General features: G+C 36.1%; 1 protein-coding gene and 1 long non-coding RNA gene across 5 annotated transcripts; one reads left to right on the top strand and one right to left on the bottom strand.

The window, feature by feature from the left end:
- Nucleotides 1-18,039: 18,039 nt before the first annotated feature.
- Nucleotides 18,040-38,187, bottom strand: ZWINT (ZW10 interacting kinetochore protein). Of its 4 annotated transcripts, XR_015552492.1 has the most exons (11): nt 38,072-38,187; nt 37,021-37,111; nt 36,762-36,885; nt 36,436-36,602; nt 36,233-36,289; nt 35,695-35,837; nt 35,434-35,611; nt 35,222-35,343; nt 31,281-31,336; nt 20,067-20,098; nt 18,040-18,308 (listed from the first exon to the last, which is right to left on the bottom strand). XR_015552492.1 is itself a non-coding variant. In XM_087432190.1 (9 exons), the coding sequence occupies exons 1-8, from the start codon at nt 38,110-38,112 to the stop codon at nt 35,266-35,268; spliced, it is 879 nt and encodes a 292-aa protein (XP_087288316.1). In that variant the 5' UTR covers nt 38,113-38,187; the 3' UTR covers nt 18,040-18,308; nt 35,222-35,265. The 4 variants fall into 4 exon arrangements, 2 of the variants coding, with proteins under 2 accessions (XP_087288316.1, XP_087288315.1); XR_015552491.1 differs by lacking the exon at nt 31,281-31,336; XM_087432190.1 differs by lacking the exons at nt 20,067-20,098; nt 31,281-31,336.
- A 228-nt stretch (nt 38,188-38,415) lies between these two features.
- Nucleotides 38,416-66,532, top strand: LOC147916854 (uncharacterized). The gene is made up of 5 exons (XR_015552490.1): nt 38,416-38,729; nt 52,435-52,681; nt 60,188-63,440; nt 64,887-65,078; nt 65,849-66,532. It is a non-coding gene; the product is annotated as an uncharacterized LOC147916854 (long non-coding RNA).
- Nucleotides 66,533-72,089: the final 5,557 nt, after the last annotated feature.

Here is a 72,089-nt window from a genome sequence, read left to right as displayed (position 1 = left end):
CCATGTTTAGCTGTATATTTGGTGCATCCATGTGAGGACAGAAACTCAGGAGCTCCTATGTCACCATCTTGGTCTGGACTCCATCATGATTTATTTTAAACTATTCTTAAAATTCCTCTAAAATTCTCAGTAAGGCATAAAATAAAATAAGAAAAAGAGAAAAATCTGGGACTTCATTTTCAGACGTGTGTCCAAAATAGATGGATGGAACTGTTCTTATCAAAGCTAGGAATAAAAACCTGCATGAATAATTGCATGTCCTGGTGTTAAAGATGGAATACAGTCCCAATGGCTTTCCATTTACAATACCTGCTTGATTAAGTCTTTATAAATTTAGATTGACTCTTCAAGGAAAGGCCATTTATGCCATTGAAGTCCCACTGGTCCCAGCTCTGCCTCTATTCAACTGTGTAGTGATAGATGATTATCCTTGACATTTACATCTTAGTTTTCTTCTCTATCAGATAAAATAACCTCTAAGATGTTCCCCAGCACTTAAATTCCAGGATTCTCTGATCCTGAAAATTGGAACAGTTACTGTAGCATTAAGGGAAGATATCCCTTGAGGCATGTGATATGTCAGTGAAAGCAGCTCCCTCAATGCTGATGAGTACAGATGCAGGGAGCTGATCTCCATTTGGAAGTTCAGCAGGTTCTATCCCCAGCAGAGCCTATCTAAATACCTATCTAAAGACTGCATTTCTCACTAGCCTCCCTTATCAAGTCTTGAACATCAAAGTCAAGCAAAGATACACTTGATCATAGATCCATCAAATTCCACTGCCAGCCACCAAGACAAGGGAATTGCTAGCAAACGATGGGAAGCAGGCTTGACAGCCACAGTCTGAGGTTGTCCTAGGGTAGAGGAACTCCATCTTAGTCTCTCCAGTCAAAAGGTTCTCAGGGGCCGGCCCCATGGCGTAGTGGTTAAGTGCGTGCTCTCCGCTACTGGCGACCCAGGGTCGGATCCCGGGCGCGCACCGACGCACCGCTTGTCTGGCCATGCTGAGGCAGCGTCCCACATACAGCAACTAAGAAGGATGTGCAACTATGATATACAACTATGTACCAGGGCTTTGGGGAGAAAAAGGAGGAAAAAAAAAAAGGAGAAGGATTGGCAATAGATGTTAGCTCAGGGCCAGTCTTCCTCAGCAAAAAGAGGAGGATTAGCATGGAAGTTAGCTCAGGGCTGATCTTCCTCACAAAAAAAAGAAAAAAAAAAAGGTTTTCAATTTTGAGAAAGACTCTATTCTGTTTCTTCCTGTCAGCTCTTTTACCTCATTGTATTTATTACTTTGGATATGCCACCTGGTTTCATGAGAAGTGTTGAAGGAACATCAAGACCCTGGCTAGACAAAGTCTATCAAATAAAGCAGGGCCACAGCAGGCCCTCAGTTCGCTATGAAACATTAATATGGCTATATACATGACAGGAATCGAGGATAAGCATAACCCGTCAGCTATAATCTCAAAATATGACAAAATCTGACAATTTACCACCACCTTCAGTGGTACTACCCAATCCAAGCATCATCATCTCTTGCCCTCCTACATTTTATTTTCCATTTAGCAGCCGTATGCTCTTTTAAAGTATGAGTCAGACCATTCTACTCCCTTGCTCAAAATTCCTACTGGCTTCCTAACTCACGCAAAGTAAAAAATAATAACTCATCACCATGGACTACAAAACTCCCTATGATCAGGCCCTGAGCTTCTCTTCAGACATTCTATACTTTCTCTGCCTTACTCTTTCTGCTCTAATTATCACAGTCTTCTAACTATTCTACAAAGACATAAAACACTCTCTTGTCTCAGGGCCTTTGCTTTACTATTTCCTCCTTCCAGGACACTAATTCCCTCAGTCAATGACTTGCATTTCTGCCACATTTTGTTCTTGTCTCTGCTCAAATGTCACCTTGTCAGTGTTGACCACCTATTTAACATAAAAATCTTTCAACATGTCCCTTTAACTTTAGCTTCATTTTTTTCCTTCACTGTATGACACATTATAATCCATATTGTCTGATTGTTTCCTGTCTCCTCCACAAAATTATAAGTCACTGAAGTCAGGAACTTTGTTTGCTTTCAACACTGTATCCCAAGTGATGAGAAGACAGCATCACACTTAGTAAGCACTGAATTTGCTATAAGAATGGATACATTTATTGTTGATATTTAAATGTATTTAAGCAAATTAAAGCAAAAGCAACTTAGTGAAATGAATCATTGGCCCAAACTATAAACATGTATATTTCTCCAGCACAGCTGGAGTCAACAGAAACACAACCAGTTTGAAAACATGAAATAAAGATACAAGAAATCCAGGTAGAAGGAGCTCAAAGGCTGGCTGTTAAACTGCAGGCTCAATTGCATATGTATAGATGTCTCTCTTCCACATTTCTTATCATCACTTAAGCTTTCTTCTGAGATGATGGTGGTGATGATGATGATGATGATGATGATGACTGATGATAATGACATTGATTTATACAAAGGAAATCCCTGGAGGTGTTTTCTCCCCAAATTAGAAACCATGTACAACAAGATTGTTTGACTAAGAATATTTTGTATACTTTTAATTCTCTCTCAGAAACCTTATTGTAAATACATACATCCTTTAACATCCACTTATATTTGATATTTTCTGAGGCTTTTTTACCCCTTGGCAAATCTGTGACTCCAGTGGATAAATGGACAAAATTCTAAGTAGTAGAGACTGAATCTTTTATTGTCTTTTTTTTTTTTTGCTGAGGAATATTCGCCCTGAGCTAACGTCTGTTGCCAATCTTCCTCTTTTTGTTTGAGGAAGATTCGCCCTGAGCTAACATCTGTGCCAATCTTCCTCTATTTTGTATGCAGATCATGGCCACAGCATGGCCACCGACAAGTGGTGTATGTCTGTGCCCGCGAACGGAACCTGGGCCACTGATGTGGAGTGAACTGAACTTAACCACTAGGCCACGCAGCCGGCCCTGAGACTGAATCTTTTCTACCAGATCCATTTCCTTGTATTATCAGTCACCAACTGAGACTAAATGTCTGAAATTCAGATCTCCCATTTATGAAACTGGACATAAAACAAGTATTTTTCCTTAGTTATTTATGGGGTTCATGGTTATCAAAGAAGAGACTGATAATTAATTGCATGATTTAATATCACATAATGAAAATGATCTGAACTGGCTGCCATCTGCCATTGGGTTCAGGCAAGTTTTGGTGAAAATCTATACTCAGCTACTTGCTCTCAGTGATCCTAGGACTATTACTTTCTTTTGTGATGCTAGAAATTTTAGTCCACCTCAACAGTATAGTAATGATTAATGCACTTGAATGCACAAAGGGTATAAAATAAAGCATAACTCCCTTCTCTTTGTTATATTTAAAATAAATAACTTTCCATTGAGGAAAGTTTTCATTAATTTGTTTAAAGAGTGGTGTAATAGATACTAATAATATCATGCCTATTTGTACTCATACCCTTTCTATACATATTATTTCTTACAGCAAAAACCTGCAGGTCTTTCTATGATGTGTGATGATTCTCTCTGCCCAAGGAAGTTTTCTTGGCACATATGCAAGGCAGTCCTAAGTTGCCAAGATGATGATACTTATGAAAGCAGATCTCAACCAAAGGTGATCCAATTCCTTTATTCTTCAGATGAGAAAACTATATACACCATCTCCCTGGGGTCCCAAGAGTTTGAGAATTAGTCACTTATGGAGGTAGCATGCTCATTAGCATACCTATACTTGATTCCTTCCTTTTTCTATCCAAACTACCAATTCCTCACAGTGCTTCTTGGGATCATCTCCAAAATAAATTACTTGCACTCAAATTTGTGTACCAGGGTTTCTTTTAGTGAGATCCAAAATAAGATAGTTGGTGCCACTTATGACTCTAGAAATGAGATTTTTAGGATGGGGTTATTGAATCTCTTAACAAAATGCTAACAGGGTTACTACTTTGGTAATGGTAAGTTGCATGGTGTTAACCTATGATATACTGTAGCAATAAAGTTCTGACTCATCGCTAATGAACTGGAATTAACTATGGTAGAAGGGACTACATTAGCTTTTACAATTTCTCTAGAATTTACAAAATTTTAAGCCAAAGGTAATCGTAAGCCAGAGAAGCCCTGAAATTAAAAAGGAAAAAAAATAATAACAGGCTCAGGCCAGGCTTTTAACTCAGTGCCTGTTGTATAAGACAGAAGGCCTCCTTGGTAGCATTTAAAAAGAACTTCACTTCCTCTTCCTACAGCCAAAGAGTAGAATGTGTTGAAAATCAAGATTAAGATTTCATTGTTAGAATGAACAGTTACAATGAGGCTAAACTCCTAGCCCCGATAAGTTGCCCACCCTAAAGTCAGGGCTCTGATAGAGGAGTATTGAGATCTTGAGATCTGGCAAGGGCCATTTGAGTGTATGCTTTTGAGAACCCCAGACTGTCCATGACAATAAGATCCACTGGTTCATTGATTTTCTCTATTGCTTTTCTAGTCTCTATTTCATTTATCTCTGCTCTAATCGTTACTATTTTCTTCCTTCTGATAGCTTTAGGTTTATTTTGTGCTTCTTTTTCTAGTTTCTTAAGTTATAAAATTAGGTTGTTGATTTGAAATCTTTCTTGTATGTTAATGTAAGCATTTGAACTATAAATTTCCCCTTTAGCACTGCTTTTGCTGTGTCCCATAAGTGTGGTATGTTGTTTTCATTTTCATTCTTCTCTAAGTATCTTCTAAATTCTCTTGTGATTTCTTCTTTGATCCATTGGTTGCTTAAGAGTGGGTTGTGAAATTTCCAGAAATTCATAAATTTTCAACTTTTTGGTTTGTTATTGACTTCTAACTTCATTCCATTGTGGTCACAGGAGATACTTTGTATGATACCTGTCTTTCTAAATCTATTGATACTTAATTTGTTGCCTAACATATGGTCTATCCTAGAAAATGTCCTATGTGCACTTGAGAAGAATATCCATTCTGTTATTATTGAGTAGAGTGTTTTGTATATGTCTGTTAGAGTTGGCTTATTGCATTGTTCAAGTTCTTTATGTCCTTATTTATCTTCTGTCTGGTTGTTCTATCCATTCTTGAGAGTGAGGTATTGAAGTCTGCAATATTATTATAGAACTGTCTATTATTCCCTTCAATTCTGCCAATTTTTGCTGCATATATGTTAATGGTCTGTCATTAAGTGTGTAAATATTTATAATTGTTATATCTTCTTGCTATAATAAACCCCTTATTAATATATAATGTCCTTCTTTGTGTCTTATAACAATTTTTTATTTAAAACCTTTTTGTCTGATATTAGTTTAGCCTCTCCTGCTTTCTAATGGTTATTATTTGCATAGAATATCTTTTTCCATCCTTTAACTTTCTGCTTAATATGTCTTTGGATCTAAAATGAGTTTCTTGCAGTCAGCATATAATTGGATCATATTTTTAAATCCATTCTGCCAATTACTGTTTTGATCGGAGAATTGAATCCATTTATATTTAAAGTAATTACTGATAAGGAGGGACTTATTTCTGTCCTTTTGCTATTTATTTTCTATATGCCTTATACCTTTTCCCCTCATTTCCTGCATTACTGTCTTTTGTGTTTAGTTGAATTTTTTGTAGTAAAATGTTTTAATTTCTTATAATTTCCTTTTGTTTATATCATATAACTATTCTCTTTGTGGTTACCATGAAGATTATATTGAATATCCTAAAGTTATAACACTCTAACTTGAATTTAGACCAGCTTAACGTCAATAACATACCAAAATTCTGCTCTTTTACAGCTCTGTCCCCACCTCTTTCAGTTCTCAATTTTTCATTCACTGTTTGTCCAATTACATCTTTATTTATTGTTTGTTCAAAAACATAAATAATTGTTTTTTTAATTAATTATTCTCTTAAATTGTGTAGAAAAGAAAACATGAAGTTACAAAAACTGTTACAATAAAACTAGCTTTTAGACTAATAAATGTCTTTTTTTATTGCATTAGTCTCTTCAATCATGTAGAAAACAAAAAGCGGAGCTACAAACCATTGTTACAATAATACCTGCTTTATAATTGCCCAAGTATTTACCTTTATTGGGATATTTATTTCTTCATACAGTTTTGAGTTACTGTCTGGTGTCTTTCATTTCAACCTGCAGGACTCCTTTCAGCATTTCTTGTAGGGAAAGTCTAGTGGTAATGACTCTCTCAGTTTTTGTTTATCTGGGAATATCTTAATTTCTTCCTCACTTTAGAAGGACAGTTTTGCTGGATATAGGATCTTGGCTGACAAGTTTTATTAACACTTTAAATATATCAGCCCACTGCTTCCTGGCCTCCAAAGTTTCTGATGAGAAATATGTTGATAATATTATTGAGGATCTTTTATATGTAATAAGCTGCTTCTCTCTTGCTTTGTTCAAGATTCTTTTTGTCTTTCAATAGTTTGATTACATGTCTCACAGTGCGTCTCTCCCAGTTCATCCTACCAGGACTCGTTGAGCTTCCTTAGATGTTTGCATTTATGTCTTTTATCAAATTTGTGAAGTTTTCAGCAATTATTCAAATAATCTCTCTGTGCCTTTCTTGATCTCTTCTCCTTTGGGGACTCCCACAATGCACATGTTGGTCTGATTAATGGTGTCCTGCAATTCTCTTAGGCTCTGTTCAGTTTTCTTTAATCACTTTTCTTTCTGTTCCTCTGACTCAATAATTTCAATGGTCTTATATTAAATTTCATTGATTTTTTTCTTCTGCCTGCTCAAATCTATCTTTGAATCCCTCTAATGAATTTTTCATTTTAGTTATTGTACTTTTCAGTTCTACAATTTTTTTTTTATTTCTTCTTTGGTTTTCTATATTTTTACTAAAATTTCCATTTTCTTAACACATCATTTCCTTGATTTTATCCATATCTTTCTTTAGTTCTTTGAGCATCTTTTACATTGTTTGAAAGTCTTTGTTAAGTAGGGCCATCATCTGATCATTCTCAGGGACAGTTTCCGTTTATTTTTTTTTTTCCTTTGAATGGGCTACACTTTCCAATTTCTTTGTGTGTCCTGTTATTCTTTTGTTGAAAACTGGGCATTTGAATCTAATAATGTGGCAACTCTGGTAATCAGAGTCTCCCCGACCTCCTCAGGGTTTGTTGCTTTTTGCTTTTGTTTCATTTTGTTTTTGTTTTAGGCCGTATTCACACCAAAGATCAGCCTGAGGTATAAACTTAAGGTCTTCTGAGGTCTTTTCTGAGCCTGAACCTTTCTTTGGGCATGCAGAGACTTTTGAATTTTCCTCATATATGCCGTTGCTTTTGAATGTCCTAGTCTTTAATGTCTGGCTCCCAAAAGGGAAGTAATAGAAAAATAAAGTGGTTTAAAAAAGGTGGAGACCCTTTAAATCTCCTGGAAGTTGTTTCAGCTGTAGAGGAAAGGGCTAGCAACAGTGAGGTGATGGTGTACCAATGGCTGTCCACCTCTTTGTGTGCACTGCCATAAACAGAAGCAGAAATTAGTGATCAGAACACAGATCATTGATATTTGGAGAACAGAATCCTTATGTCCCACTCTGGCTTCTGGAAGCTGTGTGCACGATGCTCCAGGAACACCTGCATGGCTGCTCGCCCTGGGACCTGGGCTTGGGTGATACGTAGCCATTGCTGAGCTTAGGGCTAAAGTTGACTGAAATTAATCACAATTTACCATCTAAACATTCCCTTGAAAGTTGAAAAGTTTCAATAGCCTCCAAAGTTCCAAAATAGTTACATTAGACAGATTCTACCAATGCAGTTGTTGTCTGGTTGGGAGACAGATTCCTGGTGCTTCTTACTCTGTCTGCCATCTTCCCAGAATCCTCTCCCTGAAGTATTTCGCCAGCTACTTCCCACAGGGGCTTGACTTATTTCTGGCTAGTTAATGATAGAGGCAGAATGTCACTGTCACATTCTTTTATATTTTGCCTGCATCTGTTATGCAAATGTTAAGACTGAGCATCTTGGCCAAAAGCTGCTAGTGTTTAATTCACATAAGTGAACTTCACTTTCATAAAATACATTTGCAAAATTCATAAACTCTCACCTGTTTTTGAATTCTTTTCTTCACACTTTAATGGAGTCTTCAGCACTTTCATTATTCTTCAGTTCTCTTTTCTCTATTATTATTCACATTCATGGGCAGAAAAAAGTGCCATAAATTAACAGTACCATGCGTGAAACTGTGAAATAAAGAAATATTGGAAGATAATGACATTGTATATTTTAATAGCATAAAGAAATATCATGTAAATAGCAATGCACACTAGACGTTTATAAAGTGTAACAATCTTTGGTTATGTATAAATTGTAAACAAACAAAAAAGTACATTAACCCAAAGAAATATTTGAGGGTATTAGTCAAGAATGTTATATTTTAACATCTAAAGTAAATTGAGTGTTTACAGAATTCTGCTCATTTTTAGAAGCTCCTTCAAGTATATTTTGTGTTTTATTTCCCATGCTATAATTTCTGAAAATAAAATACAAGTCTCCTTTTGTTTACACAAATTTTCTTCATGGCAGTGCTACACAAACAGGCCTCAAGTCCTAAAATAACCAATAATCATTTTTTAGGCAATAAGCAATGTTAAAGCAATGTCTTATTTTCTCTCATATTTGAATGGTCAACTTGTGAAAGTTTTCTGGATGGATCTTACATGTACACATTACATAGTTTCTTCCACCTTTGTGAACTCAGTTTCTTTTTCTATTGACATTGAAGTTGTTCTTCATTATTTTCCTTTCATATTTTCTTATATTCTGGCAATAGTGAGCTTCCTGTCAGATTCTTATACCCTCTTTTATTAAAGAACTTGAACCATAATCTTCTAGGACTGAATCAAAGGATATTTGAGGTATATTATACAGTGTTATTTTCCAAAGATCCTCCCTGACAGCAATGAACATTCCCTCCAGGAAAATGTCCAGAGATGTGATCTATTTTACCCTCAAGATAAAGTTCACAGACAACCTATAACATTCTCTGAAAGGCTGGGGTAGGCACATGTTTGTTTAATAGTCTGATTCTGCTATCTTAGGTTCCAATACTTTATACTAGTTCCCTCTTCATTATTTCTATAAGGGATTCCTGGTGACCTAATCCAAAAACTTGAGGTAGGTATGTTCCTGAGGCAGGTATACATGAAAGTATTCTTGTTCTCATTTATATTATGGTACTCAGACTCAAAATTTAAATTACTATCTGCATTATAGAATTGCCGATGGTTAGATATATAAGGGCCTTTAAAAATCATTTACTCTAACATTTTCATTTTACAGATGAGCCAATTGAGTCCCCAAAATACTAATGTTGGTTATCACCAGGCTTGGAACATGAACCCATGTTTCTCAAAAGCCAGGTCACAACTCCCTGCACTAAAACATGTTGCCTTCAGTGCAAAAAACACAATTTATTCATGGCAAGATAAGTAATTTAGATATTAATCATTGATTTTAGTGATACAATCATGCACACACATTGGTGCAAAAGTGAGAGAGATCATTTGGCTGGAAAGCAAGAAAAGTAAGTTCTTATTGCAAGAACTGTTTTGAATTACTGTCGATGATTTACAGAATAGCTTTCAAGGCATATGCACTGAAATTTCCTTTGCACCCATGGGAGTTCTTGATTGTAGAAAAAATACGTAAACTTTAGATTTTGAAAAAGAAAAATGAGAGTATTTCTGGAGTGTGTGTTTGTGTGGATGTGTGTGTGCGCGTGTATGGTCTTTGGTCATAGTTGTGGCAGTGGAGTGAAGTGGTTAGAGAGTACACAGTCCCAGAATACTCTCAATCTTAACATTTAAACATTGTTTTTCAAGTTATACACAAAAAAGTGTATATCGCTTTGGCAGGTCATGGCATGCATAATTCATAGAAGAAAATGTTTAAAATGCCTTTGATGCTCATTTGATTACATAGGAAAGCACCTTATACCTAGTAGATTTAAAACACCTATTAAGTTATGTTCTAAAAATGAAAGTTTAGATTTGTTTATAATTACTGATTTTCTTTGAAAGATAAAAACAAAATAAAAAATATAGCTTACTTATAGAAGCAGATTAGAATTTGAATATATAACTCTCCACTGAATCCTTACTTGCTACTGAATGTTTTCTTGGATGGACAGCATTCTTCTGTGATACAGCTAAGAAAAGTGCTGGGTCTTGAGAAACACTTCCACAATTTAGTAACTCTGGCTACTCAGACACTGTGGTAGAATGTAATCAAAGGACGCTGAGGAAAAATAACTCAAATAGAGGAATTAACATAAAGAAAATCAATTGGAGAACAGAGAGGGGTAGCAGTTTTGTTAGTAACACAAATGTAAAAATAACGCAACCTCACTCTTTAGTGATGTCAGCAAGACAGTGGCCTAAGAAGCTCCAGGCCCTAATTCCCTCATTTAAATATTAAAACACACACACACTAACAAGACTGAATCATGAAGAAATAGAAAATCTGAATAAATTATAATTAGTAGGTTGACTGAATGAGTAACCAAGCACTCCCAACAAAGAAAAGCTCAGGGCCAGATGGTGTCACTGTTGAATTCTACCAGATATTTAAAGAAAAATTAAGTGAATCCTTCTCAAATTCTTCCAGAAAATTGAAGAGGAGGGAACATTTCAGCTATAGATCAAATGTTTGTGTCTCCTCAAAATTCAAATGTTGAAATCCTAACCCTGAAGGTGACGATATTAGGAGGTGGGGCCTTTGGGAGGTAATCAGGTCATGATGGTGGAGCCCTCACAAATGGGATTAGTGCTCTTACAAAATGGGCCCCAGAATTCCTTGCTCCTTCCACCATGTGAGGACACAGTGAGAAGGTGCTGGCTATGAACTAGGAAGAAGCCCCTCACTCTGAATTTTCTGGCACCTTGATCTTGAATTTCCCAGTTTTCATAACTGTGAGAAATAAATTTCCTTTGTTTACAAGCAACCCAGTTTATAGTATATAGCTGCAATGGACTAAGGCAACTTTCCAATTCATTCTATGAAACTAGCATTACTCTGATACCAAAGGCAGACAAAGATACTACAATGAAGGAAAAAAAAAAAAAAAACAACTACAGACCAATATTTCTTATGAATATTGATGCAAGAATCCTCAACAAAATACTATCAAGCCAAATTCAAGAGCATATTAAGGGAATTATTCACAATGACCAAGTAGGATTTATTCTTGGAATACAAGGATGGTTCAACATAGGAAAATCAAACATTGAAATACACTACGTTAACCGAATGAAAGCAAAAAACACAGGTGGTCATCTCAATTGATGTGCAAAAAGCTTTTGACAGAACTCAACATTCTTTCATGATATAAACACTCAACAAATTAGGACTAGACAAAAACTTTCTCAACATAATAAAGGCTATATATGAAAAACACATGGCTACCATCATATTCAAAGGTGAAAAACTGAAAGTTTTTCCTCTAAGATCAGCAACAAGACAAGGGTGCCCACTCTTGCCACTTTTATTCAACGTAGTACTGAAAATCCTAGCCAGAGCAGTTAGATAAGAAAAAGAAATAAAAGACATCCAAATAGAAGAGGAAGAAGTAAAATTATCTCTGTTCACAGATGACATGAACTTATATGTAGAAAACCCTAAAGATTCCACACTAAAAAAGATCAAACTAATAAATTCAGTAAAGCTACAAAAATAAACCCTCACATGTATGTATGGTCAAACGATTTTTGACAACGCTGCCAAGACCATTTAATGGGGAACGGACTCTTCAGTAAATGGTGCAGGAAAACTGGACATCCACATGCAAAAGAATGAAATTAGACTCACCTTACATCATATACAAAATAACTGAAAATGGATAAAAGAATTGTACCTAAGCACTAAAACTATGAAACATTTAGAAGAATACACAGGGAAAAAGCTTCACTACATTTGATTTGGCAATGATTTCTTTGATATGACACCAAAAGCCAAACAACAAAAGAAAAAAAATAGATAAGTTGGATAGCTGGATTTTATCAATATTAAAAATATTTGTGCATCAATGGACATAATCAATAGTGTGAAAAGGTAACCCATGGGAGTTCTCCAATGGGAGAAAAATAATTGCATATCATATATCTGATAAGAGATCAATATCAAGATTATACAAAGAGTTCCTATAACTCAACAAGGACAAAAAACAATGTGATTAAAAAATAGGCAAAAACATTGACTAGACATTTCTCCAAAGAAATGGCCAATTAGTGTATGAAAAGATGCTTAACATCACTAATTGATAAGAAAATGCAAATCAAAACAATGAGACACCTCTTCACACCCATTAGGGTGGCTATTATGAAAAAATTAGAAAATAAGTTTTGGTGAGGACGTGGAGTAACCAGAACCCTTGTGCATTGCTTGTGGGAATGTAAAATGGTACAGTCATTGTGGAAAATAGTATGACGGTTTCTCCAAAAAATAAGCATAGAATTACCATATGATCCAGCCATTCCACTTCTGAGCATATACTCAAAAAATTGGGTGTTGACTCATACGGACATTTTATATACCCATGTTCATGGGTATGTGAATAATAGAAACATTATTCACAATAGCCAAAAGGTGAAGCAACCTAAGTGTCCAACGATAGATGAATGAATAAACAAAATGTGGTATATACATACAAAGGAAAATTATTCAGCCTTATTAAAGAAGGAAATTTTGTCACATGCTACAAGATGGATGAACATTGAAAACATGCTAACGGAAGCAAGGCAGTCACAAATGAACAAATATTGTATGATTCCAGTTATATGAGGTACCTGGAGTATACACATACCTCATTTTATTGTGCTTTGCAGATACTGCACGTTTTACAAATTGACGTTTCGTGGCAACCTGTGTCAAGCAAGTCTCTTGGTGCCATGTTTCCAACAGTATTGGCTCACTTCACGTTTCTGTGTCACATTTTGGTAATTGTCGCAATATTTAAAACTTTGTCATTATTATTATATTTGTTATGGTGACCTGTGATCAGTGATCTTTGATGTTTCTATTGTAATTGTTTCGAGGCGCCACAGACTGCACCCATATAAGACAGTGAACTTAACTGATAAATGTCGTGTGTTCTGACTGTTCCACCAATCAACCATTCCCTGTCTCTCTCCCTCTGCTCAGGCATTCCTATTCCCTGAGATACAACAATATTCAAATTATGCCAATTAATAACCCTACAATGTTCTCTAAGTGTTCAAGTGAAAGGAAGAATTGCACATCTCTCACTTTAAATCAAAAGCTAGAAATGATTAAGCTTAGTGAGGAAGGCATGTCAAAAGCCGAGACAGGCTGAAAGCTAGGCCTCTTGTGCCAAACGGTTAGCCAGGTTGTGAACGCAAAGGAAAGTTCTTAAAGGATATTAAAGTGCTACTCCAGTGAACACATGAATGATAAGAAAGCAAACAGCCTTATTGCTGATATGGAGAAAATTTTAGTCATCCGGATAGAAGATCAAACTAGCCAGAACATTCCCTTAAGCCAAAGCCTAATTTGGAGCAAGGCCCTAACTCTCTTGAATTATATGAAGGCTGAGAGGGATGAGGAAGCTGCAGAAGAAAAGTTTGAAGCTAGCAGAGGTTAGTTCATGAAGATTAAGGAAAGAAGCCTTCTCGATAACATAAAAGTGCAAGGTGAAGCAGCAAATACTGATGTGGAAGCTGCAGCAAGTTATTCAGATCTAGTTAAGATAATTAATGAATATGGCTACACTAAATAACAGATTTTCAGTGTAGACAAAACAGCCTTCTATTGGAAGAAGATGCCATCTAGGACTTTCATAGCTAGAGAGGAGAAGTTAATGCCTGGCTTGAAAGCTTCAAAGGACAGGCTGACTGTTACGGGCTAATGCACCTGGTGACTTTATGTTGAAGCCAATGCTCATTTACCATGCCAAAAATCCTAGGGTCCTTAAGAATTTTGCTAAACCTACTCAGCCTGTGCTCTATAAATGAAACAACAAAGTCTGCATGACAGCACATCTGTTTACAACATGGTTTACTGAATATTTTAAGCCCACCATTGAGACCTACTGCTCAGAAAAAAAGATTCTTTTCAAAATATTACTGTTTACTGACAATGCACCTGCTCACCCAAGAGCTCTGATGGAAATGTTCAAAGAGATTAATGTTGTTTTCCCGTCTACTAACACAACATCCATTCTGCAGCCCATGGATCAAGAATTTTGACTTTCAAGCCTTATTACTTAAAAAATACATTTTAAAAAAATACTTAAAAAACAAGGCCATAGCTGCCATAAATAGTGACTCCTCTGATGGATCTAGGCAAAGAAAATTGAAAACTCCTGGAAAGGATTCACCATTCTAGATGCCATTAAGAACATTCGTGATTCATGGAAAGAGGCCAAAATATCAATATTAGGTGTTTGGAAGAAGTTGATTCTAACCCTCGTGGATGACTTTGAGGGGTTCAAGACTTCAATGGGGGAAGTAACTGCAGGTGTGGTGGAAACAGCAAAAGAACTAGAAGTGGAGCCTGAAGATGTGACTGAATTGCTGCAATCTCATGATAAATTTTAACGAGTGAGGAGTTGCTTCTTATGGATGAGTAAAGAAAGTGGTTTCTTGAGATGAAATCTACTGCTGGTGAAGATGCTGTGAAGATTGTAGAAATGACAACAAAGGATTCAGAATATTACACAAACTTAGTTGATAAATCAGTGGCAGGATTTGAGAGGATTGATACCAGTTTTGAAAGAAGTTCTACTGTGGATAAATGCTATCAAACAGCATTGCATGCTACAGAGAAATCATTTGTGAAGAGAACTGTGAATTAATGCAGGAAACCTCATTGTTGTCTTGTTTTATGAAACTGCCACAGCCACTCCAACTGTTAGCAACTCCCACTACGATCTGTCAGCAGCCATCAACACTGAGGCAAGAGCCTCCACCAGCAAAAAGATTAGAAATTGCTGAAGGCTCAGATGATGGTTAGCATTTTTTAGCAATAAAGTATTTTTTAATTAAGGTAGGTACATTGTTTTTTTTAGACATGCTATTGTACACTTAATAGACTATAGTATACGCTATTAAACATAACTTTTTTATACACTAGGAAACCAAAATATTCATGTGACTTGCTTTATTGCTATATTTGCCTTATTGCAGTGGTCTGGAACCAAACCCACAACATCTCTGGCTATGTTTGTACGTCATTTCTCTTCACATCTTCTTGGCTATAGTCCAGTCACATGGCCTCACCTAACTGCAAAGGAGGGTAGGAAATAGAGTTTAACTGTGAGTTTGGTGAACAAAGAGTAATTTGGGCAATTTATCTTTATAGATAAGGATTTTTATTTCTTGAGTTTATTTTCCATGAGAACAAAACAAGATTATATACTTACCTTACCCAATTTTGTCTGCTTTCCAGGCCTCTGAGTGTGGGTGTGGGTATGTGTGTGTGTGTGTGTGTGTGGTGTGCATGTACACGTATGAGTTTAAATAATTACTTTGTCCAACCTCTAAAGCAGAAGTTTGCTTTCACTCTCTTACTCCTCTCCTTTCAGTGTCATCTGTCTGCCTCAGGATGCACCTCTTCTTTGACTTCTGACTTCTGCCAGGACACAGTGTTCCCATCATTCTGTCACACCCAAGTCTCCCTAGGATACCAGTCCTCTAAATTCCTTTCTGGATCTCAAATCCCTTTCAAAATGGATATGGTTGTTGTTTCATAGTCTTAAAGACTACATAGCAAGTTGAAAATATAATATATGCTAAAGTCTTAAGGGAAATAGTGTAGTGTTTCTCACAAAATGTTCCCTAAATTCACTGCATCATAATCATCTGAGGTGTTTGTTAAATTTGCAAATCTAAACCACGTATTGAGAATTACCATGTCCCAGACAGATGACTGAAATCGACATTTTAAAAAACACCTCCACGTGATTCTATTGCACATCAAATTTTAAGAACTAAAGGCTTAGCAGCACTGTCTTCCCAGATAAGAAGATTGGACTATTATACTGACTTTAAAAAGAGTAATCTTTTTCCTGTGCAGCAACTATGACACGTGGAAAGTAACTGAGCATAATGGCCTGAAATTTTAATATCATAGCTATTGCTAGCATTTTTTTCCTTTAGGTAAAGCACCTGATCCTCAGTGATCTAGTCTATAAATGGTAACAATAATATTTAATTAGTTAATGCCTAAAAGCATAGCATCTATGTCCAATACCTATGAATTGATTATTAATATCTGTTCAAAAATTTTGAACTGACAAAACTCTGCTCTTTTCACTGAAGAGACAATCAGGTAGGTGACAAAATCAATACAGGTAAACCTCCGAGATATTGCAGGTACTGCTCCAGACCACCACAATAAAGCAAATATCACAATAAAAAGAATCACACAAATTTTTAAGTTTCCCAGTGCACATAAAACACACAGTATAGTATGTTTACACTATACTGCAGTCTATTAAATGTGCAATAGCATTATGTCTAAAAAAACGATGGACATATCTCAATTTAAAAATATTTTATTGCGAAGAAATGCTAACCATCATCTGAGCCTTCAGCAAGTTGTAATCTTTTTGCTGGTGGAGGGGCTTGTAAAAAAATACAATATCTGTGAAGCACAAGAAAGGGAAGTGCAATAAAAGAGGTATGCCTGCATTAAGACAAACAGATATAAGTTTAACTGAGGTTTCAACATCTATTTGCATTTGTCTCTAACCTTCAAACTTCTTAGGACATCATTTACCATAATTTGTCCAACTGTCTCTGTAGTCTAACCACAATTCTCTCCCAGTCACACATCCACATACAGTACATCCTTCCTTTAGCCACATTACTACTTTGCTATTCCTTGACACATTCTTATATTATCCTATATTTGGATTTTTTCTCAATTTATTTTGCCTAGAACATACTTTACTCTAAAATTCCTTGACAAAACATACCTTTTACAAAGGCCTGTTTCACATCCCATTGTTTCCAAAACATTTCCTGAATCTATTCCACCTCATGTTCCATATTTCTGTAGCATATTTATGTTATGTTGATTTTAACATATTTTAGTAGGTAGAGCAAAAACATCTTATCTTATATGCCAAACATCTATAAATTAGTAGTGGTTGAATGGGGTAATCTGGAAGGAGAGGTGGGGAGAAGTGGTCCATCACATTTATGGCCATTAGGAAAGAGCGAGGATTGACAACCAATGTCTGTTATGTGAGTGGGAGCTAAGAATGGTGATTAGCGATAACTCCTATACAGACAATTTACACCTATAGGGATCAAAGCCAATTAGAATTTGGTACACCATAATATTGCAGCAATCCTGCATTTAAACTCAAATTATAAAAACCTTTGCCATAGATATTCAAAAATGTTTGTGAACAAAGGATACTTGAATTATTTGTCTTATGACTGTACTATAAGTGGTTAACTTGCTTCTCTCAAGCCTTCTTTCTCTTAGTCTATGAATTTCAAGTGGATTTTTGAAAGGTTATTTCATGAAGGGATATGCAATGTTCAAAGATCCTCCGGCTGCCTTCACAGGCCTATTCTCATGCCAGATACTTAAGATAACACAGGTTAAATAAGTAAAGAGAGTTAGCAAGTTCAGTTTTCTCTTTGTTTTCTCAGATATGGGCTGTTCAGCAAAAATCATCATTAAAGAAGCAAGCAACCACTGCAGGAGTTTGGTTTCTTATTCAATAGTACAAGAAGAGTAAAACCAATGAGACAGTTGGTCAATGAAAGAGAGACATTATATGTTAATATAAAATGCCTCAAGGGGTTGGAGAAACTGCAAATCAAGGGCCTAGGACTAAAATATGAAATTTTTATGGAAACCTTTAGAGGATTTGTTACAAGGATGGAGATTTTTTATCCAGGTTTCTGCCAAGCATACACACTTCTGTGAGGACAGTGATGCCTGGAGGAAGACATTAGATTTTCAATATTTTATATTATATATGATTTCATATACTTAACCACATAGGAAATATTAGACTTCAATTGAGATTAAACAAAACAAGTACATTCTTCATCACAAAACTTTAATATTGTCAAACTAAGACAAACATCCAAGAAGCAAACATCTCTTGAATTCTAAGTCAGCACTACAGGTGAACTCTGCTACTAGTGCAAAATTTAAAAATGAACCAGGCTGTCATTTAGCTTCTTTCCAAATAAACAGTATACTAAGGTAAAAAATAGCAAACTGTTGATAGCAATCAGTACTACAACAAAGTGAGATGAGTCTCCTGTAGATTCCAGGTGTCTTCATGATTGAAATAAATGACTCCTTAAAAAAAAAAACACAAAATCAATTAAATTATAAAGAACAATGCCTGACTTCACAGTTTGGAGCATATGTAAATGCACATATATTTTAAATATTTGATGCTCAAGATACTTAGCTAGAAAATCCAAAACACAACATCAAACAGCTTTATAACTGAAGTTTCCAACTAAAATTAAATATTATAACATGTCTAACAGAAAATACTATGGTATGGAAAAGTCATCGAACAAAGATATTTCCTTTAAATTACTCCCTAATTATTGAGAACTAAGTTTCTGGAGATATATTCATTGTAATGCAAAGGCCAAAATAATTTCATTCATTTTTGGAAGAATGATGTCAGCAACAGTTGTACAGGTTGCGGCTGGAGGGACCCATTTCTCTCCAGCAGCACCTGGATATCTGAAGAAGGACCTCCATGACTAGGGGGAGGGAGAGGAAAGAAAAGGAAAGGAGGCAGATAAGAATACCAAAGTGCATTGAAGGAACATGTTTCCTGCTGTCTGCTTCAGGACTTCGGCAGGAGATCTGCCCATAGACATCTGAGGGTACCCCACTCAAGGATTCCCCCACTGGATCCGTGGGCACCCCCAATACCCCAAGTGCTAAGCCCACACCTCCCCCTACTCTGCTGCCAACTCCTTGTGCCACTCCCAAGTGCTTCCATGAGAGCCAGCTCCTGTAAGAGACACCACAAACTTGAGCTATAGTGCCACCTCCTGGAGTAAACAAGAGAGGTTTCTAATAGCCAGTCTCCTGAACTGTAAGATCCAAAGTACACACATAAAACCTTAATTTAAGGAAGGCATCTGCTACTTCAAATGTGAAAGCAAACTTGCATATCCTCAAACACTATGAAAAATCAAGGAAATATGGTATCACAAAAAGAAAATGATAATTCTCCAGCAACTGAACTCAAAGGCACAGAATATTGAGATCTAACTAGTAAGGAATTCAAAATAGCTTTTATGGAGAAATTCAGTGATCTACAAGAAAACTCAGAAAGACAATTCTATGAACTCAGGAATTAAATTAATGAACAGAAGGAGTTATTTACCAAAGAGATTGAAATTATAAAAAAAGAACCATACAAAAATTCTAAAACTGAAGAATTCAATGAATGAGATGAAGAATGCAACAGAAAGCACTTGTAACAGAACAGACCAGATGGAAGAAAGAATAAGTGGCTTGGAGAATAGGAATATAGAAATAATTCAGTTAGAAGAAGTGAGAGAACTAAGGTTTTAAAATAGTGAAGAAATCTTATGGGAGCTATTGGTTTCAATCAGAAAGGCAAATATAAGAATAATTGGTGTACCAGAAGAAGAGAGGGAGAAGAAGGCAAATAATTTATTTAAAGAAATAACAGCTGAGAACTTCCCAAACCGGGGGAAGGAATTAGACCTATAAGTCTATGAAGTTAATAGAATACCCTATTATCTCAACTCCAAAAGACCTTCTCCAAAGACACACTATAATAAAACTGTCAAAAATCATTGATAAAGAAAGAATCTTAAAGGCAGCCAGGGAAAAAAAGAAAGTAACCTACAAAGGAATCCCCATTAGGCCATCAGCAGATTTCTCAGCAAAAACTCTACAGGCCAGGAGAGAATGGAATGACAAACTCAAAGTGTTGAAGGATAAAAACTGCCTGTCAAGAATACTTTATCTGGCAAAGTTATCCTTCAGATATAAAGGAGAAATAAAGGTTTTCCCAGACAAACAAAAGCTAAGGGAGTTTACCAGTACCAGACCTACCTTGCAAGAAATGCTGAAAGGAGTTCTTCAAGCTGAAATGAAAAGACGCTAATCAGTGACATGAAAACATTATAAAAGTACACAACACTCTGGGTACAGGTGAAAAATAAACAGTCAGAATTAGAAAACTGTAACTCTATATTAGAATGGTGTTTTAACCATTCTATAAAGGTTATAGGAAAAGAGTATTAAAAATAACTGTAGCTACCATAATTTGTTAACAAATTCACAGCATAAAAAAAGGTAAATTGTGACATTAAAAACCCAAAAACACAAAATATGGTGAATAAGACTGTTGCATATTTTAAAGTTGCTTTGAGAGTAGATCTTAAAAGTCCTCATCACAAGAGAAAAAAAAATATTTTTGTAACTATGTATGGCGATCTAGACTAGACTAGTCTACATAAATTAACTAGACTTATTGTGGTGATCGTTTTGTAATATACACAAACATTGAATCATGTCATATACCTGAAACTAATAAAATGTCAATTATACCTCAATTTAAAAAAAAAAAAACGTAAAAGAGGAGGAGTAAAAGGGTAGAGCCTTTATAGGGGGACAAAGATAAGTTGTTTTCAGCATAAAATGGACTATTTTATCTATGCGATCTTTTACATATGTCTCATAGCAACCACAAAGCAAAACTCTAGAGTAGATTCACAAAACATTAAAGAAAGGGAGTACTGAGGGTACTGCCATGGAAAACCACCAATTTACAAAGGTAGACAGAAACAGACAGAAAAAAAAAAATAGAGATACAAAACAACCAGAAAGCAAATGATAAGATGGCAGTAGTACGTCCTTCCATCTCAATAATCACTCTAAATGTAAATGGATGGAATTCTTCCATCAAAAGGCATAGAGTGGCTGGATGGATAAAAAAGCAAGATCCAAATGCTGCCTACAATGAGACTCATTTCAGCTCAAAGACACACATAGGCCCAAAGTGAAGGGATGGAAGAAAACATTCTATGCAAGCGGAAATCAAAAGAAAGAGGGAATACTTAGATCAGTCAAAATAGACTTCAAGCCAAAAATGTTAACAAGAGACAAAGGTCATTATATAATAATAAAGAGGTCAATAAACCAAGATATAATAATCATAAATATATACGCATTCAACATCAGAGCACCTAAATATATTAAGTAAATGCTAACAGATCTGAAGGAAAAAATAGACAACAATACAAAAATAGTAGGGGACTTCAACACCCCACTGTCAGCAATGGATAGACCATCCAGACAAAAAATCAATGAAGAAACATTGGAACTGAACCATATTTTAGACCAAATGGACTTAACAGACATATATAGAACATTTCATCCAACAGCTGCAGAATATACATTCTTCTCAAGTGCACATGGAACATTCTCTAGGACTGATCATATGATAGAACGCAAAACAAATCTTGGCAAATTTAAAGAGATTGAAATCATACCAACTGTCTTTTCTGACCAGAATGGTATGAAACTAGACATTAACAAGAGGAAAGCTGGCAAATCTACAAATATGTGGAAACTAAATAACACACTTTTGAAAAACCATTGGCTCAAATAAGAAACTAAAAGGGAAATCAAAAATTATCTTGAAACAAATGAAAATGGAAATATACCATATCAGTTCCCATGGGATGCTCCAAAAGCATGTCTGAGAGAAAAGTTCATAGCAATAAATGAATATATTAAGAAATTAGAAAGATCTCTAATAAACAACCTAACTTGATACCTGAAGGAACTAAAGAAAAAGAACAAATTAAGCCCCAAATTGGCAGAAGGAAGGAAATAATAATGATCAAAGCAGCAATAAATGAAATAGAGACCAGAAAAACAATGGAAAAAATATCAATGAAACTAAGAGCTGGCTTTTCAAAAAGATAAACTAAATTGACAAATCTTTAGCTAGACTAAAGAAAAAAGACAGGGGCCGGCTCCGTGGCTTAGCGGTTAAGTGCGCGCGCTCTGATGCTGGCGGCCTGGGTTCGGATCCCGGGCGCGCCCCGAGGCACCACTTCTCCGTCCAACGCGAGGCCGAGTCCCACGTACAGCAACTAGAAGGATGTGAACCTATGACATACAACTATCTACTGCGGCTTTGGGGGGAAAAAAAATGAATAAATAAAATCTTAAAAAAAAAAAAAAAAGAAAAAAGAAGACTCAAAGTTAGAAATAAAAGAGGAGACATTACCACTGATATTACAGAAATACATAGTATCGTAAGAGAATACTATGAACAATTACATACCAACAAATTAGATTATCTAGAAAAAATGGATAAATTTCTGGAAACATACAACCTACTAAGACTGAATAAGGAAGAAACAGAAAATCTGAATAGACCATTAACTGGTAAACAGACTGAATCAGCAATCAAAAAAGTGCTAACATAAAAAGTCCAGGACCAGATGGCTTCACTGGCAAATTCTATCAAACATTTAAATAAGAATTAACACCAATAATTCTCAAATTCTTCCAAAAATTGAAGAGGAAGGAATGCTTCCAAACTCATTCTATGGGGCCAGCATTACGGTGATACCAAAGCCAGATAAGGACACTACAAGAAAAGAAAACTATAGACCAATACCCTTGATGAATATACATGCAAAAATTCTTGACAAAACATTAGCAAACCAAATTCAACAACATATTAAAAGGATTATATACCATGACCAAGTGGTATTTATCCCTGGGATGCAAGGATGGCTCAACATACACAAATCAATAAATATAATACATCACATTAATACAATAAAAGATAAAAATCACATGATCATCACAATAGATGCAGAAAATACAATATCTTTTCATGATAAAAATCCTCAAGAGATTGGATAGAAGAAATATACCTCAACATAATAAAGACCATATACAACAAACCCATAGCTAATATTAAACTCAACAGAAAAAAATTGAAAGCTTTTCCTCTAAGATCAGGAACAAAAGAAGGATGCCCACTCTCACCACTCTTATTCAATATAGTATTGGAAGTCCTAGCTAGAGCATTTAGGCAAGGCAAAAAAATAAAAGGCATCCAAATTGGAAAGAAAGAAGTAAAACTGTCACTATTTGCAGATGATATGATTTTGTATATACAAAATCCCAAAGACTCAACCAAAAAACTGTCGGAACTTTCAGTAAAGTTAGAGGATATAAAATCAACATACAACAATCAGTTGCATTTCTATACAGTAATGATGAAACATCTGAAAAAGAAATAAAGAAAACTATCCCATTCACAATAGCATCAAAAACAATAAAATACCTAGGAATAAATTTAACCAAAGAAGTGAAAGATCTGTACAATGAAAAATATAAGATTTTGCTGAAAGAAACTGAAGAAGACACAAACAAATGGAAAGACATCCCATCTTCATGGAATGAAAGAATTAGTATTGTTAAAATGTCGATACCACCCAAAGCCATTTATAGATTCAATGCAATCACCATCAAAATTCCAATGGTTTACTTCACTGAAATAGAAAAAACAATCCTAAAATTTGTATGGAACCATAAAACACCCTAAATAGCCAAAGCCACCCTAAAGAAGGAAAACAACGATTTCAAACTATAATACAAAGTTATAGTAATAAAGATAGTACAGTCATGCACCACATAATGATGTTTTGGTCAATGATGAGCTGCATAAATGACAGTGGTCCCATGAGATTAGTACCATATAGCCTAAGTGTGTAGTAGGCTATACCATTTAGGTTTCTGTAAATACACTCTATGATGTTCACACAATGACAAAATTGCCTAACAACACATTTCTCAGAACGTATTCCCATCATTAAGCAACACGTGACTGTATGGTACTGGCATAAAAGTAGACACATAGACCAATGGAACATAGACCAATGGAACAGAACAGAGCCCAGAATTAAAGCCCAGCATACATGGTCCACTAATATTCTACAAGGGAGCCAAGAACAACAAACGCTGCTGGGAAAACTGTATAAACATATGCAGAACAATGAAACTGGACCCCTATCTTATACCATTCACAAAAATTAACTTGAAATGGATCAAAGACTTAAACATAAGACCTGATAGCATAAAACTCCTGGAAGAAAATGTAGGAAAAAGCTCCTTAACATTGGACTTGGCAATGATTTTTTGGATATGACGCCAAAAGCACAAACAACAAAAGCAAAAATGAACAAACAGGACTACATCAAACTTAAAAGACTCTGCACAGCAAAAGAAACAATTAACAAAATGGAAAGGCAACCTACAGAATGGGAGAAACTGTTTGCAAAAGACATATCCAATAATGGGTTCATATCCAAAATATATAAAGAACTCAGACAACTCAATAACAAAAAAAACCAATTTGACTAAAAATGGGCAGAGGAACTAAACAAACATTTCTCCAAAGAAGACATCCAAATGGTAACAGGTACATGAAAAGATGCTCAACATCACCAATCATCAGGGAAATGGAAATCAAAACCACAATGCAATATCATCTCACAACTACTAGAATGGCTATCACCAAGAAGACAAGCGACAACAAGTGTTGGCAAGGATGTGGAGAAAAGGTAACACTTGTGCACTGTTGGTGGGAATGTAAATTGGTTCAGCCAATATGTAAAACAATATGGAAGTTCCTCAAAACATTAAAAATAGATCTACCATATGATCCAGCAATTCCACCTCCGGGTATATACCTAAAGGAAATGAAAACGGTATCGAAGAGATATATGCGTTCCCATGTTTATTACAGCATTATTCACAATAGCCAAGATATGGAAACAATCTAAGTGCCCATCAACAGATGAATGGATAAGGAAGATGTGTTTGTACAAATATACATACACACACAATGGAATATTATTCAGCCATGAGAAGGGCAGCCTGCCATTTGCAACAACATGGATGGACCTTGAGCACGTTGTGCTAAGTGAGATACGTCAGACAGAGAAAGAGAAGTACTGTATGGTATCCCTTATATGTGGAATCTAAAAAAGCCAAACTCCTTAAAAAAGAGAGAAGAATGGTAGTTACCAAGGGATGGGTGACCAAGGGATGGGTAGGGGAACAGGACAGATGTTGTTTAAGGGTACAAACTGGAAACGAGTAGTAAATAAGCCCTAAAGATCTAATGCACATTATAGTGAATATAGACAACAATAATTGTATTACAGTCATCAAACTTGTTAAAAGACTAGAAATTAATCATTCTAACCACTAGGAAGAAATGATAATTCTGTAATGTGATAGAGATGCTAATAATTGCTACATAGGGAATCATATTACAATGTATAAATGTATCAAGTTAATATGTTGTGCACCTTAAATTTACACAATGTTATACGTCAAATGTATTTTAATAAAAGAAACAGAATAGTACCTGGCACATAGGTGCTCAGATATGTTTGTTAAGTGAATGGTTATGAATACTAATAGAAAAAATTATCAGGGAGTTAGTACAATTTTGAATCTATATGTAACTAACAACTTAGTTTCAAATATAAAATAGCACACCTTATATTATATGAATACAATTGGGTATGTGCACATACACAAACACACACAAACACATGAAATTTCAGAAAAGCAAACAAGGCAAGAAATTTGCAAGAAACTGTGAACTTTGTAAATAAATCTTTACTCTGAATCGCCAGACTGTGCTTCCTGTTTGAGCTAGCAATGTGACAATGTGAGTCACAATGTGACTGCTAAATTACAGGTACTGTGATTCATACCAATAACAACTGTTGTGTAATAACCAAAAATAATAATTTCATTATTTAGATATAAAAGTTTTGCCTTGAGGCACACAGAATCCCAGTTTTAGCTTTTTTCCTATGCAAAAGATATATAGTATATAACAATGATTACTAGAATTGCCTGAATATTGGCTAGCCATTCCTTTTTGTTGTTATAAGAATAACCTTTCTTTTCACTAATTACTTCACTCCTTCAGATCACCACCACCACTACCAACAGTTAAATTTAGTTAGTGAACTAGTTCCTGAAAATTCCTGAGATGGGGGTAGAGATAAGCTGAACAGGTAAAATAGAAAATTTCTTATGATTATGATATCAACCAAACTTTTTTTAACCAAATAAGATGTGTCTTATTCTTTTTCAAAAGAATAAGAACAGCCTGTTGCTAGTGTCAAAGGTAACACAGGCAACTAATGTAAAGCTCCTCTTATCTTTATATTCCAGTAATCTCTCAATATCATTCAAGATAATTATTAAAATTCAAGTCACTACGGTAGTCATTGGGTACTGTTTGAATACCATACTCATTTTGCTAACTGATGTGAAGTATGTCGCTATTCTTTAATATAAACATTTGACATTATGGCTGAGGTTTTTTTCCCCTCGTATTCTTGATTGTTAGCCCCTAATATTTTGATATGTAGAATATTACTCAGGTACAATGAGTGATTTTGCGTAGCTGAAAATGCTTTCCAATGTTCTCACAAGTCACGAGTCTTCAGTGTCTAATGTACCAGAAAGCACTGAGCTGTGGGTTGGTGGTTCACCAGTTTGTAGTTGGTGTGTACTTCTTTTGATTGGTAACCATCACCATCCAGGAATACTTGTGTCATTGAACTGCTTTAGTAATTATTTTGGTGGGTATAATATGCAGCTATTCATAATTATGATCACTGTATTCTACTTATTTTTAAGTATCAACATTCTAAAATAGAGGTTCCATTCTGGTGCCACTCCAATGTTGCTTTAATATGATATCTAATTGCCTAAATGGATTTCAGCTTTTTAGTTGCTGTCATTATAACAAGTCCCAATAATAAGCAATGGTTACTCTGGGAGATGTGTTTACCTCAGGAGGAGGATGGAAGCATTTGTACTGTTTTCTAAATGTGCATTCTTCCCAGAATTCATAAATGTACTCAGCAACAGTATGACTTCCCTGAGAGCTCTATTTTAATAGATTAAAATGTACCTAGAAATTTCTTGCCAAAGTAGAAAAGAAAACTTTTTCAATAGGTTTCCTTGACCTCCAGGTGAAGGCTTTGACTTCCTCTAGTCATCAGGGTAAAGGTAAAAGGCCCTCATGAACTTCCATTTCCTCCCTTATGCTTTATGCTCCAAGCTCTGCTTGGCCAATTGCATTCCTGAAATTGCCAGCTTCTCAATTTCTGTACTTTATTTACGATGCTCCTTCTGCCTAGTATATATGATTATCTTTCATGCTGCCAAAACATTCCGATTCTTAGTCCTTAACATTGATAAACATTATTTTTTGTTAGAATTAGTTTTTCATAGATTTTTCCTTCCTGTCTTCAAATTTAAACTCAGATTGTCTTTATCATCTTTTTACCTTTTTTTTTTTTTTTTTTAATTCTCAGAACTTACATTCAGCACGTTGCTGACATTCAATAAATGATGAAATCTGCCTCTGGATAATTCCTTTTGTTTGAAATTGAGTTCAAGAGGCAGCTCTTTGGGAAATCTTCCCTGAATATGATCCAATGAACATTTACTAAGTACTTTTAAAGTAAGAAGGCATTGGTGCATGTTCATCTGTGGATGGAAAGATGTGTATACAGAGAGATTAGGAGACCAAATGGTTAATGACAGGATCTTTATCTGAAAAAAGAAGCCTAATGCCCATCATGCAGTCACTCTCACTTCCTCCATCTAATCTAAATTCTCCCTGTCAATTTTATGTTTGTATGTGTGTACGTATGTGTAAATTTTATATATTTTTATGATTGAATTCCTCTACTAAATTTACCATTTCTTTCCTTTTCCCTTTATTTCTTTCTGATGTTGAAAATGGCACACTGGAACAAAGCTAGACATTTTAGTCATCATCAAGAGTAGAGTTTTCAAAAAAGAAACCAGCACATCTTCCCCCAGGAGTCTATTATCTTCATGGAGTAAACACATGAAACAACCAGAGATAACGCTAAACTTCAGTGAATAAATTATTCCTCTTTTATTTCCAGAATATCTGGCCAGGGTGATCCAGGCCCTACACACATGGAGCTGTGGACAGGCCTCTGTCCCTCAAGAGAAATATTTTCCCTCAAAGCCACAGGTAAAGCATAACTTCTTGTCCACTAAGTTATATGAAAAGGTTGAAAATTTAATATACCTATGGTTTTTACTAGTATTTTAATTAGTAAAATTGACACGCTTTCTGTTTAAGATTGGTGATTAAGATTAGACCCAAAGTTTTGCAATATAATTTCATAACATGGAGAATCCATAGGATATTTTAAACAAAATCATTCATTCTTTCATAAACAAACCGTATTTTGATGACTCCTACTCATGTTTGTTTTTCCTATCATTTTTTTTGTGTGTGTGAGGAAGATTAGCCCTGAGCTAACATCCGTTGCCAAGCCTCCTCTTTTTGCTGAGGAGCATTGGCCCTGTGCTAACATCCGTGACCATCTTCCTCTACTTTATATGTGGGATACCTGCCAGAGCATGGCTTAATAAGTGGTATGTAGGTCTGTGCCTGGCATCCGATCCCATGAACCCCGGGCCGCCGAAGCGGAGTGCACGAACTTAACCACTACGCCACCAGGCCAGCCCCTTTCCTATGATTTTTTTATAGTATGTATAAACAGAACAAATATTTGTGCACTAGATTATATATTTTTTTTATGGTTTATTTCTTTTACAGTGTTTATATGTGATAATTCTAATTATCTCATTTCCAATAGTCCTGTTATCTTCTGAATGCATAGTTCTGGATTTTCCTCTTCTTTTTTCTATCTCAAAATACGATTTTAGGTAAATAGTAATCAATCCATTTAAATAATTATCTACTCCTACATGCATATAATCACTATGAAATGCATGATGAAATGAATTAGGCATGCCTTGTATGAGAGTGCTTCTAAAGTCTATTTCACAACTTAAAATTTAGAAATGCATGTGAATATGGTATCCAAAATCTAATTTTTGTATATTACAAAGCTCCATAAAGATTAACAAGGTTTTTTTTATAACTCTGTCAACAGTTATATAAATTCAATTTAACAACATAAATAGAAGAATTTACATACCCCAAAAATGACAGTTTAAAAAGGCCTCAAAACAAACATAAAAGATGTTGATTCCTGAGACTCCAGTCCTCAGGCTTAATGCCTAGGTTATTCAGGGTTTCAAGAGCAAAGTGCATCAAAAATCAAATACCAAATTCCTCAGAGCCCAATGTTTGAAGTATCAAAAGGGTCATTTAAATATGGGGCTGGAAATAATCATTAAATTATTTTGTTTAATTTCACACTCTGTATTTAAAAGCTTACACATATTTGGCCCAAAGAGGAGACATAAAAATTGTCATACAAGAAGTTGTATGAATTCTCTAAGACAGGAATGGGTGTGTTAACCACAGAAAGATTCTAAAATGGGAAGATAGTTTTCTTTTCATGGCAGGGTAGGATATTTGAAGTGAAGCCTTAGTTTTATAAATTTCAAAATTGTAAAGATAGAATGAGAGGGATTAGCTTTGCTGAAACTATCCAGATGTTAACAAGAATATCTTCCTGGCAGGAATAAGGCATAAAAATAGAAGACATTCAATAAAGAACTGTAGGATGATGCCTTGGATAGGAAAGTAATGAAAGGACAAAAAAGCAGTATTAAAGAAATACACCAAGCCAGCCCTGATGGCCTAGTGGTTAAAATTTGGCACACTGCGCTTCGGCAGCCTGAGTTCAGTTCCGGGGCGTGGAACCACATCACTTGTCTGTCAGCAGCCATGCTCTGGCAGCAGCTCACATAGAACAACTAGAAGGACTTACAACTAAACAACTATGTACTGGGGCTTTGGGGAGGACAGAAAAAAAAAAAGAGAGGAAGACTGGCAACAGATGTTAGCTCAGAGCAAATCTTTCCCACCAAAAGAAGAAAAAAGAAAATAGAGTTGCGTTTATCTATTCCTCTACATGTTTTAAAAAAAAAAAAAAAAAGGAAGGAAACTATGACAAAAGCTTGTATTTTTGAAAGATAGAAAAAAAACAGCCTTTGTGAAATACTAATGAAAAAGAGAGAATCCTCAAACAGTAAAAATGAAAAATAGGAGAGTATACAGATATAAAAAACATTAAAATATATATCTATTTTTAAATTTTTCTAAATGTTCTATTGGTAGTATCTACAAAATACTGACAGAAGTAAACACAAATCCTCTCAATTTTTTAACAGGCCACAAAGTAGTCTCAAAGATAATGTTCAGGAAAATTGGACAGCTCATAGTAAAACTACACAAACCATACAAGGATACAGGGGGTATGTGATATAGGCAAAAGATACAGGCCCACAAAGATGTAAATTATGAACCTTTCCAACACAGATGACAAAAGGCCTACATATGTTATATTTAAGGTAATAAAAAGATAAGCTCAAAATGTGAGCTAGAATAACAACAAAAAAATCCAAATAAAGTAGATCGGGGTCTAATATAACTGCTTGAAATGAAAAACAAAAAAGAAAATACTAATGATTAAACAATAGATTGGCAACACATAGTTAATAAAATAGATTTAATGAAAGTATCTAAATGCATTCTAGAGAGAAAAAAATAACAGTAAATACAAAAGAAAGTTTATATAGCATGAAGAACAAAGTGAGAAAATCTGATGTCCAACTGGTATCTCAGAAGAAGCTAATATAGAAGAGGTAAGAGTACTTTTTAAAGAGATAAGGCTGAAAATACTCCAGAATTGTTGAAAGACCAGCAATTTCAGATTTAGAAAGACCAACTAACTGCAAGCAGAATAAATGAATAAATAAACAAACCAGAATCCCAAATTATTCATAACATAGTAAAGCTATAGAGTACCAAAGATAGAGGATTTTATTAGTAGCCAGTGGGTAAAAGAAAAGGTGTAGAAAGAGCTTTTTAAACTGGCAGCTGACTTCTCATTAGCAACAATGAAAGCCAGATAACCATGGGAAAACATCTTCAACAATTTAAGAGAAATACCTATCCACTAAGCATTCTCTACATAATGAAAATATCTTTCAAGAATGAGAATGAAATAAAAACACTTCATACTAAGAAAAACTGAAGTATTATATAGCCTACAGATTCTAACTAAAGGAAATTCTGATTCAGATGGGGAAATTATCCCATATGAAAGCTCTGACATATAAAAATTAAGTAGGCAAAAAAATCATAAGTAAATATAAACAAAACATTGTATAAAATAAGTCGTCTAATTTGTGAGAACACAAACAGATGAGAAGTAATAAACTGGACAAAAATACCTTATTAGCTAAGAGTGGGATGATCCATCAATGGTAAAGCCTTCCAAGCTTCATTACTTGTTTAAGAAAAGGATCAAGAAATTTTAGTCTTAATTTTAGAATTCATTAACTCTGAAAGCTAAAATGGCATAATAAACAGTGAAGAGCTTCCAAAGCAGAAAAAGGATAAAACGAATGAAAACAAAAAGATAAAAAAAATAAACAAATAAAACCAAAAGGCAAGAAAGGAATAAATAAAAAAACAAGAGAGAGGGAATAAAAAAATTGACACAAATACAAAATCTTAAAGACAAAGATTATGAAACTGGATTTTTAAAAACAGCCCTTTAAATGTGGTATATAAGTAATAAACATAAGGATAAAGAAAGGTTGAAACTCAAAAGGTTGTAGGAAAGACATACCAGGCAAAGGATAAACAAAAGAGAGTTGGCAAAGTTATATTAACATTAAAACTATTAGATTTCAAGGCTAAAAAACACTAGCATAAAAATGAAGCAGCCCACTACACAATAGTAAAAGTTCAGTTTAGAGGAAAGATATAGTAAGTGTAAACTTATATGTATATTAATAAAGTAGCCACAGAGCATGTAAAGCAAAATTTAACAGAATTATAAACAGAAATAAAGAAATCCACATATTTGGAGACTGGAGTGCATCTCTCTCAGAAGGTAATATTCAGAAAACAAAAAATTAAACATATTATATAGAAGATATAAGCTGAAAAAAATAACATACATATTCTAATAGACATATAGAAAATACTACACACAACTCTAAAGCAGACATTCTTTTTAAATCCACTAAAACATTAAAAAAAAAAAAAACAGACCACACTCAAAGGCTATAACTGTTTCCCTCACCAAATTTCAAAGTTTTTATTATATACACAATATTTCTGACCAAATTAGAATAAACTTAGAAAGATTATCCTCCCACAAACAGAGTAGAAATTTCAAAATTATTTTCCTAAGGAACTCATGAATCAAAGAAATAATTATAATGGAAAACAGAAAATTCTATGAATTAAATGACTGTGAAAATACTTAGAGGAAGCCAGAAGAAATTTATACCCTTAGAAGTTTATTTGAGAAAGCAAAGATCCAAATACACAAGTTTATCATCTGATGAAAATAGAGAGTTTACAAAAAAAGTACATTTTCTTCACCTAAAAACAGAAGGTAGGAAATGATAAAGATATGACTACAAGTTAATGAACCAGAACAAACATACGACAGCAGATCACAAAAGCCAATCTTTGAATATTTGAAAATGAATGAACATCTGAAAAGACGGATCAATTCAAAAGTTATATAAGGCACAAAAAAAAATCAGGACTATAAAATTATGGCATCCTAAAACAGGCTGCAGATATTTAAAGGATAAAAAAGATATGACTACTTCATACTAATAAACTTAAATAATTAGAAATAAAAAATTCCTAGAAAAATGACAGTACTTAGAAAATATGAAACTGAAAGAAGAAAAAAATAAGCAAAATAATGTTTCACCATAAAAGAAAACTATTATCTTTTAAAAGTGAAACATTATTCTTACAGAAAATGGAAAAAAAAAGTTTTCCTATTAGTTTAATGGAGTAAGCATAATCTTCACTTCAAGTTATCAAAGGAGAGGACTTTTTCTGGTCAAGGTAGAGTAACAGTGTCTTGACTGTGCTGATTCACTACCTAGTGCCCATCCCTCTCTACTCTTCCCTGGTTTCTGTGTCCCTCCTTTGGATGGAAAAGAGGAAGAGAAAATCTTCGGAAGGCAGTGACTTTTCAGAAGTCACTGTCGACTCATAAGTCTCCATTTCTTTGTGTAAGAGATCACAATTTCCAAGAGGTAGGTTCCCTCCTTGCACACATCTACCTTGTGCAAGTATCAGTCAACAAAGATAGTCTTTAGGGGAGCCTGAGAGAGGGCTGAGAACAGCTGAAAACTGAAATCCGACTTCTATCTGAAAATAAGTCCCAATTCCTGACCTTGTCAGTCAAGAAGCTTCTGGACAACTCAAGGCTCCAGCCATACTGGGCAATTCGGGGGATTTGAATATAGTAAATACTCAAGTCTCCCCTTCCATTTGACCTCAGTATTGACTGACTCATTCCATACTCGAGAGAAATCTGGTTCCCAGCAGTTTTGCAGACCTCTAACTTTGATTAACATGTATTTGCCCAATCTCCTCCCCCTGTCCCCTGGCTTGGAGTTATCTCAGGATATTATCCTTCATGCCCAGCCTGGTGGGCTCCATGTGAGTGTCTTCCCTTCCCTGACTTTCTGTCAGCCACCATGTGTGCAAAGACCAGGAAAGTCCACACCAACCCAACCCATTCCCCAGGGTCCCTTAGTAGACACTCCTTTCCCAGGGTGGATATATATATTCTTTTTTGGAGTATTTGAGACTAGAAAAGAAACCAGGGGTAGGGGAGCCCACCCAGTAGGAAGAGCGAGAAGGAAGGGACTGCATAGCTGGGTTGCTAAAAGGCTACAGCAGGGACCACGTGGGAAGGGATGGGACGGGTAGACTGAGGAAGCCTCTCTGAGTATTTATGTGCTCCCTAGTGGAGTACTGTCAATCCTCATCGACCCCCTTGGTCAGTCGTGATGCAGGCCCTCAAAGACCTCTGATATCTGTCCTATTTCATAACTAAAAAATGGGGCCACACATTTAGAAAAACAATTGGAGAGAAAACAAGGGACACCTCAGAAAAGTAGAGCAAACCATCAGAGTGCACAGGGATCTCAATCTCCACCTGAGAGAAGGCATTCCAGTTTGAGACATCCTAGTTCCTGAGAACAGGGACTAATGTCCCTTGAAACTCTCACCAAAAGCAAAGGGCCTCAGTGTCTCTTTCTCATAGAGATGTTTAGATCTTTCTCACACATGAAGGTCGCTCTCTCATATGGAGAATGGGTTTTCCACTCTCTAAGAGTTGATATTGATCTCTCTCCTTCTCTCTTAGACAGCAGTTTCCACACTCCCAATCAGGGATGCAATCTCCCTCTCACACACAGCAGTCCCCCACACTGCCCACACACCCAGCAACAGACACACAGAGGAACGGAGACTGAAAGCAACAAACACAGACAGAGAAATACACACGCACACACATATACATATACATATACACCCACAAACAGAAATACTAACTCACAGAGATGCAGGCCAACACAGTCAGAGAGGGGTCTCTATATTCTCTCACTATTGCTCTTTATCATATTACTGTTATAGTTTGCTACGCTATTTTACTACACTCTGAAATCACCTTACGGACCTGTTTACTTATTCATGTTCATTATGTTCCATGTTCCACATGGCCAGGGACTGGTCAGACAAGCCCACAGCTGTACCTCCAGTTCACAGCAAGGGGCCTGGTACAAAGCAGGGATTCAATAAACATTTGGATCAGTGATGAAAATTATCTTCCCATATCTAGCCACCTGCATAAAGCATTCTCCTCCTCCCTGAATTAAGCTCAGCATGTTTGCTTCATAACAATTAGGGCAAGCAACCCCTGAGGTTGGCCAGGGCCCCCTCCCCATCTGCACCCTCTCTATTCACAACAGTCCCAGCACCCGTCATGTTCTTAGCCTTTGAATATGGCTCTTCCCACCAATACATGAAGATGAACAGACAAACAAGCAACTGAGAGAGCTCCAGAGCTTTTAATCAACAGAATCCAGAGCCTGCCCCAACCTGGGTTGTAGTCAAAATCAGGCTGTATTCAGGAACTCACAGTTCATCCTGCAATGAGGGTAGGGCCAGGCGGTGGAGAAGAGGAAGAGAGGGGTTAGCCCAGGACAGGCTGGGCATGGGGATAAGGTGCTAAGCTTCAATCATAAGATAAACTCCTTGCTCCTTCCCACCACCCACCCCCTCCATGAGCAGCAGAGCTCAGACACAGAGACAAGTAGACGAGAGGCCCTCCCTTCTTCCATACCTGTATCCAGGGACGCCAGGGCCTGAGCTGGAGTCTGACCTGCCCTAGGATCCTTCCTCATGTTGCTGTCTCATAGGAAGCTGTGGCACGCTTGCATCCCTAGCAGGCTGTGGGCCGCTGGCCTTGGGGAGACATGGTATGGGCAACGGATAAGGCCTATCTCTCAGCTTTTCTCTCCACCTCCCTGCCCATCTGTCTCCTCTCTCATTCACCTTGGAGGACACATCCTCATCTCTCCCCATGGTGTCCCCAGTGTTATGCTCGTGGGGCTGAGTCAGCTGCTGGGGCTTACGCTCAGGAAGATCCAGCTCTTGTGGCAGTTCTGCCTCTGCCTCAGGGAAGAGCAGCTTACCCTGCAGGGTGTTTAGCAGCTGGAGGAAGGTCTGGTGCCTGGAAGGAGGAGGAGGTGGGTGTGAACGGAGGGAACCTCAGCTGGACCACCCCGGGTCTGCAGCCTATGCTCCCAGCCTCACCTCTGCAGCTTGTCTCGCTCCTGCCCTGCCTCTTGCTTCAGGGTTCCCAGTTCCTGATACAGCCGCTCAAGCTCCTGTTGCATTCCTGTCTGACGCTCCCTCACCTCTGCAGAAACCTCCACCAGATGCTGCAGATGCTTCTCCTACCAGGAATGAGAATGTAGACATGGCTCCTGAGATGCTGAGGTCTTAGATGATGATAACCAAGATGATGATAACATTTATTTAGTTTGCTATGTGCCAGGCATTATTTTAAGCCCTTGCTGTACTAATTACTTAACCATCTTAACAACTCTCGTAGAGTAGATGCTAATATTTCCTCCATTTCACAGATGAAGAAATAGAAGCACAGAAAGTTAGATGACTGCTCAAGGTCATGCAGTGGGAAGTGGTGATGCCGGAATTCAAGCCCATGTTGGTAGCTGTACTATAATGCCTGACAGGAGGAAATGAGATAAAGATTTTTCCAGGTAGAGGACTTAGCCCATGGAATCGCATGGTGGCGGGAATAGATATTTTCCTAGGAGGATGGACCTACCTGTTGCAGCTGCCACTGCTTCTGGGCTATTCTGAGTTTCTCCATGGCCACTTGCTTCTGCAGGTAAGCAAAGGAGGGAGACAAGTAGAGGAGTGTATTTTTCTGGTTGGATTTTGGGAGGCAGCCACTGGGTCCAAGCCAGCACGCTCACCCTTTCCCTCTTCTTCTCTGCCTGCCCTTCCCTCCCCTCACCCTGGGTTCACCTTGGCCTGGAGTTGTTCAAGGGCCTCCTGGAGCTGTGCCCGCTTCCTCTGGGCCTCCTCCACCTTGGGCAGGGCCTGAGTCAGGGCACTTGTGATGGCCTCCACGTGCTCTTGGTAGGTGGCCTTCAGCTCTTTCCATTGCTCTTTGGCTGCAATTGCCTTCTGCCCTGAGATGAGCCACCAAGAATGAGGGCATAAGTGAAGCTGGCCTACCTGCCTGCAACACTGAGGCCTCAGTCTTGCCATCAGCCAAACAGCTGACCTGACTGACATCCCCTTTCCTTCCTCACTCAGGGCCGCCCCAGCCCAACCCCCTGGCTACTTACGGCTCGTGTCTTCAGAAACCAAGGGGTCCAGGCCCCGGGCAATGTCCTCCTGAGCCAAGAAGTTCTGCAGGAAGTCTACCACCTGAAGCTGGCTGCAGAGCAGCTTGTCTTTCTTCCGGGAGTCCTGCTCAGAGGGAAGGTAGAAGCAGGGAACATCCTTACCTTTCTGTGCTATAGGCCAACAAGGCTACCTTCCAGTCTGCTCACCATCAATGCTGCCCAGTATCTCAACAGGAGGAGGCTCCCATCTTGCACATACCATCACAAACTCAGCCAGGATCTGGGCAGGCAGTTCCGCCTCCTCCTGCAGGCCTCTTGGCTCCAGGATGTCTGCCACCTCTGCCAGGGCCCTGAAGGGGCAAAAGGCAACAGGGGAAACTGCAGACTCCTGGGGTGCCAGTTCTGGAGAACTTGTGTGCACACACATATGTGGATGTGTGTATTAACGCTGAGCCTTGACCAGTATCTACCTGTATCTATTAACAGTTGCCCTGACCAGTATCTACCAGTATTTACACACTGAAGTGCCATCTGGGACCAGGAATGGTATGTGTATGGGGATATACGGAGGCAATAAGTGCCATGAGGAAAAATTAGCAGAGCAAGGGGAATAAGGAGTGTGGGGAAGGGACTGCATTTTAAACAGGGAGTGTCTCTGAAGAGAAACCATTTGAGTCAAGATCTGAAGTCAGTCAGGGAAATATACAGGGAAAGGAAAGAATAAGGGCAAAATTCTGACGAGCAGTGGGGAGCCCTCCAGGCAGAGAACACTAGCCTTGGGCCAGAAAAGAGTCTCAGAATACTTGAGAAGGGGCTCAGGACAGGGGGCTGGATGCCTTGGTCTAGGCTCTCTGAGTTCTTCCTTGTTAGGGCCTGGACCGGCCCACTAAGAGGCAGGGATGGGGATAAAATAACCCAGAAAATGTGTGAGAATGTGTGTTGGGACGGGGGAGACAGAATTAAATGGCCCTTCCAGGACGTCTCCTGGAAGTGGAAAGTCTCCTGTTAGGACGGTGCAATCCGCGGAGATGTGGAGGGTTGACAGAAATGGAGCCGTCCCCTTTCAGGACACACCCCTGGGGAGTGTGCATACGTGAGCAGCGACAGACAGTCCCTCACAGGCCGTACTCCCGAAGAGAGGCAACAGTTACCCCAGGAACCTACGACTGGGGGACTGGGGTCAGGATCACATCACGGCGCAGTCGAACCCGAACAACTGTACGGGGTGGAGGAGATCACCGATCGTACGTGGGGGCCCGCAGGGTCCGTCCCAGCCCGCCCCTGGCTGCCACCTGGTGGCAGACACTTACTCTAAGGCTGCAGCCTCCGCCTTGGTCTCCGCCACCTCCATGCTTCCCCGCGCCGCGCTTCAGCTGTACCCTACCGCAAACCCTCTGTCCTCTTTGGATCCATCACGGATTGCGCGCCGGGGCAGGTGATTGGCTGCTTGGTCAGTGGGCGGGAATCAAGGCTGATCGTCCGCTCTCATTGGCAAGTACGTATTCGCGCGATGGCTCGCCCCGCTGTTTGGCGCAGGCGCAGTTATGGCTGGGCTAAGCGAGCGCGCAGAAGTTCTGCGCCTGCGCAGTAGCGTATAGGCGGTGCTGGAAACTGGAGATCCGGCTTGAACTCGCTCGGCGGTTGGAGGCCGAGTTCGTCTCAGTCTACGCGGCAGAGGGAAAAGTATTGCACTGAGATTTGGGCTTAGGGAAAGCTCTCAGGATTAACTTTATTTAAAAAGAGTTGTACTGCGGTAAGAGAACACTGAGTCTGTCTGCCGAGACACTTGGCATCAGTAACGAGGAACAGTGATCCTGGAGATACAGGGAGCAAATGATATCAGCTCAAAAAGCTTACTGCCTTTAAAGATTTTCCAGGATGCAGTGCAGGGAGAAAGAACCCAGGCAGAGCACAGCGGATTTCCTGCGTTGACAGGATGGAGCTAAAGGTCTGAGGACACCAAGGCAGGTAATGTTTTCTGCAGCGTATAGGAGAAAGGAGCGAGTTGCTCAGGGAGAGAACTCGGAGTTCTGCAGAGTTTTCTCAAGTATTCGGCTGAATACTGAGTATCGTGTTGTCTGAGGAAACCGAAAGGGTTTTAAAGATTCCCAGAGATAAGTTAGGGTCAGAAATAGTGACTGTTTCCACCAGTCAGGCTGGAAAACTTCATAATCCATGGGGCATTGGGTAGAGTACACAGACGGGTGTGCCTTGGTAGTAGGGAATAGTAGTAGGGAATTAGCCCTAGACTGATCACTGCTCTGATGCCACTTAACAAATTTTAAAAGCAAGACCCAAGTGGACCAAACTGTTAAGAAATCGCTTAAGTTCAGTAATATTTATAGAAATACAAAAATGTCCAGCAAACAATAACGGACAGTTTGTAAGGCATGCAATTAAAAATTACCAAACTTGCAATAAAGGAGGGAAACAAAACTCATAATGAGGAGGAGAATCAATCACTGATCAGAACAGATATAGATGTTAGAATGGACAGACAAGGACATTAAACCAGTTTTTATAACTATATTCTATATGTTCAAAAAGATAACCAGAGCTGTAATAAAAAAGATAATGAAAAGGATGTGGAGAAAGTAGAATGCTCATGTTGCTGGTGGGAATGTGAAATGGTGCATCTGCTTTAGAAAACAGTTTAACAGTTCCTCAAAATGTTAACTGTAGAGTTACTGTATGAGCCACAATTCCCCTCCTAGGTATATATCGAAGAGAAATGAAAACGTGCACACAAAAACTTATACACACATGTCCATAGCATCATTATTTATAAGGGCCCAAAAATAGAAACAACCCAAATGCCTGTGAGCTGGTGAATGGAAAAATAAAATCTACATCCAGTTCAAGGAGTATTTTTCAGCAATAAAAGAGAACGAGGTACTAATACGTATTCTAAAACATAGATGAACCTCAGAAACATGTTATGTGAAAGAAATCACTCACGAAAGAGCACATAATGTATGATTCCATTTATATGAAATGTCTGGATTAGGCAAATCTAAGGAAACAGTAGATTAGTGGTTGTCCTGGTCGAGGGGCTGGCAGGGGGTGAGGAGAGGTTGCTAGTGTATGGGAAGGGACTGCAAATGGACATGGGATTTCTTTTGGATGGTAAATGAAAATGTTCTAAAATTAGATTATGGGGAAGGTTGCACAATTCTATACAAAAAGCCATTTGATTTACACTTTAAATGGGTCTCAATAAAAGACTTAAAAAGTTAATCAAAGATATGAAACATAATAAAGACCCAAATCAAACTTGTAGAGGTGAAAACTACAATGTGATAGATGTAATTAGATGGGATCAATCGCAGATTAAACAGGGCATAATAAAAGATAAATGAAATTGAAGACATAGCATTAGAAACTAACACGAATCACAGAAAATTAAAACATAAAGAGCAAAGCGACAGTGAGCTATGGGACAATTTCACACAGCCTAGTATACTTGTAAATGGAGTCCCTGAAGGAGAGGCAAGGGGAGAGGACAAAAACAAATTAAGTAATAATGACGAAAGATATTGAAATTTTATGAAAACTATAAATTCACATATCCAAGAAGCTCAACAAATCCCAAGCACAAAAAACATGAAGAAAACTATACGAAGGCATACATAACATAATTACATAGCTTAAAATCACTGATAAGAGAAAAACCTAAAAGCAGCTAGGGGCAGGGCAGGGACATGTTACATACAGAGAAATAAACATAAGGTCCAGATTACAGTAAATTTCTTGTTGGAAACAATGGAACAGGACAGTGGAGCAACCTCTTTAAGTACTGTTAGAATAAAAACAAAAAAGTAACCTTTGATTTTTATATACAGGAAACATATCTTCCAAAAATAAAGGTTAACTAAAGACACTTAGATATACAGAAGCTGAAGGAATTTATCATTAGCAGATCTATGCGACAAGAAATGTGAAAGAAGTCTATCTGGCAGAAGGAAAACGACATTAGATTGAAATCTGAATGTATACAAGGGAATGAAAATCACCAGGAATGGTAACTACATGAGTAAATATATATGTTTTTCTTAGTATTTAAATCCTTTTAAAAAAGGTAATGAATGAACTGTATCAATAAAAATAGCAATAAAAATGTGATGTGGGATTTATAACATATGCAAAAGTAAAATGTACTACAAAGTGCAAGAGAAAAGAAAAGAAAGTAAATTATATATCTTTACAGTAGATGTAAAGCTGTATATCAGGTGAAAGTAGACTATGATGTTAAAGCTGTATACTATAATCTCTTAAGCACTGGTGTCAGTGTGGCCACCAATGAGTCACTCCCTTGTCTAATCTTTTCCTTGAGTGCAGGTGGAACCTATGACTTGTTTCTAAGTGATAAAGTATAGTAATGGTGATGAGATATCATTCTGTTGATTAAACGACTTATTAGGCAAAGGTGTTGGCATGTCACTCCTGTGATACCATTTCCTTAAATGATACTCCATAACTGTAGAGACACAGATTCTCCTGGCCTTGAAGAAGCAAACAGGCGTATTGTGAACTACCTGTGGTGAGAATCACGTGGCAAGGAACTGTAGGTGATGGCTAGGAGCTGAGAATAGACTCTAGCTGATAGCTAGGAAGAAGATGAGGCCCTCAGTCAAATAACCACAAGAGGTTAAATTCTGCTAAGAATCTGAATAAGCTTGGAAGCAGATTCTTCCCTAATTGAGACTCCAGAAAAGAATACTGCCCAGTTAATATCTTGATTGCAACCTTGTAAGACCCTGAGAAGAATGTAAAATCCTGTCCACAGAAACTGCCTGAAAGCCAGACGTATGGAAACTGGGAGAACAAATGTGTGTTGTTTTAAGATGCTAAATTGTGGTAATTTGTTGTGCAACAATAGATAACTAATGCAAGCAACTTCTAAAATAAGAAAGTAAAGAGTCATAGCTAATAAGCCAATAAAAGAGGTAAAACAGAATCTAAATAATACTCAACTAATTCAAAAGAAGGCAAAGAAAGGGAAGAAGGGGAACAGAGAAGAGATGAGAGAAATAAAAAATAGAAAAATAATAGACTTTAAGCCTAATTATATGAATAATTACATTAAATGTAAATGCCTTAAATACACAAAAGGCAAAGATTATGAGATTGGATACAGGAGCAAAACTATTATAATAACAAATGTACTAAATATAAAGACACAAAGAGATAAAAGTAAAAGGGTAGAAAAAATATTCCATGCTGATACTAATTAAAAGAATGTGGGAGTGACTATTTTAGTATACAGGCATACCTCATTTTATTGCATTTTGCTTTATTGTGCTTCACAGATATTGCATGGAGGGCAAGACCCTCTACCAGCAAAAAGATTACAACTCACTGAAGACTCAGATGATGGTTAGCGTTTTTTAGCAATAAAATATTTTTAATTAAGTTATGAGCATTGTTTTTTTAGACATAATGCTATTGTACACTTAATAGAATACAGTATAATGTAAACATAACTTTTAAATGCACTGGGAAACCAAAAATTCTTGTGACTTGCTTTATTGTGTTATCCACGTTATTGCAGTGGTCTGGAACTGAACCCACAATATCTCTAAGGTAAGCTTGTATATGTGTATATTCAGAGGAAAAAATATTACCAGAAATAAAAAAAGTGATTTCGTAATTATAGAGAGGTCAATTCTTCACGTGAACTTAATCATCATAAATGTTTATGCATACCTAATACGAGACCATCAAAATACATGAATCAAAAACTGGCTGATTTGCAAGGAGAAATAAGTCTATAGTCCTGGTTGAGATTTCAGTAAGCCATTTACAATATTTGATAGAACATTGCACCTAACAACAGAATATTCATTCTTTCCCAGTGCACACTAAGCAGTCAAACAACCCCATGTTTTGAGTCATAAAATGAGTCTTAACGAATATAAATGAATAGAACTATACAAAGTATGTTTTCTGTCTGTAAAGGATCTAAATAATCTCCTCTCTATGCTTTGAACGTTGATGATGTACTCTAATGGAGCAGTCTTTTAAATTTTTTTAAATCTAGTTAACTCTTAATCCTTCCTTAGATTTCTGCTCAAAATTTTCAGGCATTGATCAAGCCTTCTTTCACCTATGTGCCTAGATTGAGCCCCCTTATTATAGGTTCACAAAGCTCTACGGACTTTTTAATACTGGTCACGGTTGCATTTTTATATTCGATTGTAGAATTGTTTGATTGATACCTTTCTCCTTTTCTAATCAACAAGCTTATTGAGGGCAAGAGTTGGATATATTTTTGCTTATAACTAATAGTAAGCAATTAATAATAATTTGTTATATGCATATTATATGAAGGGCAGTTTATGCAAGGTCTTAATGGGCCATTTTAAGAATGCTGGTTTTATCATAAGAGTAACAGAAAGCCATTGAAGTTTTCTCAGTAATTAAATGGCAAATCAGATTTCAGTATAGTAAAATTAAACCTGAATTATGGGTGAAAAAAAGACTGAGAAATGATATTATTCCAATAGTTTTAGTGAAAGATGAGACCATTTTGGGATTGTATGATTCTGTTTGGTGAAGCGGCAGTGGAGATCTAAATAACTTGATGTATTTAGGTGGAGTAATCCATAGATTTTATGATTGAGTAGATCTGGATATGTTGGAGTTGCAAACTATGTATTAAATAGGATACTTAGGTTTCTGACTGTGCAACTGGATGAACTGTGTTGCAGTTTAATCAAACAGTGATCCCTGAAAGAGAATCCTGTTTGGGGAATGACAGAGAAAGATCCTTAACTTGTTTCTGTTGCCCTACTGGTTAGAGGTGTTTTAGCTGTCCAAGTGGATATTTTAAAAAGACACATGGATAAGTAGGTTTAGAGCTTGAAAGAAAGTCAGAACTGGAAATATACATTTCATAGTTATAAATATATAGACAATTGAAACCATGAGATGGATGCCATTTCCTAGAAGGGGAAAGTGAAATGGGAAAGTGCCATTTCCTAGAGTGAAAAAGAAAAGATTGCTGGAACCAATATAGTTGAGTAACTCTGACATCTTATGGATTTATGGAGAAAGGATGAATTTTTAATAAGAGAGAAAAGTCTACAGTGATAAAAGAAAAAACAATCAAGTGTGATAAGCTGTAGACAAAGGACAAGAAGATTTCCAAAAAGGAAGAGATAACCATGACAAATCATACTGAGAGGTCAAGTAAGATGGGATGGAAATTATTGATTAGATTTAGCAACATGGTGATTATTAGTATTCATTGTGAGAGATGTTTGATAAAGTGATTAGAACATAGAAGCCAGAATATATAGAGCAAATACAAAGCAGATTATATAGAAGCATTAAAGCAAAGAAATGCAGATATGTAATACAGAAAGTGCTTAGGAGAATTTTGGCAGAATACACTAGAATGCATTCATGCTAACTCTCAAATCAGTAGTTTTCATTAATTAAAGTTTTAATAAGCTCCATTGCAATTTTCTGTTATGTCCATACTTCTAATCTAATGAGAAATGTTTTCTCTAAATGATCTTCTTGCTTGACTGTTGAGTCCTTTCTGCTTAATGAATCTATTTTTTAACACCCTCTAAATATTCTGCATATATGATACAGTGGAGAAAATAAATGACACTTTCTAAAAGGCACATTTGGTTACAGTAACAGGGATTGACTATCAATCTCTTTTTTGAGGGGTTAGATCCCTTTGATCTACTTATCACAATCCCATGGAAATATTGCCTTTTGAATAAAATCTTTTCCAAATATATTAAATGATCTCACTTTACATCTAAATTCAAATATTGTTAGGGTAAACAGAAGACCAAATCAGTAAAGGATCGAACAATAAATAGCAAATCAAAATAACATGCTACAAGTTGAACCTGAGTGCTGTGATTTTAGACATCATACTGCATAAATTTGCAAACTTTATTTAACCCATAATCAGATATGGCTCTGATTTGGAGGGATGTGATCTAGAATTCTAATGAAAATTACTATAGATCAATAAAAATGTATGATTCTAAGTTTTCCCCCCTTCTGTGTTGTCCAATACAGTAGCCACAAACCACTTGTGACTATTTAAATTTAAATTAATTACAATTAAATAAAATTAAAAATTTAGTTTCTAGTCACATTAGCCACATTTCAATGCTCAAGAGCAATGTGTGCCTAATGGCTACCATACTGGACAATGCAAATATTAGAACATTTCCATCGAAAGGAAGTTCAATTGGACAGTGATGAATCAAATAAACTTTTAGGTATATTAGACATATATCCTGTACTTTATGTACACAAAGTTTACATTTACATTAATTTCAGCATAACCAACAGGGTAAAAAAAGAAAAAGTCTAGAGTTTAAAAAAATGTCACATTTGCAGTAAAGAAGTTGCAAATGTATAAAATGTATGTGTTTATAAATTTAAAGATTGCTTATTTGCAGCTCATCAAACTCGAATGCCCTCCATAAATTAAATATAGAAATTTTGTGTTGCTCAACCCATCTTCCTTTGTTGCAGAAAACAGTAGCACAGCCAGCAAGGAAGTAAAACCAATTCCTTTAAGCATATAATTGATATGGGCATTATATTATCATTATTAAGATGGAAACATCTATTCAGTCATTGAACAAGTGGAAAATAAAAAAAAAAAAGCATATGTTCCTGGAAATAGAAAATTTCCTCACTCATTTTGAAGCATTTATGTTGTAGCACATGTGAAATGGCTCTGCAAATCGTACTTACATTAGCACTCAAATTGGACATCAACTGTTTTATTGGGATGCATGAAGTGATTATGGGAGCAGATTCATCTGAAATTCATAGAGCATTAAGTAAATATAAGTAATGAGATAAAACATATCTTTGCAATTGTCTGTAGTAAAAACGCCTCCAGTACTTTATAAAACATTAAAAACAACATTCTTTTGGGACTGATTTCCAATTGCATAGAAACTTCTGTTTGGTTTGTCCAGCTCTCCCAGCATTGCTTTTGGATTCGATGTTGTATTTCCAGATCATCTCCACCCTGTGGAAAGGTCATCTAAATGAGTCATGCGAAATCCAATGAATAAAACATTATATACAAATAGGTATATATATTCATAGATACATTTGCTTCTATCTTTCTATATATATCTATCCATCTCAACACATATCTTCATATGTGTATTTATATGTCTTTCACCATAAATATTAACTAAAAAGTAATATTTTAAAATCCATTTAATTTTCTCCTAGAATTTTAACACCAGCCATTTTTCTCTATAGAATCACTGATTTTTTGCTTTTCATGTCATAATCACTGACAGATTACTAAAATATAAGTCCATTGTGATATTTATTAATTCAGAGGCTACAACAATAATGGTTCAGGTAAATAAAGCACACGTGCCAGGACATTTTCAAAGGATACTTTAAAATGTATTAAATTTTATTTATTATGTGATATAACCTTCAGAAATATCTCCTTTTTTCTACCTTCCTAAACATAGAAATATTTCTGTGTTTCTATCGCTTTAGACGATTAGCTGATGGATATTTTTTTCTATGTTTCAAATATTCTCCAAGCAAGACCTTAGAACTTACATAATTTAACCTGATGAATTTAAAAAAAGTTATTTTTGGTATTAGTAACTTTTTAGGATGTTTCCCAATAGTTAGCATCACAAAATATATGATGAAAATTTTATTTAAAAAGTTGATAAATAATTATTCCTTTGGTGAAGGTGTTTTAATGCGTTAAGGCAAATTGTATATCTGATTGGAACATCTATGCAGTAAACTAATCATATGGCAGACAATACAAATAGTTAATCAGAAAATTTTCATAGGGACTCAAATTCTTGATTAGGAAAATACTTTTGCTTTTATCAACAAATAAAGAGGATTTTACTCTGTGTGTGTGTGTGTGTGTGTGTGTGTTTTCAATCTTGCTCTGGGAGTAACAAATTCCCACTGGTTTACCTATGTTTTAAAACAGCTTTATTGAAGTATGAAGTACATATGAATTATAATTATCAATTATAAATGTAAAATTCAGTGATTTTTTTATATTTATAGAATTGTGCAGTCAGTTTTAAGACATATTCATCACTCCTAAGAGATCCATTTTGCCATCTGCTGTGAATTCCTGTTCCTACCCCCAGGCCCAGACCAACACTGATATATTTTTTTGTCTGTATAGACTAGCTTTTTCTAGACATTCCAGAAACATACAATTTGTAGTTTTTTTGCATCTGGCTTCTTTGCCTTAGCACAATGTTTTGAGGATCATCCATGTTGTAGCATGCATCAGCAATTTTTTCCTTTTTATTGATGAATATATTCCAATGTATAGATATACCACATAGAGTTTATCTCTTCACCGATTCATGGAAATTGGATTGTTTCTAGTTATTGACTTTTATGAATAATGCTGCTGTGAACATTCCCTTAAAAGTTTTTGTGTGAATATATGCTTACATTTCTCTTGAGTAGACACCTAGTAATGGAATTGCTGAGTTACATGGTAAGTTTATGTTTAACTTTTTAAGGAAGTGCCAAGGTATTGTGTAAAGTGGTCTACCATTTTACATTCTCACCTGCAATGTAAGAGGGTTTAGCTTTCTCCGTGCCTTTATATGGTATGCTCAGTCGTTTTGTTTATAACCATTCTAGTGGATGTAAAGTGGTATCTCATTGTGGTTTTAATGTGCATTTTCCCCTGATTGCTAATTATGATGTCTATCTTTTCATACATTTATTATCAATTTGTGTATCTTCTTGGGTGAAATATCTATTCAAATATTCTGCTCATTAAAAAAATTATGTGTTTTCTTAAGTTGCAAGAGTTATTTCTTTTCTACATAGAAGTCTTTTTTTTATCAGATATATGATTTACAAATATTTTTTTCCCAGCCCATGGCTTGTCTTTCATTTTCTTAACAGTGTGTTTTAAACTATTAAGAACACTTTGCCTCGGGCCGGCCCCATGGCTTAGCGGTTAAGTGTGCGCGCTCCGCTGCTGGCAGCCCGGGTTCGGATCCCGGGCGCGCACCAACGCACCGCTTCTCCGGCCATGCTGAGGCCGCATCCCACATACAGCAACTAGAAGGATGTGCAACTATGACATACAACTATCTACTGGGGCTTTGGGGGAAAAATAAATAAATAAATAAAATTATTAAAAAAAAAAAAAAAAAAGAACACTTTGCCTCGCCAAAGCTGTAAAATGTTTTTTCTGTTTTCTTCTCAAAGTTTTTTAGTTTTAATTCTTACATTTACATTTATGATTCATTTTGAGTTAATTTTTGTATACAGTGTGAGCTAAGAGTCTAAATTCATCTTTCTGTGTATGGATACCCAACTGTTACAGCACCACGTGTCCAAAAATCGTTCTTTCCTCATTTAATTGTTTCGACACCTTTTGTTAGAAATCAATTGGCCATAAATGTATTGTGTTTCCTGGACTCCCAATTCTATTTCATTGATCAGCATTCTTATTCTTACAGCAGCACCACATTGTTTTGATCATTGCACCTTTATAGTACATTTAGAAATTGGGAAGTGTGTGTCTTCCAACTTTTTCTTCCTCTATAAAAATGACTTGGCTATTTTGGGTCTTTTGCATTTCCGTATGCATTTTAGGAATGGCTTGTCAATTTCTGCCAAAAGGCCTTCTGGAATTTTTTACAGATTGCATTGAATTAGGTTGGAAGGTATGGATTATAGTTTTTGTCTGTCTCTGGTTTTTTTAATTTATTTTTATTTTTACCACTATATAGTATTTCAAAGCTTGGCTGCCAATAATTTTCAGAGAACGCTTAGTATCCTTACTGCATGAGACACAGAACCAGCTATTACCAAGTATCCCCAGGAATTCTCTGGAACTCTAGGCTGGTAAACTCTTCTTTCTCTAGATAAATATCTTAAACACAAACATAGAGGTGGGCCAGTTAGACTTCTAGAAAGAATGTTATTTTCAAATCAAAGAATTTGACACAATAACCTCACATTTTCTAAAAGGAAGTAGGCATGGAGATTAAATACTTCATTGACAGGACACAGTAATATATTGACAAAGCTAGGTAATTTGCTCTGACACACTTAGGTATTTTTTTCCTTCATAAAAATGTAAGAAAACCTGCCCTCTCTGAAAATTTCAGGAGCTAATAATCTTAGCATTTTGAAAACAACAATAGCAAATTATAAACTGAGGTGCCTATTTTGAAATTTGGAAAAGAAGATGGATCAGTTCTTCCTTAAACCTGGCATCTGTGGAAATTTTGTACTGGATGGATGAAATTCACATGTATTAATCCAAAGGCACCATACTCAATTTTTTTAAAAGTAAGTATTCTCTCATTTAATTGCCACACAGAAACTCTCTGAACCAACTTTTTTTTTAATTGAATTTAATTTTTAATCAACATACAATATTATGTTAGTTTCAGGTGACAACATAGTGATTCGACCTTTATATATGTTATGATCACCATGATAAGTCTAGTAACCATCCGTTACCATACAAAGTTATAAAAATATTATTGACTATATTCCCGATGCTGTATATTACATCTCCGTGACTTATTTATTTTATAACTGGAAGTTTGAACTAACTCTTATTATTCCAAATTAGTAGAAAGGAAACAGAAGCTCAGGAAAACTTAACAAAGGCCACAGAGCTAGTAAATTGCAAAGCTAAATCTGAAACAAGTCTAACACCAAAGTCAGCTCTTTCTATTACATGCACTAATTGGAATTAGACCTGAGAGGTTTTCATCAATAAAATTCAGCCTTTGGGGAAGGCCTATGTTTCCTTATGTCATCAGCATCTTACTCTCCACCTGGTTCTCAGTAAATGTTTTTAAAACTGATTTGAAGTTGTTTTGTTGTTTTATTTTTGTCCTGTTGTACCTATATGCAGTTATAGTGCTTTAGTCAAAATGCATATGTATGTATACTTTATATTTATGCTTTCTGAAACTTTAAAAACTTTGTTTACTGAGAATATTAGACACTAAAACAGTTGAAAGAGGGCATATCTTAGTATAATTAGATTTATAAATACCCTTCAATCACAGAATTCCAATGAGCATTTTCAACATTTTACGTCTTCAACTCTATTTTCTATAAATGTTTTGTAGGGAAGGTGGGTGGGGTAGGGAATGCATTTCAGATAGTCAAAGCCTGACCTTAGCTGAGAGAGGCATATTTCATCAGAGGAAATTAGTCGTCCCCTGAAGATGGTGAAAATCATGTTTCTTATTGTATACTTCATGGCAAAATGCAAGGAACATGGTCTTTGTAATAAGAAATTCAGGTTCAATCTCAGTTCAACTACCTAGTACGTATGTGACCTTGGAACAATTTAAGTAAAATCAAGAATTCAATTTTCTGGTTTATTAAATAGGGATAATGATGAACAGGTTTCTTGTGAAAAGCCAAGTAAAATAATTTTTGGAAAATATCTTGACCTGTGTTTGACAGATAGTGGATACGATTAACATTTCAGTTTTCATTTCCATCAGCCCCTTTTGGGAGTCATATTTAAATAAAGCCAGAACGTGACTAACTGCAGAAATTATTTTGGAATAGTCTGTCATATAAGTACTCAGTAAACGCTTAAATGTATACAACATGGGTTAGACTTGTTTTCCAATAAACTATATCTCTTCCAATTGTATTAATGTTTAACATGATTTACAATCTTTAGCTTTCACAGTTTCCTATCATTCATTTTTCAATGTCAACTTGATCAATAAACTTAAAACTAATTTTGGGTTTCATTAAAACAACAATTAAGAAATATTCTTCCAGAGGCTTAACATTTAGCTCATAAAGCTGTTACTACTTTTCCTCAAGCTATGATTCTAAGAGTCAATGATACTCTGATGTTAGCTACAGCTGTGCTTTACTGGAATTTTCAGTTCAACATACTACATCTTGTTTTAGGGAGAATCTACATGTTCAGCATCTAAATTGCAGATCATAAGGCAATTCTTGCCTTGATTTGCGAGTTCCAGATGGATAGATTCTGACTTAACACCGTGTTCAATTCCCTATTTCAGTCTGTCATTCCTGTAACAACGCTCAGCATCCATGCAATTTGGACACGGACCATCAGAACTAAATTGCAAGACCCTCATGAGAAAGGATATCTCACTAGGAGCAAATGCCCATGAAAGCCTTTCAAATCTTTTCTAATCACAGTCTAACCCTCCAGCTTCTTACTCTTTGTTTTCTGACGGTAATGAACCAAAACACCATAATGAAAGCTGGAAAGCTAAAGGGATTAATTTTAATTCTCAAACTCATTTTTATGTATCTGTTGCACGCATAATCATGTTTAGATTGTTCCCATTGCTTCCCTCTAATTTTCAAGGGCAGTAATTTCACCTTATCTGTATAAATCTTTCCCTTGAAGTTCCAGAAGTGCTCTCTGTTTCCCTTCATCGATTAAGCTAAGTGCTAAATTGATTTGGTTTTTACTACTCAACAGCCATGAAGATTCATCCAGGGAGAGCTAGTGTCTCATAGGTGCACAAAGTGGGTGGCTGGGAAGAGGAAGAGAAAGAACAAAGACATAATCTCAGGATTCCTCCCCATTTCATTCGTATCCGCCTACTCTATAGTATTACAGTATTGCTATAGAAATTACTACTCCCTTTGAAAATTTTTGTCTATTTAAACGTGATTATGAGAAAAAAAGTCATAAATCTTCAGGTAACTTTTTATTTCCATTAAATAAAATGTATTAAAAAATAAAACTCAAGTCACTCCTGGAAGTCTCCTCTTTACATGTCTCTTTATAACACATAGATACACTATGTCCAAAAACAGTATGATTTGGACAATTATTTTAGTTTCCAAGTAAGTAGAAATTTTAAAAAGTCATGGTGATTACAATATAGGTTTCCATTATTTCAGTGTCACAATGTACTGCATCATTTTAAAAGTAGTGATTTGCTGGTATTTTTGTCAGTTATTTTGGCAGTTTTAAATATCTAGATATCAGTATTTCTTGTTAAGGTATGCAAAGATACTTATTTCTTGTATTAAAATTTTAAATAAAAGTACATCAAACAACCCTCCACTCATTAAAATTTTTCCAAGTTATTGTATTATTTTAGTTATATCTCTCTGGGTATCTGGTAAGGTTAAGCATCTTTTCTTAATTCTATTAATGATTTGTGTTTTCCAAAGAGCCAGTTATAGGCTCTATCAAATTATAGGCCTTCCTGAGGGAACAGTCCTAGCATAAGAATTTAGGGAATATTAAAGATATCTGAAGGACATAAGTAGAATCTCTTTTGTGAAGTGTCTGATGAAATATTTTGCCCATTTTTAAAAATTGCATTTGACTTCCTATTATTAAGTTATAAATGTTCTTTATATTTTCTGAACACAAGACTTTTGTCAGATGTATGTTTTGTGAAAATTTTCTCTTTATCTGTCACTAACCTTTGCAATTTCTTAATGGTGTTTACAAAGAGTAAATTTAAAAAAAACTTGATCTTAGTCCAATTTATCAATGTTTTATTTTATGATTTGTGCTTTCATATGTTTCATCTTAGAAATATTTATCTAAGCCAAGGACACAAGGATTTTTCTCAAATGTTTCTGCCAGAAAGTTTGTTTTCCACTTCTAGATTTATATCTATGATCCATTTCAAGTTAATTTTTTTTTTTTTTGAGGAAGATCGGCCCTGAGCTAACATCTGCCAATCCTCCTCTTTTTGCTGAGGAACACTGGCCCTGGGCTAACATCCATGCCCATCTTCTTCCACTTTACATGGGATGCCACCACAGCATGGCTTGACAAGCGGTGCATCAGTACGCACCCGGGATCTGAACTGGCAAAGCCCGGGCCACTGCAGCGGAGCACACACACCCACTCGTGCCACCAGACCGGCCCCCTCAAGTTAATTTTTTGATTATGACATGAGGTAAGTGTTGAGGTTCATTTTCTTCATATTGATATCCAATTGTGTCAGCACCTTTTATGAAAAGATTATCTTTCACCTTTGAATTACTTTGGCACTTTAGTAAAAATAAATTAATCATATCTATATGGGTCTATTTCTGGACTTTATATTCTGTTTCATTCATCTATCGTCTGTTCATATCCCAATACTAGAATCTTGATTACTGTAGATTTATATTAATTCTTTTTTTGTTGCTGTTATTGCGGTAACATTGGTTTATAACATTGTATAAATTTCAGGTGTACATCATTATACTTCTACTTCTGCATAGATTACATCATGTTCACCACCCAAATACTAATTACAACCCATCACCACACACATGTGCCTACTCATCCCTTTCACACTCCTCCCTCCCCCCTTCCTCACTGGTAACCACCAATCTAATCTCTGTCTCTATGTGTTTGTTTGTTGTGGTTTTTATCTTCTAGTTATTAGTGAGACTGTATGGTATTTGACCTTCTCTCTCTGAGTTATTTCACTTAGCATAATACCCTCACAGGAAGTACACTCTTCGACATCAGTCTTAGCAACATATTTTCAAGCACCACGTCTAACCGGGCAAGAGAAACAGTAGAAAAAATAAACAAATGGGACTACATCAAACTAAAAAGCTTCTGCACAGCAAAGGAAAACATCAACAAAATGAAAAGGCAACCTAACAAGTGGGAGAAGATATTTGCAAACCGTCTATCTGATAATGGGTTAATCTCCAAAATATATAAAGAACTCATACAATTCAACAACAAAAAAACTAACAACCCAGTTGAAAAATGGGCAAAAGATCTGCACAGACATTTCTCCAAAGAAGATATACAGATGGCCAACAGTCACGTGAAAAGATGTTCAACATCTTTAACTATCAGGGAAATGCAAATCAAAACTACAATGAGATATCACCTCACTCTGGTCAGAATGGCTATAATTAACAAGACAGGAAACAACATGTGTTGGAGAGGATGTGGAGAGAAGGGAAGTCTCATACACTGCTGGTGGGAGTGCAAACTGGTACAGCCACCATGGAAAACAGTATGGAGATTCCTGAAAAAATTAAGGATAGAACTACCATACAAGCCAACTATTCCACTGCTGGGTATTTATCCAAAGAACATGAAAACACCAATGCTTGAAGATACATGCACCCCTGTGTTCATTGCAGCCTTATTCACAGTAGCCAAGACTTGGAAGCAACCTATTGTGCCCATCAAGGGACGAGTGGATGAAGAAGATGTGGTATATATACATGATGGAATACTACTCAGCCATAAGAAATGATGAAATCCAGCAATTTGTGACAACATGGATGCACATTGAGGGTATTATATTGATTCTTGTAATGAGTTAGTATATATATCCTCTAGCTTTGTTCATTTTCAAAATTGTTTTGGCTAATTTGAGTACTTTACATTTCCATTTAAATTTTGTAATTTACATCACTTTCTACAAAAGACTTTCTTGGATTTAGATTGTGTTTGCATTAAATCTATAGATAAAGTTGGTGAAAATTGCTATTTTAGCCATATTGAATCATCTAATCCATAAACATAGATAACGCTCCAATTATAAATGTATCCTTTACTTTTTTCCAGCAACATTTTACAGTTTTTAGTTGTACAGATCTATTCAGGTTTTCTATTTCTCCTTTAGTCAGTTTTGGTAATTCACATCCTTCAAAGATTTTCTCCATTTCTTCTAAGTTATCTAAATTATTGGCATAAAGTTGTTAACAATTTTTCATTATCATCTTTTAATGTATTTTAATGTCTGTAATGATGTTCTCCCCTCCCCCCCATACCTCTTCATTGGTCTAGCTGGAGTTTTATTAGTCCGTAGATTTTTTTTTTAGAAATAGATTTGGGTTTATTGATTTTTCTGTGTAGATTTTGTTTTCCATATCATTGACATATGCTCTTATCCTCATTATTTCCTGGAGTATTCTATAAATGTCAAATAGAACCTCTTGATTGAAGGTGTTATTCAAATCTCCTATGTTCTTGCCAATTTTCTGTCATGTCATTCTATCAGTTGCTAAAGGTAGAATGGTGAAGCACTCGACAATAATCGTGGATTTATCTATCTCTCATTTCAGCTCTGTTAGTTTTTTCCTCATGTAGTTTGAAGTTCTGTTGTTTGGTGCATACACACTTAGGATTTCTGCGTTTTTTTTTTTGTTTTTTTTTTTTGGTAAGGAAGATTGGCCCTGGGCTAACATCCATGCCCATCTTCTTCTACTTTATATGTGGGACACCTGCCACAGCGTGGCTGGATAAGCGGTGCGTAGGACCGCTCCTGGGATCCGAACCTGTGAACCCCAGGCTGCTGAAGCAGAGTGTGTGAACTTAACCACTACGCCACTGGGCCGGCCCTGGGGATTGCTGCTTCTTATTGGTGGATTTATCTTTTTATCGTTGTGTAATGTCCATCTTTGTTCCTAGTAATTTTATTTTGTTCTGAGAACTATTTCTTATAAGATTAATATAGGACAGCTGTAATTTTTATTAATGTATGCATGATATTTTTTTTCCATTCCTTTACTTTCAACCTATCTATTTTGTTATGTTTGGGGTGAGTTTCTTGTATACAGAGTATATTTGGGTCATGAGGTTTTATCTATTTTGCCAATCTCTGTCTTTTAATTTGTATATTTAGACATCTTAATGTATAAAGTAATTATGTATATGTTGGGGCTTAATTTTATCATTATTTGTTGTTCCTTTGTTTCTTTCTTCTTGCCTTTCTTTAGATTATTTAAACATCTTTTAGAGCTACTTTTTTATTTATTTATGGTGGTTTTGAGTATATCAATTGGAATAGTTTTCTATGAGGTTGCTATAGGTATTGCTGTATACATATATAACTTATCACAAGCTATTGGTGTCAATGTTTTACAAGTTAGAGTGAAATGTAGAACATTTGCTTCTCTTTACGTCCTTTTACCCTCTCCAATTGAAAAATATAATTGTCTTAAATATTCCTCTACATACATTTAGTACCACATCAGGTAGTTATAACTTTTATTTCAAACAAAATATTAACTAAAAGAAACTCATGCAAGGAAGAAAAATCTATTATATTCACTTCTGTGTTTACCCAGTCCATTGTTCTTCTTTCCTTTCTAGGGATCCCTGTCTTCTTTGGTTGTCGTTTTGTTTGCATTTAGAGAGCTTCCTTTAGCCATTATTTAAGAGTAGGCTTGCTAACAAATTATTTTAGTGTTCCTTTGACTGAGAATGTCTTTATATCCTCTTACTGACGGATAGTTTCATTACTGGATATAGAATTTCCGGTTCTTTTTTAGAATTGACAGTTGTTTTCTTTCAGCACCTACAAGCGATGTTGTGCTGCTTGTTTCTGGCCTCCGTGGTTTCAGATGGGAAATCCACTGTAATTCAAATTGGTGTTCCCTTCTGTAATGCATTCTTTTTCTCTGGCTATTTCAAGATTTTTTTCTTTTAATTTTCAGAATTTTAGTTATGGTATGTCCTAGTGTGGATTTTTGGGGGGTTATTTAAGGGTCTCACACTTTTCACTCTTTGGTTTATGTCTTTTGCCAAATTTGGGAATTTTTCAGCCATTGTTTCTTCAAATACTTTTTCAGTACCCCTCTTTCTCTTCTTATGTATTCTGATACTATGAATATTTGCTCTTTTTAAGTTTTTCTACAGAAACTAGAAGCTCCATTAATATTTTTTATGTTAGTTAGATTGAATCAATTCTATTGATCTAGCTTCAAGTTCAGTGATTCTGTCCTTTTCATTGATATTCTGTTGAGTACTTCCAATGAGCTTTTCTTTAACTTCAGTTATTGTAGTTTTCAATTCTATAATTTCCTTTTAGTTCTTTTGTAGAACTGCTATTTCTTTGCTGAGATTTTATATTTTCATGTGTTTCAAGAGAATTTGTAATTGATTTCTAAAGCATTTTTAAGACAATTGCTTTTAGAATTCTTGTCAGATAATTCTAATATCAGATTCATCTCCATGTTGGCATTTTTGATTGTCTTTTCTCATTAAATTGTGCTTCTCCTGTTTCTTAGTATAATGAGTCATTTTTTTTATTGTATCATGGACATTTTGTTTATTTTGTTACGGGCCTCTTGTCCCTATCTAAGTATTCTATTTTAGCAAGCAGTTGCCATGTATAAGGTTAGTGTGTAAGTTATAGTCTATTTCTCTGGGCATTAATTCCCATGAAAATTTAGTTTCAGAGCCCTTGCAATGTTATTCTTGTCTGCTTTTTTTTGTGGTGCTGCTGGGACTCCTGCTCAAGCCATACTGGTGCCATCTGTGGGGTCACTGGGCAGTCTTCTGGGGTGAAGCAAGAAGCCACTGGACCCTAGTCCCCTTATTGCACTGGATGGAAGCCAGGGAGTCACAGGGCTTTGCTACTGTGGTAGCTATGAGAAGATGGGACAACTTTCTGGGCCCTGGTTCTGGACTGGGGGATAGGATAGGTAGAACTTTGTTTCTGCAGCTGCTGGGAAATCACATGACTCACCTGGCCTGAGTTGTGGAGCAGGAGCTGGGATGACTGAGGCTTTGATGCTGCCACTGCTGTTGGTGAATTGGATCATGGAGGCCCCATTTGTGGAGAAGTGCTTGGGGTTCCTCACCAGGTCTCTGTTGAGCATCTACTTCCCAGTCCTTTGGTCAGAAAGAGCAGGTTTTTCCTTTTTTTCTTCCATGTCTGTTGGTTATTCCATGTTTCAGCCTTCTCCATTGCCCAGTCCAGGGTATATGAGAGGTGAAAAGAAAATCCAGGGAACTCGCCATGTTTTTATTCCCCAAATCCTGCACTCTCTAGCCTGTACACATTCTTCTTTTTGGCTTTCAGATTCTTCTTACTATTCTTTGTTAAGTAATTTACAGGGAATACAATTATACTTAGAGGGAAGGAACAGGGAAAAGTGAATCTATACCATCTTTTCCTGATGCCTTAGCTATTATTTTTATAGTTGTGGTTATAATTTATATTTTTATGTACTTAGCAATTAGAAGTGATCCTGGAACATGCTGTGTACTTGGCAAAAAATTGTGAATAAGTGACTTAACAAATAAAAGGAAGGAAGGAAAGAAAGAATAAAGGAAGAAAAAAGAAAAGGAAAAGAAAGAAAGAATGCTGTTGTCAATGGACTATTCTAATAACAACTGTATATACTGGAAAGAACACTAGCCTCACATGTGTTACTAACCAATGTAGAATTATTGGCTGTCAATTTAAATTCTATAAATTTATGTTTTCTCATTTATCAAATAAAAAACTTTGCTTAAATTTGTGATCCCTTCCAGTCACGTATGCTGTGGCTCTCAAGCAGTTTTTCTGAAAGTCACAATTGATGCAGTACTTAAAAGTGGTCTGCTATTAAGCTTACGGTTGTAACCCCTGAGGCAGCATGCAAACTCTTTGACACAGCTGTGCAGTAGTGGGAAACAGCAGCAAGTCGACTGAATTGGTGTAAAACAATAGGGGATTATGTACATTTTCCCAGTCAATGGCATATGTAGGGCATGAGTCAAAGAGGTTGAGCTGCCAAAAATGAAAGGCTCACTATAGCCTTCACCTGTGAGCAGCTGGTCAGACACTTCTGGTTTTTCCAAATATGTTCACATATTGAGAGAAAACCACCCACTGGCTATTATCTTTGAACTTCAAGGACAAACATGTCATAGCTAATGCCCATCCAACTGTTAATGCAGTCTGTGCCTTTGTTGGAACTTCTGTTTCCAGTCTAATGGATATTTCATTTAACTGTTAACTCTGCCTTGTTGGTATACCATTAGTGCCTAAACTTTTTATTTAAGAAGTCACTAGGAATGTGCTGAGGGTGCATGTGTTTACTGTCTTGGCCCTAACCCACTAATGGCCTTATATAAAGAGTATTATACAAATCTTGGAAGGAAGTGAGAATAAAATTGTCAGCAGAGGAGAAATATATAAATACATCATTGAAATACTATTATGTTAATATCATAAACATATTTTATACACACACATGCATGCACACATTTAGCTATAGTTATAGATATGTACACTAGCCTTAACAGATGTATAGTACGCTTTGCGATATATATGGCATTATGGTTGCTCTCTTCAGATGCAAGTATAAAGAGTGTTCAAAGTTAAAATATTATGATAGCCTCTTACAATCCTTTTTCTCAAATGTAAGTAGAACTTTCTAAATTGCAAATCCGATAATATATTTACATTATTTTATTAAGTCTTTAAATGCATATTTATTAAATATCTAATACAGGCAACACACTGTGTATGATGTGGAGAATATTGTTCAGGGTGTGAATAAAACAAATATGAAAGTTACAGTTTATTAGTTGAATGCTTGGGAGATCACACTGTTTAAATATTTTACTAGTCCCTACAGGAGATAGACCCTGATTACAACTTCTCACAAAGTTTCTCTCTATTCTCACCTTCTCACTTTCCCATTCCCCCCTCTCTATACCTCCCCATTCCAAAGTAAAACCTGCTTTCTGTTGCCCTCACATGCTCTTTCTTTTTACCTCATCTTCTAAAGCTGCATGATTATGTGGAAAGTACCACTAGTATTTCATTCCTAGCTTTGATATCAGTTCTTCTGGAAGGCCTTTCCTGATGATCCTGACAGCCGTTGGACATTAGCTAAGTGCTCCTCCTCTATATTCCCATACCATTCTATAGTGTCCTATAATGGCTGTAATCACATTGTTTTTAACAATATCATAGTCTTATTTAATTGTACAAAGCCCAGATGGATTTTGAGCATGTTCTTTTTAATTCCTTTTTCTTATTGTGGTAAAAAACATATAACATGAAATCTACCTTTAAATACCTTATATGAGGTATCTAAAGTAGTCAGTCTCTTAGAAGTGAAAAGTAGAATTGTGGTTTCCAGAGGCTGGAGGGGGAGATGGAAATTGGGAATTGATGTTCAATGGCTATAAAGTTTCAATTAAGGAAAATGAATAAGTTCTAGATATCTGCTTTATAACAATACACGTATAGTTAACAATACTGTACTGTACTACTTTCTTTAGGATCAGTTTCTGGAGTTTTATTTTGTTCCTTTGATTGGGCTGTGTTTCCCTGTTTCTTCATGTGCCTTGTAACTTTATGTTGGGATCCACACATTTGAAAAAAAAAAAACAGCCACCTCTCTCAGTCTTATGGACTGGTTTCATACAGAGAAAGACCTTCACCAGTCATCCCAGCTAGAGATTTTTCGGGCATTTCAAACCTTTTCCAAAAATGCATCTTCTCTGAGTTTGTGCATGTAATTTCCCAACTAGAGAGGTTTGCTGGGGTTTTTTGGCTCTGTCTCAAGCCACTGAGCTCTCTGCATCCCCCAGGTATCCAAGATATACCTGTTCTGTCAGCGCTTTACATCAGAGGAGACAGAAACCAGTCCCTCAGGCAGCACTTGCAAAGCCAGAACATTGGACTCATGCTCTACTCGTCTCTTTCTCTCCCCAGGGGGAAGACAAAGCTGGGTGCTTACTCCTAATGGCGGCGAACTGTGGTGGTTTCTGTCTGCGGTATTACAAGTTCAACCACAGTCTGCTGGGTTCTCTTTTATTCTCTGCAGCCCTGAGGCACCCAATGTATGCCAGTTCCTTGTCAGTGCCTTGAGTCACGTGAGACAGAAAGCAGTCCCTCAGTACCCCCTCCTCTCAAAATCTAGAACACTGAATGTACATTCTGCTCTTCACTTTCCTTCCCAAAGAAGAAGCCATGATTTGGGCTTTTCTTCCCAATTGCAAGCTGTGCCAGCTTAGGGGAGCAGCTGACATGATTAAAATGAAACAGCTTTTCTTACCTGTTTCATTGTGGCTGTTCTTGGATTTGAGCTTGCCTGGGGTGCTGTATCTTCCTTACTGATTTCTGGAGTTCTCATAAAGGCTTTTTGGATTGTATATTGCTGTTAAGTTGATGTTTCTGTAGTGGACTGAGGTCTGGGGCTTCCTATTCCATCATTTTGCTGAGATTACTCCCCCAGATTTTGAGTATATTGAACAACATTTTTTTCTTAGTATGCAGTGCACCTGTTGAGCTGTTGGACTCATCTCTAGAGCTGCTATAACTATAAGCTTTGTCAAATAGAAAAATATTGTATGTGGGAAAAGGAAGGATTTTGTTCATTTGGGAAATTTCTCACTAATTAATAGCAGACTGTGTCCCTTAGATATGGTGAAAATTTACCACCTTTGTTCCCTTCGAAAAAGGATAGAACACACACTTGAAAAATGATGTGATTAATACAACTTTCATAAGTGTTCATCAGTACATAACTATTCCACAAAGCTCCAAAATAGGGTTAACACATCTGAATATACAATGAAGTGGAAAAAATAACTCACTGGATAAACGATAAAGTGAAGAAAACCCCAGGTATTCTAGATCCCAAGTGATGATTTGTTAGCTGTGTTCCCATATTTGAGTCACTTGCCATCTCTGGCTCTTACCTCTAAAGTGGGAATCATAATCCTTTATCAGACTAAAGGCAGGGGATTATACAAATGCTCTTTTGAGGCCTCAGGTAGTTCTGAGAGCCAGGATCTTCATACTAAGGTGATTCAGTGTATCAAGATGAATTGCCTATCTGGTTTTTTCACAAATCTGTGTTACACTGAGTTGCACTTACTTTCAGCAGTGATATTGATAATATTCCCTTGGTTGGTAATTCAGTCATTCAACAAATATTTACTCAGGGCCTAAATTCTGCTGTTTTTGTTTCATACTAGGCTGCTCTTTATTTCTTGAATTCCACATCCCTCATGATCCATATTACAAGATTCATACTTTAACTTTTAAAGTAGATTCATACATTATAGTTTTGACTTCTTGACTAGGTTTGAGTTTCTCCATAATTGTAAGGAATTTACTTCTTTGAATTCTCCCAACCACCTATGTGGCAGAAACTACTAGATGCCTCTTCATATCCTATCTCTGCTTTTTACTCAATTAAAAAAATACTGGATACATTGCCACCACACTAAAAGGATATATTTCATAGCATCTCTTGCAGTGTTCTGGCCATTGAGATGTAAATAAAAAGTCTTTAAAATACCATGAGTTTCCTTAAAAGGGAAGAGGAACCAACTCTTTTACATATTGCTTAGAGTGTTGACGTGATGGCTAAAGCTCTAACAGCCATCCTGGACTATGTGGAGATTTTGCCCAGGGAACAAGAGAGAATAATCTTGTCAATACCCATTCTGAACTATCAAATTACTAGTTCCTTTTCTTTTATAGAAGAATTAACATCTGTTTTGGCTAAGACAATACTTTTCAAATCCTTGCTACTCAAAATCAAACCTAATCCTAACCCAGTAGAATCTTGTAAAGTGTCAGCTACATATTAAGAATGTTAATAAATGTGTATTGAATAATTGCCCCTGATTTTATGGGTTATAAATGTATCCAAGTAGTGTGTGTATGTATAGATGTCCTATCACTTCCTGTCATATATAGGAAGTAATTCCTATAGTAATAAGTGTCAGTTAGCATTTTACAAGGTTTATTTAATTACAGATTTAAAGTAACACAAACTCATAGTTACTTGAAAACTTCACAGAAATAGGAAGAAAAAAATGATGAAAAAATATTTAAAAAGTAATATAAAAAATTATCTTAACACACTCATAAAAAAATAAGTTCTAATATATTACAATACTAATACTGAGAATAATGTGAGTGAAAGAAAGACAATGCCTCAGTCCATCCCATTTATTTTCCTCATGTTTACAAAGAGCATGATTAGCATTATTTTGTTAGCATGTTTCCATGTCACAAAATTATGGAGGCAGGGAAGTCCAAAATCTGTAGTGAGGGCTGGCAAGCTCAAGGCTTAGGAGAGCCGATGGTGCAGTTCTAGTGTAAAGGCCAGCAGGTGAAGACTCAGGAAAGCGAGGTGGTGAGGATCAAGTCAAAGGCAGTCTAGCAGGTCAGTCTTTTTGATCTATTCGATCCTTCTACTGATTGGATGAGACCCACCCAAATTATGGGGGGCAATCTGTTTACTCAAAGATCATTGATTTAAATGTTAATCTCATCCAAAAACACCCTGCATGTTAACGCACAGAATTAACCATCCTAGGTCCTTTGTCCAAGTAATTACAAGAAGTTTTTAGTGCTAAAATATGGTTGATGCTAAAACTGATTCTGAAAGATGAGTGAAAATTTGTTAGACAAGATATGTAACAGGAGAGTGCCTAGACTAAGGCAGAAATTTCTAGGCAGAGGGACAAGCATGGATTCTAATTCTAAGTTTCTGTTAGAAACTGCTTGTTAATGACTGTAACACTTTCCTATTTAACATATTTCTGTTCTAGGAATGTTCAACATAATTTTTGTGGGGCTGGACTCTTATTTTGGAATTTGCCAAATCCATTTTTGGTCATTAAATTTGAGGGTCTTTATGAAAAACTGACTGTTCACTGTTTGTATGTGATGAATAAGAAGCGCTTGTCCCATTTCTTAATGCTGTGGAATCATTCCCCCCAGGTTTGCCACACTGGAGTTTCAAATCCCAAAATCAATCTCAGTAATATATAAAATGCTGCTGTGCTCATAATTTCAACAAGTGACATTTAGCTGCGGTTGGAGATAAGGCCGACTAGAAGCACATAATCATTTCAGTGAATTTCTCTTTGCTTCCTTAGATATGACTTCCTTTGAAATGAAACACTTGTGGAAATGTTTATTATTTGAATGCCATGAGAATGAGGTACTTTTTTTTGAGCAGGTCTTTTCATTTTTCCATTTCTCTCATTTTCACACGAAATTCTTTGATATCTTTCCTGTAGTGGTGGTGGGTGGGGGCAGACAGTTATATAGTGAAAGAGACAGGCTTTGAAACTTCTTAGCACTTATACATGTTTTAAGTGATTTTATGAAAAGTCTAATAGGTTTTCTTAATGCAGAATATAGTTTTTAAGATACAACAAAAATAAAAAGAGAGAGAGAGAGAGAGAGGGAAAATTGTCATAGCAGGAAACCCCATGGAGGTTTCACCTTGTTGCTATGATGTAAAAGAACTTACTGAGTGCCACATTTTGCAAGCTGGAATTGAACCACCATATATGGGAAATTTTACTGATGTGGCCCCTACCTCTTCGCTCCAGGCAGTTTGGTCCAGCAAATCTATGTGCAAGTGGAAGTTTCCTGGAGCCAAGATTTCCTGAACATGTACTCAAAAGTGTTAGACATGACCATTTTCTCCTTTTTCCCTTTCAGTCTCTCATATTGTATAGTCTCATGTAAAGCTTCACTGTAAACTTAGCTAGAAGGCCATGGTCTGAGGAAGTGAGACCTATGATAGGGAAGGGAAGGACTACCTCAACCTACCCCACCCCCCATACACATACAAACACACACATACAATGCCACTAATAGTGCTGGCTAGACTAATAAATAGGAGAGGCCTTGAAACATGATGTTCCTCCTGCCTGGAGTGCTCTTCTTCTCATTCCTCACTTGACTGGCTCCTTTTTATCTTTTTAGTCTCAACAGAGGACCTTCAGAAAGGCCTTCATAAAAATAGAGCACTTGTTTCCTTCATTCATAACAATGCAAATTATAATTATATATGTATTTGTCTATTCACATTTGTCCTATCCATGTCTCCCTCTAGAATGTGAAATAAATCCAATGAAGGCAGATATTTTGTCTTTTTTGCTCACTGTTATATACCTAACATCTAATATACTGCCTGGAACATAAAAAGTACTAAATAATTTGTACTAATTAAATGAATAAAAACACAAAGGAATTAAATGGAAAAAAATGTGAAATATAGTTTTGTGAATTTTGGGCTATTTACTTAACATTTTGACCTTCAGTTTGCTCATCTGTAAAAAGAGGAAAATTGTAACTTTTTTGGAAAATTGTAACTTTTTTAGGTATTTTATGGGCTTATGTGATGGTGAACTGGGGAAATAAATGAGAAAGTATTTTTAAACCTCTAAACTCCATAAAAATATTAAAGACTTTTTTCAAATGTGGTTACATCTACCAGGTTAGTAAATCCAAACTGTAAGCAGTGCAGTTGTAATGTCTAAACATCACTTTCTCTTTAATTTTTCATCTGTCCAGTGATTTTTCTCTGAGTTAACAGAATTTCACTCTCTACTCACACTGTTCTCTAATTTTCCTATCATTTCATAATACACAGGATGGCCGTAAGTTCAGTTGTTTTCTTAGAGGAAACTGTGGATTGGAGAAGTTGAAATCTGTGGAAAATTTCCTGTTTTTAATAAATGGCAGGCAGAATCTCATCCCACATGCCGTGACTCCAAGTCTCTTAAGGACTCTTAAATCCTAAGTGGAAGGCAGCAAACGGGAGGGTTAGTCATATCCGCCGAAGGTAAAAACAGAATGATTACAATGATTTGATTGAAATGATTCTTTGTCTATCTATTTAATAGTAGAAAACCCAGGGCCAAATATTATTTTGTATTATTAATTATGTATGCTAGAATTATAAACCAAAGTAGATGCTCCATTTCTCTAATATTCTTTTGGACTCTATCAAATTGGATGATAACCTATTTGTAGAGAAGACTGCAGTATAATTTCAGATGGTGGGTTTCAACTGCAGGAATTAAGGCATTTCAGTAAAATATTATGTGCCTGAATTGCAATTGTGTAGTTCTTGTCCTAGCTATTATTCAATAGATTTGTCATTCACATTATTTTGTGCTGCCAACATGTCTCTGAAGCAATTAATCTGTGAGTACAACTAGATTATCTTTCTGGATTAATATTCAATAAAATTCACAGGTGAGCTTTATTCCCATTGTTGTACAAGTATGACATTTTGAAAACTTGATGCTTTAGCAAATTGAGAGAAAAATGTGTTTAAAGAAAATTATATCTGCTAGCCAAGTTTCCTTACCCTTAACTACATGCATGGTTGGAGTAGAGAGAGAGAGAGAGTGAAGGCATGTGGCTTCATATATATTTCTCACAGCCACATGTAATATATATTTATATATAATAATAATATATATTTATATAAAGATATGTAAAATATATTTTATATATAATAATAATAATAAATTATATATGTATATTTCCCTATGCATATGATCAAATTAGCATTACATAAAATTCTTCTTCTGTTTTATTTTCAAGGTAATCCAGAAGTCCTTGATCAATCTTTGATAGAGAGTGATCATAACCATAAATTAGCTGCTTGGGACATCAACTCAATACTCTTACCAAGACATTTTTGGAAACAGTCCAAAAACACAGTTCCTTCCCAACTCCCCTCCCAACAGAAATTAAAATCATATTATAAGTAATTCATTATTTGTATTAGAGTAAATGTGTGGTAGACAGAATAATGGCCTCCCAAAGGTGTTCATGCCCTAATGCCCAGAACCTATGAATATATTACCTTACGTGATAAAAGGGATTTTTCAGATGTAATTAAATTAATCTTGAAAAGGGACATTATTCCGGATTATCCAAGTGGGCCTAACGTAATTTCAAGGGTTTTTATAAGAGGGACACTGGAGAATCACAGTCAGAGAGAAAATGTGAGAGTGCAAGCAAAGGTCAGAGATTTGAAGATGCTACTCTGCTGGCTTTAAACTTGGAAGATGGGATCGTGAGTCAGGAATTCAGACATGCTCTAGAAGCTGGAAAAGGAAAGGAAACAGATTCTCCCCTACAGCCTCAAAAGGAATGCAACCTTCCTAACACCTTGATTTTAATTTATCGAAACCCATTTCAGACTTTTGACCTCTAGCGCTGTAAAATAATAAATCTGTGTTGTTGTCAGCCACTAAATTTGTGGTAATTTGTTGCAGCATCAACGGGAATCTAATATGAGGAGTTACCCTGAAAGCCAAGATACCTGAATTATGAGCTATTAATACTTTACTTTTCTTTATTTTATCCAACCACTTCCTATCAAAATATGTAGTAAAGAAACAGATGCTGAAAAAGTGAGAATAGATTTATCAACTGTTCAATAAATTATTGAGCAAAAACTAAATTCCAGGCACTTCTTATAGGTGCTAGAAATAAATATAAAGGTAAACAATATTAACTCCAAACCATAAGGTCTTGTTCCAGAGAAAGGGCTGAAGAATGTAATTCATTATGGGTCTTCCAGCACAACACAGGCTAGGAGAGAGATGGAATTAGACTTATGTTTACTACAAGGTGAAATTTGTCATAAGGCTCAGAAGAGGCTCCCTTTAGAGGTATCTGCAATTCACCATTTAGAGCTATCAGCTCGTTCACCATTCCAGGAAGAAATGAATCTGCTCCACTTCTCGCACGAATAAAATTATTCTGAGTATTGTCTGTGATCTATAATTTTCCCCTTTCTTATACGGGTGTGTGCATTGGTGAAGTTTCCTTTTAGCTTTGGGACAGGTTATACCAAAATATCCAGAAAATTTAGTCAAACTACTAGTTTGAATCACCAGCCAATGGTGAAATTACATCCCTCATACAGATCACGTTAAGATCCTGCCAACTTGTGCAACTAGAAGAATGTGCAACTATGACATACAACTATCGCCTGGGGCTTTAGGGGAAAAATAAATAAATAAATAAAAAATTAAAAAAAAAAAAAAAAGATCCTGCCAACTTTTAAAATAAACAGTCAATTGTACAGTTGCAAAATCTTCAGTGTTTGGTCATTGCTGTATAAGTGTGTGCTCTTAGACTATATCTCCTGGGGCCGGCCCCATGGTGCAAGCGGTTAAGTGCACGCGCTCTGTTGCAGCGGGCCAGGGTTCGCTGGTTCAGATCCCGGGAGCGCACTGACACACCGCTTGTTAAGCCACGCTGTGGCAGCGTCCCATATAAAGTGGAGGAAGATGGGCACGGATGTTAGCCCAGGGCCAGTCTTCCTCAGCAAAAAAGGGGAGGATTGGCATTGGATGTTAGCTCAGGGCTGGTCCTCCTCACAAAAAATAAAACAAAAAACAATATATCTCCTCAAGGTGTCTCCAAAATTACTCATATGTTGTTTGCCATAGTGCCCAATTTAAAACTGGTATGCTTGATCATTTAAAAGATACACTTTTCTCTATTTGCTTTGTTTGACCCTCTCAAATTTTTCAGATAAATAGAAACACATTTTTTTTTAACTTTTCATAAGGGTAAACTTCAAACATGTAAAAAACATCTTTTCGCATACCTTCAACAATTATCAACTCAGGCCCACCCTCATTTCATCTATACCCCTTTCTTGGATTATTTTAAAGCAAATCTCAAATATCATACAATTTAAATTATAATCATATAAGTATACATCTCTAAAAGATAAGAATATTTTAAATACACGTAGCTACAACACCCCTATCATACACGAATGAAAAGTTACTAGTTAATTTCAGGTAAATTGTCTATAGAACCCTCAGAATCTAGATATTAAATGTAATCTTATGGATTTGCTTAACATATTAGATTGTCTCCTATATTTCTTGAAAAAAAATATGAAATTAGATTTACAGATTCAGGTCCATTTTATTTTTTTTTGGCAAGAACGTTTCTTAGGTGGTGAGCATTTCTATCAGGAGATACATGATGTCTGGTTGTCTCTCTTTATGAAGCGTTAACAGCCATTGATGATCTTTTCTAGAAGCCATTACATTGTTAGGAGTTGGCTAATAGTAATATTCTATTCCTGTCATTTCTTCATTAAAAAGTAATTGGCATAATTTTATAAAAAACAACTTTCCTATCATTTATTTGCACTGAGGTACACTTTTTTTGGTAAGAAGAGTAAAATCTTGATACTTTCACTTTCTTACTCAGTTTTTACTACAATGAGTTAGCTACCTATCATTTTCTAGTAGTGAGCAATGAAGTTTTTTGTTTCATTTTGGTGTGTTTCTTTAACTTGTTGGTTTTGCTTTGTTTTGATATCATTCTGCTTGCATAGGTTTAAATATGTGTGATGAATTTCAATCTATTGCAGTTATCATTCTTATTGATGGTCAAATTGTCTCAATTTTTTCCAGGCAGAGGCTTTTCAAATTGGTGTCTGGGACTTTTTGATGTGACCCTAGTAACCTTTGATATCATTTTTGTTATCTGGTTCTACAGGATGTTCTAGGAATATCTTGTGCATGTTCTGACCCACACTTCAGTCAGCCGTTTCTTAAGGACGCCTAACTGATTCCTTTTGGTAGAAAATTCTACTCAGATACAATCTATTCAGATACAATCTAAGTGGTTAGTGGACTCTGCAAATTATCGTCATTATTTCTATATCTTTTTCATTAGATATTGTGTTTGTTTTCTATCGTTACTCTAACAAATTACCACAAACAGTGGCTTAAAACAACAAATTTATTCTCTTACAGTTCTAGAGGTGAAAGTCTAAAATGGATCTAAAGGGCTGTATTCCTTCTGGAGGCTGTAAGGGAGAATCTGTTAGTCTTTTCTAGCTTCTAGAGGCCACATGTGTTCCTTGGTTACTGACCCCATATTCCATGTTTAAAGCTAGCAGCGTAGCATCTTCCAATCTCTCTTTGTTCGTCTGCTTCTGTCATCATATCGCCTTCTGTCTCACTCTAACTCTGCCTCCCTCATACAAGGACCCTTTTGATTATATTAGGCCCACTTGGATAATCCAGGATAATCTTCCTATGCCCAAATCCTTAATTTAATTACATCTGCAAAGTCCCTGTAACCCTATAAGTAGACATTTACAGGTTCTGGGGATTAGGGAGTTACATCTTTGGGGGAGCATTATTCAGCCTACCACAGATACATCTAGGATTTTTTTTTTGATAACAGTAAAATACATCATGAGTTCACGGGGATATTTGCAATTCAAATTTAGGACTCCAAGGTTTTTACTTAAGCTCTTCAACTTCACAACTATATTACTTTTCTCTCATGGCTAAACTCCCAGTTTCCAAAAATAGCAACATTATTTATTTCCTTTATAATACAATATATACATAATCATCTCAGCATAACAATGTTAATACTACTACCATCCACATGGTCACTAAAATAGCCTACGACTTTATTGCTGTTCTTTTTGTCCTTAGCAATCTAGAAATAGAGAGTTCCAGAATATATGAACAAAATCAAATCCAACACCAACATCATTTCTGAAAATAAATTTAGAAGAAAATTGAAGCAAAACAATAATTTATTAAAGAAAATGTCTATACTGAGCATATTTGTATATTTTTCACATTTCAGGCTATTTTCTTGAAGTTTTTACAACTAACTCACTGGCATCTAGTTCAGTGATATTTTAATATTAAGAAAATTAAATTATCTAACTGTATAGAATTAGGGATTTTAAATAAATAAATTATAGTAACAGACAATGTAGAATTCATGTTATAACTTTATTTTTATGATAAGAGATGTATATGTTTCAGTTAGATTAAAAATATAAAATCCTTAGTGTTAATAAAATACTAAACCCCTCTATTTTATGATTTGAGAGAAGTCTAAACACCTTTAAAATTTTTCTGTGAATTTCTTTATGGGCTTCATTCTTGTGGTTATTTGTGTTCATTAGTTCTGGAAGCCAGGATTCGTCATCTTATAATGGTTAGGGTTATCCACTCTCTTCTGCTGAGACTTTGTTTATACGTGGAACTCAATCTATTTCCTTGATTTCTCCCTTTCCTTAATCCAAGCAGAACCAAACCATTTACTGGTCAAGTAAGCCCTTTTTACCCCTTACCTTTCCTCCCTACCTCTAGTTTAACTCTGAAAGAATCAGAGGCATTTCTGTGTAGCTGCAGATTTTAATAAAGAATTATAGTAAAGCAGGGGATGTACTCCTCACATAGACACTTACTCATTCACTCCTTAATATCTACCAACATAGTCATTTTTCTCTGACTATATTAATCCCTTGATCTTCTCCAAATCTAAATTCCCTTATTTTACTCTGCAGAGAAAGTTTATTCTCCACTCTGCTAAGCTCAAGACTTGGATTGGCACATCTAAAGTCTCATAAATGCCTTTGCTAAAGGAAAGACTTACACATCTATACTTATTTTATTTCTGTCTGAAGTTAGGACTATCAAGAACTTTCAAATTTTGGTCTTCCTTCTGCTATCTCCTCCTATCTATTTGTGTAAGTGGAGCAGATAATTTATAAATTCGTTTTCACACAGATAGGAGTTTTAGCTACCTACACTTGAAAATGTGCTTGAAAAGATGTGTACCTAGGGGATAGAGTGGTTCTCTCTGGGTTCGTGTAATTATGCCTATCCTTAATGTATGTTTAACTTTTTGTATGCTATGAGTTTTTTTGTTTTTGTCTTCTTTAGTGATTATCTATTGCTTTGTGAACAGATAAATATTGGAAACAAAGGTTAAAAAATAAAATTATCTGGAATTTTTCAGGATTTTTGTCGGGCTTGTTTTCTGAATATTTCTTTTCTTTTTTCCTTTCTATTATAAAGCTAAGTGTAACTGTTTCCCAATTTTTTAAAACTGATAATTGGTAGAAGGAGTATTTTTAATTATCAATCAAATTTAACTTCGCATACTGAACATACCATTTTGTAACCCATTGCAATTTATTCATCAATTTTGTATATTTATATTTATTTATGTTACTTGTATTATATTATCTAGGAATTCCATAGGTCTTTATTATTATATGTTGAAATCTCTCCAAATTTTTACGATTATGATTAAAGCGTAGAATAACTAATTGCTTGAATATGAATTTGTAATAAAATAAGGAAAATAACGAAAAGAGGCTACCTGAAAAAAGTTCAAAGATGCCCAATATTGAACACACTGTTGCTTTTAACCATATTGGGTGGCATGGTCATATAAGAGATGAAGCCAAAGAAAAGGATGGAAGAATGCCACCACAGCATGGGTTAGACAAGCGGCGCTTTGGTGCGTGCTCGGGATCCCAACCTGTGAACCCCGGGCCACTGCAGTGGAGCGCGTGCACTTAACCGCTGTGCCACCTGGCCAGCCCCCAGTATTCCTTTTTCTTATTCAAAAAAATAACGTAGTAAATCAGATTTTTTTCCCTTGGGTTTCAGTTTTGAGTAGGAGTTCTGAGAGAGCAGGTCAAAGAACTATCTGGAAAACCTGACATGTGTCTTCTGCAATTTATAGACCCTATAGGCTGGTGCCTGACTCTTGCCTTGAAAAGTTAAAAGGTGCCAGGCTGGCCAGAGCTGCCTCTGATGGGAGATTGAGAAGAAAAGGGTAGTGAGTGAGCTCTGTACTTAGAAGGAAGGAGGGCAAAAGTGCAGAGTCTGATGGGATAGAAGAAAGTTGTAAGACTTAAATCAGATTCAAAGTGACCCCACCCAAGGAAGCACCCTTTGGGGAATTGTGTCCCCAGCAGGAAGAACTATCACTGGGACGGTGACTGAGAGGACATCTAAAGAGATCAGCATGA

The sequence above is a fragment of the Ceratotherium simum genome, chromosome 6, assembly GCF_057802395.1.
Source record: "Ceratotherium simum simum isolate JZ-2026a chromosome 6, ASM5780239v1, whole genome shotgun sequence".
NCBI classification, from domain to species: domain Eukaryota; kingdom Metazoa; phylum Chordata; class Mammalia; order Perissodactyla; family Rhinocerotidae; genus Ceratotherium; species Ceratotherium simum.
Note: the sequence above shows the minus strand (reverse complement) of the source record. Positions and strands in the feature narration are given on the sequence as shown.

What these genes read in the sequence shown, in the direction of transcription:
- ZWINT (XM_087432190.1), bottom strand. Translation starts at nt 38,112, where the DNA reads ATGGAGGTGGCGGAGACCAAGGCGGAGGCTGCAGCCTTAGA. An exon ending in GAGCGAGACAAGCTGCAGAG is followed by an intron (nt 35,612 to 35,694) that starts GTGAGGCTGGGA and finishes TCCTCCTTCCAG; the next exon opens with GCACCAGACCTTCCTCCAGC. An exon ending in ATGAGGATGTGTCCTCCAAG is followed by an intron (nt 35,344 to 35,433) that starts GTGAATGAGAGA and finishes TGTCTCCCCAAG; the next exon opens with GCCAGCGGCCCACAGCCTGC.